At 34.3% G+C, this 72,089-nt stretch overlaps 1 protein-coding gene across 1 annotated transcript; it reads left to right on the forward strand.

Annotated features, from left to right (window-relative positions):
• The first annotated feature begins 25,260 nt into the window (after positions 1 to 25,260).
• On the forward strand, positions 25,261 to 59,220 carry LOC129216386 (meiotic recombination protein SPO11-like). The gene is made up of 12 exons (XM_054850600.1): positions 25,261 to 25,394; positions 31,521 to 31,600; positions 31,684 to 31,750; positions 40,121 to 40,229; positions 50,437 to 50,523; positions 51,487 to 51,523; positions 51,613 to 51,722; positions 53,104 to 53,203; positions 53,285 to 53,322; positions 57,210 to 57,286; positions 58,895 to 59,006; positions 59,101 to 59,220. Exons 1-12 carry the CDS (start codon positions 25,261 to 25,263, stop codon positions 59,218 to 59,220), a joined length of 1,071 nt encoding a protein of 356 aa, XP_054706575.1.
• Positions 59,221 to 72,089: the final 12,869 nt, after the last annotated feature.

Consider the following 72,089-nt stretch of genomic DNA (forward strand, 5'->3'; position numbering starts at 1 on the left):
CGCCGGGTAATTAGCTAGTACGTTAATAAAGAGAAAGGAGCTAGCAGCAGAAAAAATATATATATTTCTGCAATCGAGTCTCGACTTACGTGAGGGATGCGTTGCAAGACCCCTCGCTTAAGTCGAAAATTTGTGTTGCCGAAAATGGTATGTATACGATGTTAAAATATATGATTTAGACACTTTGTGGTGTAATTTAATTTGAAAAGAATAGAAAAGACCCCTCCCTCCAGAAACACGAAATAAATGTCATTCACTAAACTGAAAAGCTAATTACAAGTTATGACATTTGTTTGTTTCACCTCTTTCAGCCGCTTTTAGGCAGAGATTGCAGCACCTCTTATAGTTTATTAGAATTGTGAATAAGGTTAACTTAAAGCAACAAGGTTACCAAAATAAAATTATTCACACCAAAAATTTGGCGATCGCGTCAAACTAAACTCCCAATTTACTACCGAAATATTCCGACATTAAAAGCAATCAGAAGTCACAAAAAAAAAGCAAAATCAATGTTCATCAAGATCAATTAACGCCCCCTTAGTTCTAAATGCCTATCACATTTGCCTCAAAAGCTGATCATTCGAGTGTACAACTGGCAACGCTACATGGCGGCAATACAAGGATGGCGTTGCTATGAGGATGAATTGAAACAATTCAAACATTTTCTTCGTAAATATCGTCTGATACTTAAAATTGTTTTTATTTTATGCTTTTCGCTCATAGAGGTTTGCTCAAATTTAATCTGTTGCGTATTTTTTGTCTCTGTGTAATATTTCTGTGTAATTAATTTGCTAATTGTTAAATTATCCGCTATTAATTTCTAATACCTTCGATAGATGACAGTAGCAGTTGTACCGAAATTTATTTGTTGGGATCCCTTTTGCTCTGTGTTAAAAGCGAGAAAACCACAGGCATTTAGTTTTAAGGAGGGGCTGGATCAATTTTGCAAATTCACGTGAAAACAATTACAATTTCCAAGCGGTTGCCAAACGATGATCATGAAATCATAGTCCGATTTTTCTACATCATAACGTTTTAACTTGTGTTTGATTGGCTGCTGTGTCATCATCTTTATATTGTTATCTGTAATTAAAAACATAATTAATTTAGAGAATAGTAAGGAAGGACTAATTATCAATAGTTCCTTTCAACATCCAAGCTTATAGCAGCTCTGAAAGAAAAACTAAGTTTGACACTTGACCACTCTCCGTAAGAGTGCCTTACTCTACAAAATGTTCAATATTTAACTGGCATCAACCAAACCATATCAAGATCAGATTTTGCTCATTCAAGTTTGGTTTTCGAAACAATCGGCAAAATTCTATCATTCGTAATACATTGTATAAAAGTCCAGATTTTTTTGTAAAATGGCACGAACGAAAAGCAAGAAGAATGGCAAAATGGCTCAAACGAAAAGCAGGAAGAATAGTAAAATTACACGAACGAAAAGCAGTGGCAAAACGGTACGAGCAAAAAGTAAGAAGTCTGCGAGTAAAGATTGCAGAAATAACAGAGCAGAACAGGTAACTTATAAATGTGTAACTAGAAGTGATACACTGTTCCTGAGGAAGCCAAATAAAATGAAAAACAGCAATGGAACTTCTACAGATGCAAAAACTTGGTTTGCTAACAGATCACATGGGATGATCACAAGAAGTATGTTCACTGCAAAAAAAGATGTGAACTGTTTTGTGCAAGTCTTTGGAAATGAAGATGAAGAAGAGCACATTCAAAATGAAGATCTTTCAAAGTCAACTTAATCATGTTTGCTATTTTTCAGAATCAAAATATGAACACCGAGAACAGAAAAAAAAAACATTTTCAAAGTAAATAACACACTAATCAGGTGGAAAAAGATTTTTTTTTCAATTGAAGAAATTAAAACAATTCAAAATATGATGATTCTTGTGGTGAATACATTAAAAGGTTCAGTGCATTACATAACAAAGCGGAAGATTTTGATTACCGTTAAATTTGGCAATTTTTTCCATTGTTGCCGATTTTATTTTATTTATTTATTTATTTTTTGGTACCAGGCTTAAGCAAGTATTTTTCAACTTTGTCGATGTAAAATAATTAGTTTTTGCTAATAATTTTTCTGGAAAATGTGAATGTAGATAGGAGGGGAAGGGAGGGGAGATATTATCAAAACGTAGAACATGCCAAATTGGCGAGAAAAATTCCATTGCTGAAATTGCTGTTGCGACTTTTGTCCCTCATTTTATATTCTAACTAGTGGCACCCGCACGGCTTCGCCCGTAATAGAAAAATTAAAGGTCTTTTGGTTCGCTTGTATATTTACAAATAATGTATGGTGAATTTTCTCGCCAATTGGCTTGTACCGACGTTACGGTTCCACGCTATGATAATTTCGTATCTCGCCAATTGGCTTGTGCCCATGTTACGGTTCCACGTTATGATGATTTCGTAATTTATGATAGTTTTTTTCTTAAAATTGGAATAAAAAAAGAACCACATCGAATTTTTGAAAAATCGCTTCGAGGTGCACACCCCCATGCTACATACTAACTTTGTGCCAAATTTCATGAAAATCGGCCGAACGGTTTAGGCGCTATGCGCGTCACAGACATCCTACAGACATCCTCCGGACAGAGAGACTTTCTGCTTTATTATTAGTAAAGATGGAATCGTTATTATTTTTTAACGTTACTAGGGGGCTCTGCCCCTGCTCGTTAACGCTCACCAACCCCCGAAGATTACTTCGCAATCTTAATTGATTCGCAAAGATTTAAATCGTCAATTAAAAAGAGACAGATTAAAAACGCATTATGGTTTACGTTACGTATAACGTAACGTAAACCATACATACGTTTACGTACGTTACGTATTACGTTATGTTTACGTATAAACGTTACGCCCTTTGGATCAAAAAACACCCCTTCCCCGGGTTTCAAAATAACTTGTACCAACTTGCAGAGCCGTAAGTGCTAAATGGCTCCTGAGCATAGCAAAACTGCTGTTTTGCACGTTTGAAAAGTCGCTTTCATGTTCGTGGTCTCTAGTCATATATTTTGCTCTTTAGCTTGGAGCTTGAATTGAGTTGAGCATAAGATTTTAAGTTAAAATCGAAGCCCTTAAAGTTTGTGAATAAGAAAGAAGAAACATGAGAATCGAGAAGACGTATTTATGGCATCGCCAAATAAAACGTCAATAATTTTAATGGAGATGAGATTATTCGAAATTGATTTTTAACAGCTTGTATTTTTTTTTCTTTTGGAGATAGGTTTAGTTTTTCGACCATAGGTCTAGTTAGATCTGAAGTAAAAAAAGCCACTCTTTCCATGGGTGTCAAAAAGAGAACTGTGAAGCATATCCTTCGCGTTTTACTGATAGATTTAATGAAGAAAGTAGTGCCTAAATTGTAGCTAAGCCTAAAAAAGTTCGAGATAAAAACGCAAATAACTCCCGCCGTATTTAAGTTATAGCATTGACGCGGAAAATTCTAACCTTTTCAACTATGTATAATACTAATACATGCAAGTAATATTTCACCCCTTTATTTGGTAATAATAGACAATTTACACGAAATTTGAGCTTAAAAAATTAATTGCAAACAAACTAATTCGAATTTTAAAAAGCAAAACCCCAGGTGCACACCCCCTGGGCTCGAAGTAATTTTGTACAAAATTTCAAGGATGTAGGTGCAATGAGGTCTCCTGGTCGCAGGTCCGCCACAGATTTCCTTCCAGAATTTCTTGGAAACCTTACTTTTATCTCTACATAGTATAAACTGATGTCTCCAAAAAGCGTCTGTTTGTGTGAACGCGCAAAACTCGAAAACTACCAGGCCGATTTCGCTGAAATTTTCACAGTAAAACTTTATTTTAGCACCGGAAAGGTTTGCGGACCAGTTCGAAAAAAATTCGATGAGTAGTTATTTTTTTATCCCAATTTAGGCCCAATTTTTACATAAATTCCCGAATATGGGGGTGAAAAATTACTTGCACATGTTAATATCACAATATCGTTGGAAAGGGTAGAATTTTCTGCGTTCTACGCAATTTGTTTCAATGCTCTAACTTCATTACGGCGGGAGTTTTTTGCGTTTTTAACTCGAAATTTTTTGGCTTAGTAGAAATTTAGGCACTACTCTCTTCATTCAATACATCAGTAAAAAGTGAAGGAATTATCCCACAGTTTTCTTTTTGACACCATTGGAAAAAGCGACACTTTTTACACCAGATCTTTCTCGACCTATGGTCGAAAAACTAAGCTGCTATCTACAAAGAAAAAAAAGTTACAAGCCTTTTTAAATCAAATTCAAAAAATCTCATATAAATTCAAATTGTTTACCCTTTTCTTTCGCATTTGAATTCCTTAAACTCATTTTATTTTGTGTTTCCATGGTTACGCTTTTTAAATCCATCTTTCTCGATTTAATTTCTTAAAAGTATTTTAATATCTGTCGTCATTGTTTGGAAGGGAGATTTTGCATGATGTTTTTTTATTATTATTATTTTTTCATTTAAGCCTGATTGTTGAATATACGTCACTTGACACAATTTTTATTTTCAAGGTGGACCGGGCAAAGCCAGGCAACGCAGCTAGTTTACTATAAAGAGATTATGGTTCTTACGTATTAACGCCACCAAAGCAGAAGTTGCGCTAATGCACCAATAAAAGCAATCATTTGGCGAATTTGTTGTTCCCACGCGCCAGCAGTTATCTTTTGGATTCCTTGTTGTCTTGTTTTGGCAACAAGGGGAACCGCCAAATATTATGCAAACCGCCAAATATGTAGCTGCGGTGGCGTTAATACCGTAAGTACCGTTATTATATTTATTAGTCAGATTATTTTACTTTTTAATGAATAATAGCTAAATTTAACTGTTTCGATAATTGGGAATCTGGCGATCTTTCTTCATTGGCATCAATTTTTGGCTCCAGCGCCTGCGAGAGAGGTACGCAAATCTAAACAAAGAGAACGGAAACGCGTATTCATATATGGTTTCTATAAATCAGCAGGGTTACCAATATAAAATCATTTGCACCAAAAATGAGACGACCGTGCCAGACTCCCAATTGTCGAAATATCCTCATTTAGTTGATTATTTTTCATTTAAATTTGTTCACTGCCTAGTTTTGTTTTAAAATTGAATATTTAATTTGAGATTTCAGCAATATTGGTTCATCAAAAAAAAAGTACTTTTCCGTAAAAAGTACGTCACTTGCATTTTTTAGTTTTAGCAATTTTTACTGAATTTTCGCTATTGCAAACTAACCCTTTTGGTAATTCGCGACATTCAACAACTTCATTGTTTAAATTATTGGGTTGCTATATACTAGTAGATACCGCAAATCGCCTTAAGCAAGTTTTCTATTGTCGTCAGAGTAATCAAGTCGCCAAACAAGGTCACCTATCTTTTTCCGGATAAGTACCCAAAAGAGCGTTTTGTTTTGATTAGTTTGGCGAAACACCAGAGCCGGACTGGGCAATCGGGCGGTCGGGTGATCGCCCGAAGGGCCGGTTGTGATTTGTGGTTAAACTCTTTTTTTATTTTATTTATTTATATATTTCAAATTTGGTGGACTAAGTTTAATAGAGGCTTGGGAGGCAAACAGTCACTGGATGCAGATTTAATATCAGGAGTGTCCATGAGGTATTTTTTGAGTGCACTCAGGGCTGCCGAGGTCCCCCTGTCTGTTGGTTTTCTGGTCCCCTATCCTCATTAAAACCTCTACGAATGCAATTCCAAAGCTGGCCCCTAATTTCCGACTGGGCTGTCATGGCCTCTCGTCGATCCTGAGTGTACTTCAGGGCCGTCTTCAAAGGGGTATAGATGGTGCTACCGCTTACCCTTTTTCAGAATTCAATTCCAATTATATTTTATCGATGCACAAGAAAAAGAAGGCTTTTGCAGTTTTACAAAATTAAAATAGTAATTATGAAAGAACAAATTGAATAAAAGCAACAAAAAGTATTAATTGTGCAAAATTTAAAAAGAAAGTGCAATTGTAAAATTGAATCATACAAAGTTCTGTATTGTAACGGATTCGGTGCGACTTCCACTTTCTTGAAATGAAGACACAGTTCTTGACAAAAACACAGGAGCTTTATTTACACTATTTACAGGAGAAATCGTTAACAACTGCTAAATTAATCATCAGCAATTAAGCAAATATCACTCAACACCGTAAACTTAACGGTTACACACGTATTTACTTCCAAATACGAAAACAACACAGCGAAATGCCTCGCTATAAACAGAGCAAATACGGTCTCCGTTCGAAATCTCAATCGAAACTCACTCTTTATCCAGCGTAACGGTTTACATACACACCGAAAGAAATCTCTCAAATATTCCAAACGCTTCTGGAAAATAGCAGACCGTTATCAAATTTTATCAATGAACAAAAAAAAGAAATAGGGAGTCTTATACTTTAGCCATATGTTAAGGGGGTTGTATATTCATTACGGGAAACTATTTACAGGTTACGTTACTACAATAATTACTATTTACAGGATTTGTAACATTGCCCCCTTCCTAAGGACTGCACGTCCCGGGCAGTACAATCCCCAGAAAGGTTGCCAAACTTCTATCACAAGTTTACAAATATACACATTAATTAATAACTAACAGATACAGAAAACACAATAATAACAAGAAATATTACTAAACATTAAAAGCAAAAATTATCTACAACTTTTATGTTATCAACCATGGTTGTTTACGTAATACTCATTAACTATGGCCATAGTATGGGGCTAATCGATCATAATGTACAACCCTAGGTTTTGCATTAGGTGATTTTTGGATCCTCACTACGACGTCATTCAGTCGGTTAAGGACTTTGTAGGGTCCAACCCGATGCGACTGCAATTTGGGTGAAAGACCTTTCCGTCGGATGGGATTCCATAACCAAACCTTGTCGCCTTCGCTGAATTCATGTCCAGTAGACCTTGTGTCGTATCGGGTCTTCATCTTCTCCGCCGCGATGTTGATTCGCTCTCGTGCGAAGTTATGAATGTCTTCCAACCGGGCCTGGAGATCCTGGATGTACTCCTCAGGCGATGCAGGCGCATCCGGAGGACGACCGAAGACGAGATCACAAGGTAGCCTTAGCTCTCGTCCGAAGAGCATCTGAGATGGGGCATATCCGGTAGTCTCGTGGACAGCACTGCGGTAGGCCAGCAGGAACAAAGGTAGTTTCTTGTCCCAATCCTGTTGATTTCTGGACACCATAAGCGAGAGATTATTCCGGATTGTGCGGTTAAATCTCTCCACCATGCCGTCCGATTGTGGGTGTAGTGGTGTTGTCCTAGTTTTCTCAATTCCGAAAATGTGACATAGGCCCTTAAACACAGCAGAGATGAAATTCCTCCCTTGATCGGAATGAATTTGCAAAAGTGTTCCATATCTCGAGATCCAATGTTGGACTAGAGTCTCTGCTACGGTGGTAGCCTCTTGATCTGGAATGGGACATGCTTCCGGTCATTTGGTGAAGTAGTCAATGGAAACAAGAATGTATTTGTTCCCATCAGCAGTTCTTGGTAGAGGACCCAGGATGTCGATCCCAATTCGTTCGAAAGGAGCTCCAACGTTGTACAGATGTAGCTTCCCTCTGCTTCTCTTCTTCGGTCCTTTACGAGCAGCACAGGCGTCACAAGAATGGCACCACTTCTCCACGTCATCCTTCGCCTTGCTCCAGAAGAAGCGCTCCCGAACTTTATTGAGGGTTTTCGAGACACCAAAATGTCCTCCAGTCGCACTACTATGTATTTCTTTCAGAACATCTGAAATCCTTGATCGGGGAAGTAGTAACTGCCACCTAGACGTTTTGCCGACATCAGATTCCCATTTTCGGTACAGTACGCCATTCCGTAAATGGAGTGAGTTCCATAAAGCCCAGTATCTTTTTGTTGCAGGGCTGAAGATGGAAACGTCCTGCCAGCTAGGGCGCCGACTGTCACTTTCCATGAACTCCAAAATTGATTTTATGTCGGGGTCTTCAAGTTGATCTTTTCGAACTTGGTCGTCACTCCATGGATCAGGTTCTGATGATATTAGAGTCACTGTCACCTGATAGACGGTAGGGCTAGTCGTTCCATACTGTTTCTCGATTCGGGAACAATAGTGGCAGTTCTCAGGACAGGGTCTCCTTGATAAAGCGTCAGCATTACCGTGAGATAACCCTTTTCGGTGCTTGATCTCCATGTCATATTCCTGGAGCCGCTGTATCCACCTGGCTATCTGGCCTTCTGGATTCTTGAAGTTCAAAAGCCAAGTTAACGAGGCATGATCTGTCCGAAACAGAAATTTTCGGCCGTAGAGGTAATGATGGAAATATTCTACAACTTTCACTATGGCCAGTAACTCCTTTCTGGTGACGCAGTAATTTCGCTCCGACTTTGATAAGCATTTGCTCCAGTAAGCGATGACATGTTCATTTCCGTCAATTTCTTGGGATAAAACAGCTCCGATGCCCTCGTTGCTCGCATCAGTGTCCAGGATGAAGGATTTTTCAGGCTGAGGATAGGCGAGGATAGGCGTTGATGTTAAAGCCTCCTTCAGTCGTAGAAATGCATCTTCGCATTCTTCGGACCATTCAAACTTTTGCTTGCTCTCCGTCAGCTTATGCAAAGGTCGTGCAATGTTGGAAAAACCCTTTACAAACTTCCTGTAGTACGTGCAGAGCCCCAGGAAACTTCGCAGCTGATGGATGTTTTCGGGACGACTCCAACTCTTGACAGCAGATACCTTTTCTGGATCGGTTTGTACACCTTGAGAAGAGATGATGTGACCAAGGTAGTTCACTTCCCGGCGGAACAAATTACATTTGGACGGGCTTAACTTCAGATTGGCTTCCTTAAGCTTTTGCAGCACCTTCCTAAGTTTTGCCAGATGTTCTTCGAAACTGCGTCCCACGATGATGATATCGTCTAAGTCGACCAGACAGGATTCGTAGGAAAGTCCTCTTAACACTGTCTCCATAAGACGCTCGAACGTAGCTGGTGCATTGCAGAGGCCGAAGGGCATTACTTTAAACTGCCATAAGCCTTGTCTAGTTGTAAACGCTGTCTTTTCTCGGTCATCAGGGTATATCTCAACCTGCCAGTAGCCGCTCTTCAAGTCCAGGGTCGAAAACCACTTGTGTCCGGAAAGAGTGTCCAAGGTGTCGTCTATCCGTGGAAGAGGGTAACTGTCTTTCTTGGTGATTTCATTCAGTCGTCGGTAATCGACACAAAATCTGGTGGAGTCATCTTTCTTTCGGACCAAGACGATGGGAGAGGCCCAAGGACTGGATGAAGGTTCGATTACATCATTCTCCTTCATCTCTTTCAGGAGGGTCTCAACCTCTTCCTTCTTGGCGAACGGTAGTCGCCTTGGATGCTGTTTAATAGAGGGGTGTTCTCCAGTGTAGATCCTATGCTGCGTTAAATTCGTCCGGCCCACATCCTCCGATGTAGATGAAAACAGATGCTTGAAGTCGTCCACCAATTGTTCCGCAGCAGTTCTTTGATCTTTCGTTAATGGTGCACTCCCAATTAACTTCGATGTCAAAGACTCAGAAGACACAGTCTCGGGGGAATTGATTCTTCTAATGATGCAGTTTACTGGAGTACAAGTTGCTAACACTTCACCTTTCCGGATATTCCTTGGCCTTTCACTCACGTTGGCGACTCTCACAGGAATTACATCCTTAGAAAGGTCCACAAGCGTAGATGCTACCAACACTCCTTTTAGGATATTGCTTAGGTTAGGGTATTCAATGAGTCCAAATCGAAAACTATTGCTTTCTTCAAGGGAGCCAGGTATTAATGATTCTGACCTTGAGGGAATCGATAAATCTGTTTGGGCTATTATTTGATGAGCGGATTTTACATCACTTTCTGCAGGGAAAACGGCTATGTGTTCTCTCATCGAGTGCAGTTCATTAGTCTTGAAGTCGAGAGTGAAGTCATATTTCTTCAAAAAGTCCAATCCGAGAATGAAGGGGTCCGTGATATTAGCGACGAATGCCGTATGATGGTAGGTGGCATTCCCAAACACTATTTCCAAGTCCACTTTACCGTCAATCTCGATTTTGTCACCTGTCACAGTCTGGAGACTTACGCGTGGCGATGTCCACAGCAGTTTCAATCCAAATTCACGAGCCACATCTGTCCTAATGATTGTCACATTGGCTCCAGTGTCGACAATCAGTCTGCAGGGATTCCCATTTACATGTGCGTAAATGAAAAGTCCATTACTGCCGCTACTAGAAGAGGAAATCTGCAGAGCTCTGGTGGTGGTGTTTTCCTTCCCTCGCGTAGCTTGGCGAGCCGGACAACTCCTTCGCAGGGCCCTGCACTACCGCATTTCCAGCACTTCTGCTCTTGTTTCTTTTGGCTGTTGTGCTGTTCAGATGTCTTGCCAAGTCACCGAGTTGTCTCTCAAGTTCAGCGAGATGGGACGACCTGGAATCAGACTCATCAGCTTCCAGAGTCCGGATGGGATGGCGATCCACACGGGTTGCTTGCTGGGCGGCCTCCAACTTCATCGCATACACAACAGCAGAATTCAGGTCTTTGACATCGGCCATCCGTAGAGCTTTCTGGATTTCCGGATCTCGAACCCCGTCGATGTAGTAGTTGAGTGCCAGGTTTTCTCGAACATCCGCAGGGCAGTCGCAAAAAGCAAGATGAGACAGTCTCTCGATATCCGCCGCAAGCTCTTGCAGGGTTTCCCCGGTTTTCTGGAAACGGGACTTCAACTGGAGTCGGCTGAAATCTTTCTGGCACTTCTCACCGAAGCGAAGCTCCAACGCAGATGTGAGGGCGGCGAAATCCAGGCGCTGGCTGTCCGGAAGGGTCTGAAGAATGTCCGCTGCGTCACCTCTCAGGGATGCTGCAAGATGGCAGGCCTTGGTAGCAGAGTCCCATCCGTTTGCTTCCGCCACTATCATGAACTGAGTTTTGTAAACCTGCCACGAAGTTTTCCCATCAAATGTGGCAAGTTTAATGGACGGTCGAGCAACCGATGTGGGAGCGCCAAACTGTACAGAGCTGCTTTCCGCGGTCGCCAATCTCCTTTCCATGTTTTTAATTTTCTCATCCACATGATTCTCAACTGTTGCGATACGGTTTTCTACTGTTTCAAATTTTTCATCAAAAGCATCAACTCGATGCTCTATCTCATTAAATTTATTTTCCATCACAGTCTGTACCGAAGTAAGGTCGTTTTTAATTTCCTCTTGGTTAGAAGCTAAATCATTTTTCAGCACTATTAAATCACTTTTCCATTGTTCTTGATTAGCCGCCATATCCCTCTTCACAGAGTTGATTGCATCAAGCAGTTGTTTTAATTGTTCATCCATTGCGCGAGTAACCACCATAAAAATAAAGCCCAAATTTAAAAAGTCTTTATGAAAAAATGTCCAAAGTCATACTTAATGCAAGAAAGTCCTGAAGTAGCCCCACGTTGGGCGCCAATTGTAACGGATTCGGTGCGACTTCCACTTTCTTGAAATGAAGACACAGTTCTTGACAAAAATACAGGAGCTTTATTTACACTATGTACAGGAGAAATCGTTAACAACTGCTAAATTAATCATCAGCAATTAAGCAAATATCACTCAACACCGTAAACTTAACGGTTACACACGTATTTACTTCCAAATACGAAAACAACACAGCGAAATGCCTCGCTATAAACAGAGCAAATACGCTCTCCGTTCGAAATCTCAATCGAAACTCACACTTTATCCAGCGTAACGGTTTATATACACACCGAAAGAAATCTCTCAAATATTCCAAACGCTTCTGGAAAATTGTAGACCGTTATCAAATTTTATCAATGAACAAAAAAAGAAATAGGGGGCTCGTATACTTTAGCCATATGTTAAGGGGGTTGTATATTCATTACGGGAAACTATTTACAGGTTACTTTACTACAATAATTACTATTTACAGGATTTGTAACAGTATTATTAGGATTACCTAATTAAAGGTCACCGAATGTGCTTTTACAACTTTTTTAAAATGGCAAAAAATAAGCACACAGTGTAAGCTAGTGGCAAGCTTCAGTTTAAAAAAAGTGAATAGATAAATGTGTGTATGTGTGTGTGTGTGTGAAATTGATAGCTTTAAGAGGGCTACCGACCAATTTACATCTTCATTTATTTACATAAAATATCATCACAAAAATCATAGCTAAATGGAGAAAAATCACAGAGCCACCGAAATATGCCATAAATAGAACTCCCCCCGCCCCTCCTGTTAAAATACTGTGGGAGATTTTTAAAATATTGCAATGAAAATGCACACGAGTTTTTCTAAGTGTATGAATGTAAAAAAAAAGACTCATCAAGAGATTTAGAAGGTATGATATTTAGAATTAAAAAAGTGGAAAAAGGATCTAACGTATCACTTCAAAGTACTTCACATCAGTCCAAAATACCAAAATGTTAAAAGTTTTTTTATTCGGGCCGATGACGGTTAATTCGTATTAACAGAGTAGCAGAGGGGGAGTTTTCCGCAACAGTTTTAATCGTAATTAGAGTAATTAAGAGAGGATAGTCAAAAAGGGGTTCCTGAAACCTTATTCCTTCATTTTACGTCACCAAAGATAGCATAGAAGGGGGTTTTTGAAACTTTGATTTTGGAAGCATTTCGGGAGAGAGTTTTTAAACCCCACACCACAATTTCAACCGACAACAATGAAGAAATTCAATTTTGATTTAAAAAAAAAAAGACTAGAAACTATCCCTTCCTCTCATTATTTTGCTACGACTTCGAAAGAATTCCAGTGGAGGCTTTCCTAAACCCACAATTTCCAACCTACAATTGCTTACTTAGGACTTCAATTTTGAAAAACTCCCAGGAGAGCACACCCCCATTACCCTTGGAAACGCCCCCTCCCGATCATTAAAGACCGTCTAAACTGTCGTTTACGGACATCAGTTCTAAAAAATTTACTAGTGAGAGCCCTTGAAACCCTCTTCTCATTAACATCTTCGGAGAACATCTAAAACTAGGGCCCGATGAAGTTAAAGTGGTATCCAGGTCCTTAGGTGAAATTTGGTGCTGCTCTTACAAGAAAATCTGCACATTTTCAAAGCAATATTTTTCATAAAAGGGCAAAAGATAGAAATTTAGGGGAACATGGGGCAAAGTGAAATAGCGGGGCAAAGTGAAATGGCGAAATATTTACTCTGCTTTTAGCTCCACCTATCTGGCATTATTTTAACTATATAGTACCATGTGTAGTCTATTCTAGTCAGGAAAAACATACCGCGGAAGATTAAAGCATTTGGTAATAGAGGCAATTTTAAAACTGATATGTAATATTTTATTGTAAGTCAAACATTGTTTTTGTTACTATAAAATTATGAAGTTCATATTAGCATTTTGAATATTAATTGAGAGCTTCTAATATTCAATGCAGTATTAATTTAATGAATATTAAGATTGTATATGCATTTTTGATAAATTGTACAATTAGTTTAGTACATTCGCGCAAAGTGGATGGGGTAAAGGGAAATAGTTTCTTTCATTTACTCACTCAAACATTTAATATCAATCACTTACACTTTCATTTATTAATTAATTCATTTACATTCCTTCATTTAGTAATTACCTTATTTATTCATTCATTCACTTACTTTCTTATTCATTCACACTTGTACTCGCTCATTTTTGTTTCTCATATTAATTGATTTATTCATTTAATTATTCGTTTATTGCTTCATTATCTTTTCATTTATTCATTCAACGTTTTATTTACTTATTCTTTTGATCAAAAATATGTTTATGATCGATTAGAAAATATTTAATTTGAAAAATATTTCATTTTTCACTTTACCCCATGAAAAAAAAGTGAAAAATTTCCCCTTTTCTTTGAAGAGTCAAATTTATTGCTAAAAATAAAAATACTCTTTCAGCGCAAGTTTTATTACAAAATAAAATGTTCATTCTTTATGTACTATAATTTTCAAAACGAATTTCTAATTTGTTCATTTTTAGAAAATTCAGTCATCTTAACCATTTCACTTCGCCCCACATACCCCTACCCTATTTTAGTTTCCTTAAAATTGATGTGACCAGGTCCGGGGACCTCCAGGGCCATTCGTTAGTCACGCTCTGTCTACAACTGCGTTTCTGTAATTTCAGATTCGAAAAATTATCGGGATCACAAACCTCTCCTCTCACTAACAGTACCAAGAAAAGTCTAAAACTGCGCTTTTAAAACTACAATTTTGGCAAATTTCGCTGAGACTCTGAGAAAACATCCATTCAGTTTTGAGATCTTTAAGTATTCAAATTAGAAAAAGTTCTGGTAGAGGGCCTCCAAATCCCTTAACCCTACCAAAGATCGTCTGAATCTGCGTTTTTATATCTACAGTTTCGAAAAAATTTCCATGGTCATCCCCAATTCCTCCTCCCTATCATAACCGAATAAAACCTGCACCCATGTTTTAAAGTTTCAACTTCGAAAAATTACCGGTCGAGGGCCTCGATTTTGTAGCCCCTCCCCCCAACCCCACTTCCTAACTCTACTATAAGGATTATCTAAAATAGCGTTTAAAAAATTACAGTTTTGGAAACTTTCCGGGGAGAAACCCCCAAACTCCCTATATATGAGAGAATATTACACTTAAGATTAGCTTTATATTGCTAACACACTTCAATCTTGTAATGACACCCCCTCCTAAACCAGAAGCTGAAATCTTTCTCGCTCTCCCATTAGTCCAGTCAATAGGTAGAAAAAAACGGGCTTGCCTTACAAAAAATGGGGTCAAAGATTTTATTTTTTGAATTTGTGTATACTAGTGCCAATATGAAAAAACCAAGTTATCCAACACGAAAGACCTTGGGAGAACTTTTGGGGGCCGAAAACCCCCAAAAATTTGTGACTTTTTGTAGTATTTTCAAAATATCTCAAAAATGGTTAAAATTACAAAAAAACTTCCAATACAAATGTTAAAGAGGATTAAATTTCCTTCAACTTTTGTCATTACAACATTTTTGTAGCATGAAAAGCAAGCGAGTTACAGCTTCTTGAAAGTCTCACTTTTTCTGAACCCCTCCAACGAAGTGCGTGAAAGCGCATCGGATAACGGAGTTAAAAAGGAGAAACGCTGGCAGTCTGACCTTGGAAATCATTTGTCTTTCACAGCTGAGGGTAAATGCCTCCGTTCCCTTTAATTTAAACAAAACACCCCCATTCCATCCCCCCCCCCCTTTTTTTTCTCCAAATGAGATGAATCGACTCAATAGCTACTCATGTTGGTCACTTCAGGGTTTGAGCGAGAGTATGTTTTATCAATTTGTGTGTTCTGAATTACAATTTTTTTCCTAGAAATGATTACGCCTGACCAAGATGTTTTTTTTATTATTATCATTATTATTTGCGAAATCAGTTTGCATGAATGCGAAATAAAGACTGTGAAGGAGAAGGGATTAGAAAATCTTAAAAGATGCAGCGCAAAACGGCAAAATGAAGAACATCAACGTTTTTTGAAGTTCTTAAAAGAAGTGACAATTCACACTGCCTGTCACAAATGCTAAATCAATGAGCAATCAATCTCTTCCCTTGAAGTAATGGTTGTACCTAACATGTTAACTAAATTCCTTAAGAAAGATTTCTGGCAAATTATAACAAAAAGAATTGTCTTATTCTACTTCTTGAGACATATTTCGAAGAGTGTGGCATTGAAGTCAGGCAGACTCAAGATGATGCCGACTCACTCACTTAATGCTCTTTCAAAGGCAAAAGAAATTGAAAAGGTTGTTATAGTGAACGAGAGGACTGATGACAGCTTTAGGACAGCCTTTCAGCAACTTGTTCTTTTTAAAACCTGGAAGAGGGAATGCTTGTGATTTGTTTTTTTCCCCACTAAATCTTTTAAGTTTGACCCCAGCAATATTCTTTTCATCCATGCGTCTAGTGGGTGTGATACGACTTCGGCAATCCTTGGCCAAGGCAAAATTAAGTTGTACAAAATAGTCAAAAAAAAAAAAAAACTCCTGAAATTAAGGAAGTATTGAAGTAGTTATGGACCCAATCTGTCATTCTGTTGCCTTCCTTAGCTGCAGCTAGAGAAAACATTTTGCAAATATTATACATGGGTGACGTAAAGTATTTAAATCTATCTTTGGATACTTTGCAATTTAATCTTTTTATAAAACTAGTATACAGGGCTAAGATAAATCTTGCAGGGCTACCTCGAACGTGCGGGGAGGGGGGGGGGGGGCATGCTGGACGTTATCACTCATATCGGTTCTACCACCAAATTCAAAGTTGATTGGGCAACATAATTGATCCAGAGAAATGGGGTTGGGAACGCATGACGCAAGGTCTAATGCATGTTGACACGAAAAGAGATTCAGTTACTCAGAATCTTTTGAAGAGTGTACCTTGTACCTGCAAGAAAAATTGTACTGGAGCCTGTTCTTGTCACAAGGCAGGTTTAAAATGCTCCAGCACGTGCAAACACTGCAGTGGCACAAATTGTGAAAATGTTGCAGAAATTTCATCTTTGGATGAGACTGCTGAAGAAGATAATTTGTTCCAGGAGCTTTTGGAATTACCGCAACAAGGAGATGAACAATTAAAGGACCACAGCTTCTTTCTACCCCCTACAGATTCTGAACTGGGAGAACCTGGACCTTCAAAACGGCTTCGAAGAAGATAAACAGCGTATTTTGTTGTTATTTCTCTATTTGCTTTAAGGTCGAATGAATCTCTCTGTAATTTAGATGTATGTATTAATCTTCTACAGTTGGGTTTTCATTTTGTAAGGTAATTCTTTTGGGTTTTTCATGCCTCAAAAAGTCAGTTTCTGCAGAAGTTTTTCAAAGTGCTCATTACGTATTACTATTGTACCTTTATTTATTCATTTTTATGTCTATTGTTTGCTTATTATCACCCTAATATTTATTCATTCACATTTATATTCGAATATTGCATTTTCGCTTGTAATAGAATAGATGGTACGAATTATGTGCTTTAAATAAATGAGAAGATTTTGTAATTCAATTACAAACTGCAATATAAATCATATGTTATTGGAGTCTGACTGAAGACTACCTCTGTCAGACTAGAAATATTAGTTCGTGAGCGGTGGGGGAGGGTTTATTATTATTATTGTATCAGAGCATAGGATGCATGACTGTGTTGATTGTTTGCTTATTAGCTGCCTAATATTCATTCCTTCACATCAATATTTAAAAATCGCATCTTTGTTTGCAATAATTAGACTAGAATGTACGAATTATATCCCTCAAATGAATGTATATATTGTGTAATCCGGTTACAAATAACAATATATCATCTATTATTGGAGTCTGATGAAGACTACCTCTGTCAGATCAGAAAAGTTAGTTCGTGAGCAGTGGGGAAGGTTTTTTTTTAAATTATTATTGCATCGTCGTAATGTGCTTTAAATGAATGCGTATATATGTATTTCAGTTTCATAATATATCGTTTGTTTTTGGAGTCTAGTGGAAACTAATCTGTCAGCCAGAATTGCTACTGTGTCCAGCGGGGGGGGGGGGGGGGAGGTGAGCAAGAAACTCAAACTACTCGAACTGTCGATAAACTCTCTGAAATTAAAGTTTCTATTGAAGTTCTAATAATTATGACGCCTTGCTTTCAGTGTGAAAGCTTTTTTTTTTCGGAGTGGAGGAAAACTGCCTATTTTCAAAGAGCTATAGCAAGCTTGTTATTTGTGCTACAAAAAAGTTGTAAATACAAAAGTTGTAGGAAATTTTATGTTCTTTAAACTTTATATTTAAAACTTTTTTCTAAGTTGAACCATTTCGGAGATATTTTGGAAAAAACAAAAAAAGTCATGAATTTTGGTGGTTTTTCGGCCCCCAAAAGTTCTCCCGGGGTCTTTCGTGTTGGATAACTTGGTTTTTCCATGTCGGCACCAATATGTACAAATTAAAAAAATAAAATCTTTGACCCCATTTTTTGCAAGGTAAAATGTATCTATTGACTGGACTACATTCTCTCTGTTAAAATTCGCAAAAATTGAGGGGCTGCCAAACTCACACTCCCCAAGTTTGCAGGCCCTGCATTCGTTTCATTGCTCTTTTCCCCTTCTATTTTTAAAAACCCTTATACTTTCAAGAATGTGTCCATGCGAGGGGGGGGGGGATTTACCCCTGAATAAGGGCCTGTTTTGTGTTTGCCCGGGCCGTTTTGACGGTCCAGTCCGGCCCTGCGAAACACTTTGAAAATTAACCAAGTGTCCCACGTTATGATAATTCTCGTTGAAAAGTACTGAATTTTCTGCATCACTAGTGGCACTTGCACGGCTTTGCCCGTAGTTGAAAATTAAAAGGTCATTCGGTTCGCTTGTATATTTACAAATAATGGATGACGAATTTCTAGCCAATTGGCTATGTTCAATCGCTCTCCCATTCCGCGTCATGATACTTTCGTAATTTACTTGTCCATCTTATGATAATCTTGCTCCGGAAAGCGTTCTTAAAATTGAAATAGAAAGAGAACAAAATCGAATTTTCGAAAAATCGCTTCGAGGTGCACACCCCCATTCTACAAACTAACTTTGTGCAACATTTCATGAAAATCGGCAGAACGGTCTAGGCGCGTTGCACTAGACGACACATAATGCAAATAAAAATGAATTTTTGCTAACTTATAATGGGGTCGTTTCAAAATTTTAAAAGTATTTTTTTCGGAAAGAGCATGCTTAAAAACATAGAATCTGACCATTTTTTAAATTATTTCTTTAAGTTTAATATTTTGAAAAAAATTACATAAATTGATGCTCTTTCATCGTTTAACGCTTGTCCGATGACATCACAAATGATGAAATGCCATTCAGTGTTGCCATTCACGGTCCAAAATATTTAATTCGCATCTTTACTCATGTGTATTGGCAACGATATGGTTGGTAGCAAGCGTAGAGCGCAATTTTAATTCGCTGCTTGATTATCATAATGTGGAAACGTAGTAGAAAGTTGCGGCAAAGTGCATCATTTGTGACGTCATAAAGCCACGCCTTGTTTGAAAAATTGGACATTTAAAAAAATTAATTTAAAAGAAACTGTTGGGAAAATCAAAGTATTTCTGGGTCCATGTTATTTTTTTTTTTTTTTTTTTTTTTTGCTCATTCTATCCATTTCAATGACTAAAAGAATACTTTTGACTAAAGGAAGCCACCCTATTGCATCTAGTACTTTTTCTAGTCAATTTAGCGGGTTTGCGTTTTCAAACCGTACGGGGTTGATCGTTTTTAAAAGAATTTTTCACGAGTTTTCCAGCCGTACCATCAAGCTCGAAGCACTAAAATAATTTTTTCGTGTAGAAAGAACGGTTTAAAAACTCAATCAAAACGTAATGTTTCACGCTTCCAACAATGAAAAAGCGTCAAAATTAAATTATTTGAGTTTCGCTAACTAAAAAACACTTATAACTTCTTTTCTAGTAGATTTAGGTTATTGGACCTTGGGCACCCTGACAATTACTTCGTTTAAAGTATTTTTTAAAGACCTTTCCAACCATATCAAATTTGAAAAAATTGGATCATCCATTCGCGTAGAAAGAGCCATTTAGTTTTAAAAAAAATGCGATTTTAATCAATATCTCCGTTAATTAGCGTCTGATTTGAAAATTTTATATTGATGACACTAAAACTCGGCAATAGCTACTGAACAAAAAAAAAAAAAAAAAAAAAAGAATGATGAAAAATGGTTCACAAACAGAAGAGAAAGTGGTACCGAAAGAAAACCGCCTTGCCTATCTTTATATATAAAAATCTTCTGTGCGGACGTTTGTCACCATAAGGCTTTTATTAAACGGCTGGACCGATTTTGATCAAATTTTTTGTGTGTAATTAAGTTGTGGCGAGCATGGTTTAGAAGCGCGATGGATCGAATCGGAAACTATTTTGTTAATTAATTAATTAATTTGGACATTGGATGGTTATATCTCTCAAATGATTAATATTTATTTTAACCTATTGTTGAGCGAGAACAAATAAATATTTAACCGGTTGCCAAAAGACAGTAAGAAAGTCAGCTCTGCTTTTTGTAATGAAATTTCCTACTGTGATATGTCAATTGCGTATCGATAAAATATGTAAAGAGAGAGAAAATGAAGCCTTCATTTCTCTTAAAAGCAACGAATTTGGGCCCCGTGATATAATTTAAACTAAAATACTGGAAGGTTCACGCAAAACGTGTGTTCTGTCGTCGTAGCTGAACCATGTGACCGGATCGGTGCTTTAGGTTTTCCTAACCAAATGATCAGAAAATACTGTATCTAGCAACATTTGTTTCTCGGCTCAAATCCATCTGAGTTTTGGCACCAATATCAAAAATACTTTAAGGATTATCTAACTAATCAGTACATTATTACAGGAAAAAATGATGGAATTTAAAGACGAAACAAATTTTATTTTCGTCCAGATAAATTACAACAGGGTAGCTGTACACAAAAAATTAGTGCAGTGGATGATCTTTATCTTTGGTGGAAAGAACAAATTAGGCAATATATGAAGTTTTAAAAGTTTTCGTTTAAAAGAACGAACAGCTAATCGGTCGGAGTTGGCTTCGATCATTCATAGGCTGGATTACAGTAACATGTTGGCATGGTGACTTTGGCTACAAATAATAGAGTTGCGTGATCATTTGTTTACATTTTAAAGCTACTATTAATGTAATTTATTGTATCTTTTGTTTATTTGGGGAAAATATTTCTAACTGCAAAGAATTGCTTTTCGTTTTTAAAGAGTTTTTAGTCATTTTAATTGAAGAAAGTGTTTATTTTACATCGGGAGGGGAGGATGAGTGATTTTCGCTTATTCAGAGAACTGTTTTTACCTTTATCATTTTTTAAACGATATCCTTTCGTTTGTTTTATTCTTTTTCATATGAGGGATTTCCCGTTTGTTCTGTAAGGGTAGTTACTTTTTTACACTTAATATCTGAGGACGCTTCTTATCCTTTGAGTATGGCTGATGGAACAAACCATCAAAAGTACAGGAGAAAAAATAGTTAATAAAACAACTGCTCAGTGGGCATTAGATAAATCAAGTTGTAATAAATATACGCGTTCTGACACCAAGTAGCTTAAAACATTTTCTTTTTACTTATTTTTTTCAACAAAACGGTTCAAACACTTGATAGTTTATTGAATTTTTTAACTTTTCAATTTAAAAAGTTTGAACAGAACAATGTCGGGTCCTCTAGTTAATGTATAAAGATAAGCTAACACAACACGTTGCTATGCAGTTTCACTTAAAGAATGCCACATGCAGAAATAAGATGGGATAATGGTGATGACTATAGCTCGAATCAGCTCGTAATTCAACTATTTTTAATTGAATATTTAACATTAGTATCGTCGCAATTATAGTTAAACCAGCGATTCCCAACCTATAGCAGCGGCCCTAAGTGGGCCGCGAACAGCGTGTTACTGGGCCGTGGACACTGGTCGAGAATGTGGACCAAGATAAATCATGGGGTCTTAATTTCCGTTCTTTGCGAAGATATATATGGTCACTCAAAAGCTCCCCCAAGCTCATAGGCAATAAGGAACTTTAAGATTAGGCTTTTTCATATATCTTAGGAACTTTCCCCTATGATTGAGGTTGAAACCTAATGAATCAGAAACTCTTTTAAAGAAAATTGCCGAAAAAACTAGTATCAGCTTTTCAAGCTTCAAGTTAAAAATGCTCCTCCTTTGTTGGACTCGCATGACTTACCAGTAAATTGAGACGCTTGAGGGGATTTTAACAACCTACCTTTTTGAATGAGACTTTTCACTGAAGTTTAAAAAAAAAATTACAGAAATGCATTGACGACTTATGTGAGACTAACACTAACCAGTTTTAATCCAGATATCAAAACCCTACTAGAGGAAAAACTGCGTCAAAAATTAAATGGAGCTTTATCGTTAATGACTTGTTTTTGAGTTTACTTACAGCAGAGCCAGCTAAGTGAATGCAATCAAGTTAAGTTCTTTCTTAAAAATTGTTCTTGTACAGTTATCTATATCAGTGGTTTATCATCTCCAAACTCTTGTTTAACACACTTTCAATTCTAAAATACAGCATATTATTTACAATTACGGACAATTTTGAGCAGATGCTACGCCCCCCCCCCCTCCAGCTTTCCTAGAAAGTAAACTTTGGCTACGCAAGTAATATAGGTAGTGGGCCTCAATGGTGTTTGAAAAAAAAAAAACTGGTGCGCCGCACAACTAAAAAGGTTGGGAACAGCTGAGTTAAACACATATGTAGAATGAAATTGCATGAATTGGTTTTGCTGTTCTCAACACAATGTTAGCAAACTTATCGAACTTTCCTAGAAAATGTATGAGCATTCCAAGTAATATCTTTAATAAAATTGCTATTCCCTTGCATACTTTTCTAACAGTTTTCTCTCTCTCTCTCTCTCTCTCTCTCTTTTTCACTCCTAGCAAAACTGCATTTTCTGTCAAAGATGATGGATGAGGATTTTACCTACGCCTGTTATCCAATCAACGGAGAAATGTTTTTTTTAGGTATATCGATATGAGGATTCGATGAAATATTCATTTCATACTCACGGGTCGGAAAGTATTAATTGATTTACATTAGTCTTAAGTTTGATTTTGACTGAGCGGATTATTATTTGTTGTGTATAAATGAGATTTATTAAAATCGAAAATAATTATACATATACTAGTATCAGTGGGGGGGGGAGTCAAAATTCTAGCATGTTTTATGTATCTTTAAGCATTATTATGTACTATTTAGCATATTTATACAGGGTGGGATTTTTTTTAGAAGCAGCGAACTTGAAATGGAAATAAAACACAAAAAAAATGTCTTTAACATTCATGTTATTTGATTCATTTGAAAGATAATTGTATGGCATTACTGTTTGAACATGATGTTCTTTAATGATGTTAATTTTTTTGCAAACTTTTTTTTTTTTGATAAAATGTATTTATTTTGATACATTTCTTATTTTTACTTTTTTTTTCTTTTTGAGAACTATTAACTATTTTTTATTGTAAACAAAAGTATATATACAACGCAAATTCAAAAAAATACAATATCAGAGCTGTTTAAACAAAACTTGTCACTGAGTTGGAAAAGAATGAATGCAGGCTAATTAAATAAAGTAAAACATGTTATTAATGAATAGGTGAAAAAATTTTAACAACCTTAAAGGTATTATTTAAATAATATAGGAGTCGTTAACAAATTTCAAAATTAAGTTTATTTTTTATATGGGTCAAGAAATTAGAACGATCAATTCATTTAATGTGAATTTAAAAAGTAGTGATAATATTTGCATACCTGTTAACTGCGTAGGTTACAACAAGTATAAAGCTTCGCGCCCAGAAAATTTGTCGTTATTCTTTTACTGAAAATGAGTCGTTAACGTGATAAAATCGGAAACAAGGAAATTGCTTATTGTATCGTTGTTTAAAGTCAGTAAAAAATAGTAAATCTTGGATTAAAAGAAGTATTTACTATCTACGTTCTCGAAAGCCAAGCTACTCTAACCGATCTCAATACCATTCAAAATTTGTGGCATCGTCAACTTGAAGGAAAAAGGTTCAGGACCTAGAGCCTGCAGAGCTGAACTCATTGCCGAATTGAAGAGGGTATGGAAACAGTATCAGTAGCCTTGAATGTAAACAGCTGGTGGAATTTAAATGTGGAAGGATTAAAGATGATTTTCCTAATTGTCGACAAATCCGAGGACGGCAAAGACCAATAGCTAACGTAATTTGAACTTGCTGATAAATGGGAAAAACAGACGATTATTCCCCAAAATTGGCGATCTCGCCAAGTTCCCAGTTATCGAAATATCTTCAAAACTTCTAATAAAAAGAAACCGCAAACCAGTGCACCGTAAAAGCAGGGAAAAAAAGGAAATCATATATTTGCATACGCTTTTGCATTTATTATTGTCTAAATTAGAACATAACCTTTGATTTAGTTTTGAAAAAAGTAATGATATCCGAACAAAACATAAATGTGAAAAAGAAGTCAAGTTCGGTCGAAATGAGGTGAGGTTCGGGGTAGACGGTGTCACCGACAAAAAAAAAAAGTTCATGTCTAAATGGTTACCAAGTTCCATAGCAGTTCTTCATAGATGTTGGACTTTCCCATTCGCAACTCCAACAATCTATAGGGGGCACTGCAGCGACCGTCTAATGGCGGATGAAAAAGGTAAAACAAACGCATGCCGAATGAATGAGTGAGAATTTTGTTGATTATTTGCATGGCATGACATAATTAAATCATAACGCAGAAATTAGAAAAATACGAAACAGAAAAATTTAAAATTAACCGATTCGGCAATTTGAGAAAAATAACTTAGCTACAAATGCAAAACAATTAGCGCTAGGCAAGCAAGGCAAAGAATTATCATCTTCTTTTGATAATGATTCGTAATGTCATATTAAATTTTCTATTATTAATTGTTATTCTTGTCAGGCCACAATTATTATTTAGTTTTTATCAAGTATTGATAAATATCGAATTCAACATCGTGGAAATGGTTGCTTAGAACTACGAACTACGTAATTTGCATTAATTTTTGACGTTTAGTAATGCTTCTTGAATTCTCATTTCTTTCTATGTGGACCAGAATATCCACAAGACTTTGACAATTAAGTTGAAAAGAATAAAGCGAAAAAATCATGCGTACGAACAAAATTTACTAGGCTTATGAACATTTTTTACGCTACAGCGTGCGTTTGTTTTACCTTTTTCATCCGCCATTAGACGGTGGCTGCAGTGCCCTCTATAGTTTGTTGGAGTTGCAAATTAAATTCTAACGCTAAAAACTTTAATTTATATTTTATCCTCCGCAAACGATTTTAAAAGGAAAGCAGTGCATGTAAAATGTCCTTGAATTTAATTCATTAAAATCGTCTGACATTTTTCTTAATCAAGTAATATTAATTCTAAGGAAAATAAATTTGTCAAGGAAGAATAAATAAATTAAACTTTTATGTTGGTAGGTAGTAAAAAGTATAGTAATTTTAAAACATGTCAAAGAAATTTGAAGCTTCGGTGGCGTTTTATGATGAGAATTTTTGGGTAAATATCGACAAGCTAAGAAGAAACTTAATTATTTTTTCTGAAGACTCATTTGCTGCTACAAAAAATGAAACTATATTACCTCCTTTAGAAAATTCAAGCAATGAGGATAACTCGCAAAATGATGGAACTTTAGAAAACAGTAAAAAGTAAGCCGTTTTTTTTTTTTTCAATTTCAGATGTGTTGCAATTATTCGATGATGTACAGTTTTAATTTAAATGTATCTTCTACAAATGTTTCGACTGAATTACAGGGATTTTTTAATGCGAAAAATTCAAAGCAAATTTCAAGAAGTCATGCATCAAAAAGAAAAGAATCAGGCAGCTACAATTAAAGTGCCGAACAGAAGAATATGGGAAAATACTAGGTAAGCTGTTTGATTTTTTATAGACTTGTAATTTTGAAATTAAACGATAAAAAATAACATGTTTAATCTGTAATGTTTTATGATATTTAAATTTTCTTTCTCTCTTCTTTTTCTTTCTTTTATTTCTTAAAATTTAGAATTTGTTGAAGATAGCAGCATGTAAACACACTTTGAATATCTAAAATATTTTTTTGCGTAAGATTTCTCTATGCAATTTTCAAAAAGTATCACTTTTTTTTAACAAAAATAGTAGTAAAAACATATGGTAAAATTCGATCGTTTTTGATATCCTTCATGTTTGGTTCCATCTTGTTTAATGTTGGGTGGCTACGAGGGAAGAAACTGCAAATTGTGATAAAATTATGAAACTCGTCATGCTTGTAGACATTGTATAAACAAAAATTTTAGGAAGGGGAGGCATTCCAAAATCCCCCCCCTGGCGGCCATTTTGGTCCAAAACTAAAAACGGCGATTCTTTTTAAATTTTCGTTATTATAATTTTTTAAATCATTGGTTGTGTCATTCCATGGATGTTTATTACATTTTTTACTATTTAAAACTCAAAAAATGTCTAATTTCAGAAATAACTTCACAAAAAGTGGTTTAAAAAATCGATACTTTTAAATTGTGAGTTCCCTGAAGTGAATTTTTCCCCCCATAACAGAATTACAGGTTTCTGAATTTGAAGATACATTACATTAGTGTTATATCAAAGGAGGGTTTCGGTTATCCGAACGCTAATTGACCGAACTGTCCAATTATCCGGACATGATGCCCCTCGTTTTAAATGACTGAGCACGCATAATTGAAACTATTTGCGAAGGGTATAATAGAATAAGGACTTGAAGAAAAAAGGGAGAAATAATTTCAAGACAACATAATTCTAATAGAAAGAAAATTAGAGTTGAATTTTAAATTTCCGTTCATTATTGTTATTACTATTGTTGCTGTTGTTAATTCTCCGTCACTCATTTGTTCATCAGTAAGTTTTTTCTCATTTTGTAAAAAAAAAAAAAAAAACATACATGGGCAGTTCTCAAAAGGTGGGAGCAAACACAGACCTCAACTTTGAAGCTTCAACACCAAATAACTTTCATTTTAATTAACTCAAAAATTTTTGAGTTAAATTATAATACTGTATAGAGACAAGAATTGACATAAATTATGGAAAAAATGCTCTTTAAATGCCCTTAAAAAATATTTTCTTTGCTAAAAGGCGCAATTTTGGACATACCAAAACGTTAACTGAGCAAATGTACCATTAAAGAAAAATTTTTTTAAATTATTTCCATACGTTTCAAAAAAAATTTAAAGGTATGAATCTTACACTGAATAATTTTTTGTTAATATTTTACACAAATAACAAACGTAAAGACAGATTATTCACTTTGTAAACGATTTTAGAAAATAGTAAGTTTGAAATTTGATGCATGTCCAAAATTTACGATCTTTACAATGCTATTTTTTGAGAACTAAGTATATGATGTTTTCATTTTAAAGGTGTTTATCGAGCCTCGGAATCAATTTTTAATTGTTTAAAAGTGTTTTCATAAGCTTTTATGCAGTATCTTAGAAGAAAAATAATATTTTTTTAAACGTACATGTGAGATGTCCAAATGGCGTTACGATCTTGACGCCGATAATTCTGTCCATTTATTCATAATTTTTGATGATCTACTGTCTTCTAACCTCAATAAAAAACGTTATTATAATGTTATCTTCTTTAATCCATTGGTATTCTGCATAATTAATATGTTACACATTGAACAATATATAAATTACAGTAGAAACATGGCTGCTTTTGATCGAACCGAAAGCCATTTTGCGCTAAAATCGCCAAGCAAACCTCCGTTGGCGACAACACAGTATACGATAAGCTAAAGGTTACCAGAGGGGAATTCCAATTTGACAAATGTAGTTTATCGTCAGCTGTACCAGTTTTGGCGACTTTATCACCTGCGCATGCAATTTTTTTTTTTTTTTTTTTTTTTTCCGCTTTTATTATTTTAGAATTCTTTTTCTCTTCTTTCCTTAGGAAACATAATTTAACGATCTTCAAATAGAAATACGAATTTCTTTCTTCAATAATTTTTTTAGACATCATTTTAATTCTTATGACATTAGAAAAAATATTCATTATTAAAATTGATGTCACTTTTTACAATTGTATTATTTTTAATTTGAAGCTTTTTTTTTAACTTTGCATCAATTTCTTCAAAATCATTCCAAAACTTTATTAAATGTAAGGAGCAGCATGTATAGCCATTCAAGTATTTCATTAATATCCTCTTTATTATTAAATTGCAAAATTTAAAAAGTAGTAAATAAAATTTTCATTGGAAAAGTTAAAAATCAGATTAACAATTGTCAAAAATGGTGAAACTTACGTTATGATGATGTCCAAAATCCGTTACCTACAGGAAAACAATGTCCAAAATCTGTTACCTACAGATTGCTGATTTAATTTGCTAATTAACAATTTTTACAAATACCTGCTGTCTTTTCATGTTCATATATTGTGTTCTAGGTATGCATACTATAGAATAAAATCAAAATTGATGTCAAATTCGAAAATTTTTGAAATTGCTCAAAGTTAACTTTTTTGTTCCCACCTTTTGAGAACTGCCCACATATAAACAAATTCAAGTTTTGGAGCACCGTATTAAAACTGGTGCTTTTAAAATTAAAGTTTATTAGATCATAGATTTCAACCAATTTTAGTATCTTTACTGAAACTTTGAAGGAGTTGATTTTGTGTGGGTAGTTTTTTTTTATTTTTATTTTTTCATTTCTATACGCTATACATATATTTTGGTAACTATGCTGGCTGGTTACCAGTTTTTATTCAAGATCTTTTTCTATAACCCACAAACCTTCCAGACGTACACAAAGCCCTTGAAGAAGAAACGTTTGTAGTAAAAAAGACAATGAACGTGTTTTCTGTAATTGGATCGGACCATGCTAAGCAAAACAATGCGATAGTGAAAGGAGATGGTGGGGCTATTGGTCTTTCACAGATCCAACTGCGTTAAGAAGATGGATGTTGACTGGTCTTCAAATTATCGATTTAATTACACAGTTTGAAAAAGTTACCTCTGCTGATTTAAAGAAACGTTGTATATGCGCAATGAAGAAATGTTAAGTTTCCACAGCATGTTTTCAAGAAAGGTCTTGAAGAGAAATAGCTAAACATGAGAATCCATTTTTAGAGTCATCGAAAGAATTGTTCTCATTGCAGACGAATGTAGCAGTAGACGAAGAATATGTGGAGTAACTGATGAAGATTGGGCAAGTTGAGGGGAAAAAAAACAGTGCAACAAATTTATAGAGAAAAGAGTTGTGACTCAAAAGTCACTTTGTGTTCACGAGTAAAAAAACAATAACTTTTTAGCATTTCATTTTTACAGAAAAATCAGTAAATCAACCTCACCCTCCATTGATTTCAATAAATGGAGCTCTTTGAACGGGAAATAAGTCTGGTCAATAACATTCCTGCTCAATGAGTTAAATTATAGTATTCCTGCTGATGAAAACAACTCGAGAGAAGAAGAAAACGAGTTAAGATGGGATGATGAAGATGCAAATGATGAATGGTGATTTTAAAATAAGTGCAATGGAGATGCATTGTGACGCCATTGTCTATGATGGTTCTTTCGTCGTTCACATAAAACGACTTAGGACAGAAAATTTTTCGGTGGAGTTTCTGCATTCTTTTCATGATACAACAAGACATATAAGAGGAATAAGAGAAAGATATCATTTTAGGGAAAATGGTTTGCTTTCTAAGAACTGGTTCAGTTTCTACGAAACGCAGATAAGACAGAATTGTTTTCCATGATTGCACTAGCTATATGATCTTATTTTTGCTCTTAATGATGTGACGGTGATTTTCATCGAATAATACATCTCTAGTGCCATAAAATCACGAGGAAGCTAATTTCTGGATCTTCGTTCATGTTTTGCATGCTGCAATAAGAGGACACATGAGCATATTCGTTGGAACTGTTGACAACGATGCTTCCATCAGCTGTACAAAAAGGGGATAAAGAATATTTTGGAGCTGGAAAGCACTTTCGACTTACATTAGTCCAAGACTTAACGTACAAATTCGGTCAGCAAAAATCAGTTGTTCTAAGAGAATTCCACTCATTCTCAGCGGAACTCTCATGGTTACCTCTTTTCTTGCCGATCGGAAAAAAGTGACGATGTGGAAATGATGAAAAGACTAACCTGATGTTATTGGTGTATTTTCATATATATATACGTATACTAAACTAAAAAAATGCACACCTAATTAAAAATTTCAAATATCTTAGCGATTCATTAATCTTTGCTACTACTCGTCTGCATGCAACTTGCCGCCCGTAAATGAAGCTGGAAACTGTTTTTTCCACCAGCGAACAATGATCAATGAATAACTTACCACCCACAGCTGAAGCCCTAAGGCAAGTTATTTAGTGCTTATCAAGGTGGACATCAGTGGGGCAGTATGTCTAAAAATTTAGCCTGAACTTCAATTTATGATTGGGGTTTTACAGTATCTGATGAAAAGCACGTTCTTATTTGTTTGAGTTCGCCCGAAGTTTCAAGTTCTTGCTGAAAGCAAATTTACGTTATGCAAGTGTAAAAAAAAACTGCTCTCAAATAACTTGTGGGTGCTTCAAAAATGGACTTATCTAAACACCTATGTGTAAATACTGCAATGGAAAATGTTATGTACTTTATTAGAAATGTTATGTGTAAATTATATGTAAATTCAAATGTTTTAATTTGTCTTCTATATAATCGTTGTAGGCATCACTTAATCAGATTTGTATTGCATTTTAGATGTAGTCTTTGTAACAGCGAATTATATTTCAATAAATAACAATTTTATTAATAGTAAAAATATTGCTAGCTTTATTAAAATAGCACTAAACTTCTTATTGTAGTAATTAAATATGTCTTCCTCTTACATCGTTTAAATAATTACAATTAGTAATAATAATAATTACATCGTTAATAGAACAAACGCATCAAATCGTCTAATGAGAAAAAACTTGAAACTTGTTTTAAAGCGTTTAACAATAATAAAGATTGGAGTTCTGTAAAAACAACGTCCTTGCTCCCTCCCCCTTATTTCAAGTGGCACACATGACTGATAAAACTGCAGAATGTGAGTGAAACTTCCAAAAAATTGCGTACTTCATTTCCAAGTGTTTGAAGTTTTTTTTTTTTTTTTTTCACCGATAATGAAAATTGATTTCGTTTTAACTAATCAGTATTTATTCTTAAACAAGAATTCAAATGTTTGTTTCAAGTTTTGAAAAATTACTAGCTTTGTTTATGGTTTTTAATTTCTAGTTTTATTCTTAGTTTTGTAATCAATTTTTAATAGTAAACTTTAATACATAGGTTCAGATTTTCTGGTGTTTCGGATTTCTGGGGTTCGGATTATTGGGTTCTATTGTAAATGAATTGATTTTCCTTAACACAGTGCTTTAAAATGCATAAAAAGAGCATTTCTTAAACGACCCCTAAAAATGAACTCGTTCAAGGTCAGGCATCTTCTTATCGGAGCCGGAGTATACTTTCTTGAGGGTCACGTTTGAATATATTAGTTAGAATAAAAGAATGCTTTTGTGCATAAAATAAATTGAGAGAAACCATATCAATATCAATAAAGCACAAAAGTATAAAATTGTTGCATGCACTCATGACCTCCCTAGAAGGGGGGGGGGGACTAGGGATATCACAGTAATAAGGCCCGACCTGAGATGGGCCAGGAATGAAAGAATATATGATTAAAACTATTTTTATTTTGCTATTCACAAAAATCGAGGTTGCGCGATTTGTCAATCAGCCCCACGAATAGATGCGGGCCCATACATGTTGCAATTGTTTTGGTTCCACAAAGATCCACTTATTTCAGTTAAAAAGCATGAACTTATGGATGAATGAATTTCATCGGTGGTTTTCTAGTCATAAGATTTCAATCTACGTTGAAAGAGGTAACACCAAAACTATGAGATAATTTAAAATTTGTGAGTAAAGTTTATTATTATTATTATTATTACTATTTTTCTTTAAAGAAATATGCTTACTAATTACACCGAAAACTTATCTCAACATTTTTTTTTCATCCAGCTTTGAAAGAACAGTTAAAATGAAAGAAAAACCAACTATGACAACAATTGGAGTTTCGAGCGTTTCTTGTCGGAGAATGGGTAATCTCCTTTTCATGGTTTCCTTATTTTCGACTATTGTTTAATATTAAATGCAAAAACAAATATTTCTTCTCTTATTGCAGTTTTAATGCTACACATTTTGACGAAAATTTATAAACTTATAGAGACGAACACTTACAAGACTAAAAGGTAATTGTATTGCTAAAACGAATTAATTTATATCCCTTTGCTCTCTGACTACCATTGATTAATTTCTCATATCCAAACCACACTGGCTCCTATTAAATCCTGATGACAGGTTTTCACTAAAAACAGCACTTTTTTACTTATTAAAAGATTGAATAATATATTCAGTGCTCAGTGGATTTTTTTATAATGCACATGGCGGATAAGAACATTAACTTAAAATATCTTTCTACTTTAAGGTAAAAATAAACAATCATTCTTTTTGTTTTCATTTTTACGTTCTAAATTACATAAGATGGAGCTAGTTCTAAATTAAAAATATGTATGCTTATCGGACTGTAAAGCTGATCACGTGCTTCAGTCGTGATGAATTTTCTGAAACAAATGTTTCTCGTAAACACTTCGAAATATATGCTGTGCTTATCTCGATCTGTCAGAGTATTTTAGTCGCTATAGCTTTTCTGAAAAAAATATTTCTCGTTAAGCCTCAAGAGCACTATCAATCATATTGTTACCGTAGCAACACATACATCTGTGTGTTCTATGGTATACACAATGTGGTATACTCAAAATAATAAGGCATCTATAAAAATAAAACGAGGAATATATTGTGTGTATATGTGTGTGTGTATGTTCCCTACACAAATCCACAGTTTACATCGGATCTCGACAAAATTTGGCAGGGAGATACTTGGACCTCGGAAAAGGAATGTAAAGGGGGGAGGGGGGTTCAAACACCAAAAAAAGAACCGAACCGCTCGAATTTTAATTTTAGCGCTCCAATTGCTCCATTTTTTATATAAACAAATTTCTTGATCGTTTAATATTTTATATTACTTTAATGCTCGAGCAATAGTACACCTGAAGGAGCATCTTCACCGACTATCAATAATTGTAAACTAGTTAGCGGGTATAATGCAACTATTGACACAAACAGATTGCTACTGAAAAGGGCACGATGAAATATTGCACCACGTTATGAAGTTTTTTCTTTTTAGTCTTCATCGTGAAATAAGTTGAGCAAAGCTCCATTCCCAGTTAAAAGGCTCAGTTCGATAACTTTTATTAAAAACTAGTGGTACCCGCACGGCTTTGCCCGTAATAGAAAAATTAAAAGGTCTTTTGGTTCGCCTGTATATTTACAAATAATGTATGGTGAATTTTCTGGCCAATTGGCCTGTACCCATGTTACGGTTCCACGTTATGATAATTTCGTATCTCGCCAATTGGCTTGTGCCTATGTTACAGTTCCACGTTATGATAATTTCGTATTTTATTCGTCCATCTTATGATAGTTTTGTTCTTAAAATTGGAATAGAAAAAGATTCACATCGAATTTTGGAAAAATCGCTTCGAGGTGCACACCGCCATGCTACAAACTAACTTTGTGCCAAATTTCATGAAAATCGGCCGAACTGTCTAGGCGCTATGCGCGTCACAGAGATCCAGACATCTAGGCATCCTCCGGACATCCAGACAGAGAGACTTTCAGCCTTATTATTAGTAAAGATAATGGAAAAATATTGAAGTTTGTAACTACCTTACGCATTACAACTGTCATTGAAGAAATGCTGTAAGATAAGAATGGACAGGTATCAGTGTAATCGAAGCAACTCTTTTAACAGTGGAGGTATAATGTAATATATTTTGTACCTCATGTATAACCACTAATCGCAATGGATCAGTTTTCAGGAAATTATAATCTCTAGTGAGACTTCCGTTCTGTGTCACGATCAATAAGTCATAAGGGCAGGCGATTAAGTACTTTAAATGCATCTGAAATTTACCTGTTTCCCATATAGATAGCTTTATGTTGCATTCTTAAGGTTGGGTTCACTCAAAGATGTATTTCTTCTTGCTGCTGGATTAAGAACAGTATTTAGGAGCAAGGTTTGAGTTAAATTTACGAATTAGATAATTTTGAATCATTTAACTTTTTAGCCTACTTTCCCAGTAAAAGTCAGAGAAAGAAGAAAAAAGCATGAAAGAAGGCTTAATGCATCTTAAAAATATCGCGAAAAACAAAAAAAAGTCAAAAATAAATAAAATAATTAAATAAATATCGAAAATTTGAAAATTGGAAAGTAGGGTATTGAGATGGGAAAAAATGTCTGTCGGTCTGTCTGTCTGTCCCCCCTAATAACTTTTGAATGAATAGTCCGATTCGAACAAACTTTTTTTTGTTCAAAAGATCTCGGCAAGGACACCTCATTCCCATATTTCACTTTTTCATTTGAACTATTTTTTGTTCAATTTTGAACAGTTCACAAAAACTTAACATTAGCGCCAACGGGGAAATTCAAGGCAATTCCGAACTGTGAGACGAATTTGCTTCAAACAAACTTTGTAGGAAAAAACTTTTGATGAAAAACTTGTATATAAAATATCTTTTTGATTTGAACAATTTTCCGTTCAATTTTGAACAGTTCAAATCCCTTAACATTAGCGCCTACGGGGGAAACTGAAAGTCAATGTAGATTCTGTACTTGAAGGCGGATTTACTTCAAACAAATTTTGTTGGAAATAGTTCTTGACGCCAAACTCCAGATTCCGATTCCGAGAATTTAGGGGCAGCTGACTCCGACTCCGACTCCTGTGCCCGATAATTCATCGGACTCCGAATCCCCGACTTCAATTCTGCTTTCTTAGCTTTGGCAAAAATTTATACACGGAGGGCAGATGACTGACTCCGATTCTTCGATATTCGACTCCGACTCCTTTATCAAAAATGAGATTGACTCCGACTCACTCCGACTTCACAGCTATGGTTTTAACTGTGAAATAATTATTGTTGATATGACTTGTTTTTATTTTCACTCTAAAGTTTTAATTTAGGTATTCAGTTTTCGGCGAATAAACTCGAAGTCAGTCATGTTTCAACATAAAGATATGCACAGACGATTTTTTTTCTTTTTTTTTTTTTTTTTTTTGACAATGAAAATTATTTCTTTAAGTTGACATTTTATTGTTTTATTTATTTTGGTAATTGCATTAATTCATTTAAAAAATTATTTTTTGGCAACAGGGGGAAAAGAAACGATTTTTTTTTTTTTTTTTGATATGCTGTATTTATTTTAATAAACTTATTAATTTTAATTATTTTTTTTTCGTTTTGAAAGCTGTTAAAAAAAAAAATTTTTAATGGAAAAAAGTGTATAAGCTGCTTTGTTTAAAAGGTGCTGCTATTTTTTTTTATTTTTTTTTAAGATGAGTGAGGAATATTTTATTCCTAGAAATCAGCTTAAAATATTTAAAAAATATTTTTGAAACAATTTGCGATTTTAGCTATTTTTGAGAATATTGATCAGGTACTAGAGAGTAGTATGGGTATATGGGAAAGTAGGCTCGTTTAGTTCTAGACAGAACTTCTTGTTAAATTTTAGATTACGTTTCAAAACGTTGAAACACATTTCCTTCCCTTTGAAGCTGCGGATAAGGTTGCGGCTGCAGTAGCCACACCGAAAAATAACAAGTTCCGCAAGGGGAACAAAATGTGCAACAAGCTTTTGTAAAATATAAACAAAAGAACTGTCTATTATACAGTTGTAAATGCAAACAAGACGTTTTTTTTATTTTTATTTTTTTTAATTTCATGGCATGCAAATAATTAAAAAAAAACTGACGCGGATAGTGACCAAAATGTGCACGCCTACTTCTTTCTCTACAACGCAGTTCAATTGACGGTTTTTATATAGTTCGTTCCATAGGTTTGCGTCCACCTACTTCCATTTTTAGTGCTTTATGTAACTTAAAATAATGACTGTAACTATCTATGGCAACTAATATTCAGTGGAACCATTCTTATCCCTCATGACGACTGATGCCCCTTGGAGAACCCGAGCTGATGGATAACGAATGCGTTAATTCGTTTTTGAAGCTAATATAAGCGGCTTCCGTTTTACTGAGCCCCATTTAGGGGAAGTCCGATTTTTGCTCAGACACATGTTACAGAAAGCACAATTCAGATTTTATTACAATACAAAGAAATCAGAGGAGCGCCGGGGTAGCAGGCGAGATTCGAACCCGCGCCTCTCTGCTTGCAAGCAGTTGCTGAGCAATACCGCTCGGCCACCGAGGCCCCATGACGACAGTGCCATTGTAAATTAAAATTTGTATTTTATTTTTTGAAATAAAATACAAATCTAGATAAATTTAAATCGTTGCAAGACATCAATATTACTGTCTAACTGTCATTTTTACCGACGGAAACAGAAATTTGACATAAATATAAGAAAACAAAATGTAGCTGACGTACGTATTTTTAGGCAAGTTACACTTATCCAATTTTACTCCATGACATGCCACTAAATCGTCATGGAAAGGGAAAGCAGACATATTGTGTAAAGTTATTTATACTAAGCGAACGTTTTCTACAGAATGTGCTTGCATACTTGAACAATTACAAAAATTTATAAAATAAGTCTACCTAACACGTGATACCTTGATAGTAAAATTACCGCCAGAAAATCCGTAAAACAGAATATAATAACAATGACTGAATTCTTTATTTTCTGTACGGTGGACTATATCTGTTTAGCTTTTGGGATATTGAGGATGATTTTCAATTAATCTGAAAATATTGTAGCGGTGTCCGATAAGCATATTTGGCATATATTTGTGCATGATAAAAACCATTGAGTTTTACTCACGACTCTTTCTAGGAAGATATTCCATGATTTTTTTTCCAGAATGAAATTTATGTGAAAAGTACTGTCCACCTCTGGCAAGTTGAGCTCCGCTGCCCGACTGATTAAACGATTTCATTTGTTGACATGGGGTGAGGAAACACGGCTTAAGAACTTACGGACTTAGTTTGATGCGTTATTGCCCATTTGGCGAATTATATAACTCAGGTAAGAAGTAGCTAGCGGTATAAGATTTTCTCACCAGCAAAAGGATTGCAATGGTAGCCCAACTCGGTGCATAACAATTCCTTTTTTTATTAATTGCTCTCCCTTAAAAGAAATGGACTTGTTCAAGGCCATAGCTCAACTTCTCAGAGATGGACAGTACTATAACATGCTTTGATGTCTTGGGGTAAACAAAAACTTCTAAGGCAGCACAACGCTTTTCGTATTCGAAGCATCACGTAAAAGGTTGTCCCACAAATACAAATACAAAAGTGACGACCAGCAACAGGCTCTGTGCCCAGCTAGACTGGTCCTAGTCAATTTACGATCCCCAGTGAAGATCAATGGCGATCTTAAAACTATCTACTCCCTTGCTCATTACCACCTCTTCCGGTAAGCTGTTCCAAGGTTCCACTACCCTGCTATAATAATAATTTTTCCTAATATCCATGTTAGCCTGAGCTTTAAATAGCTTAAAACAATGACCCCTTGTCCTGTTTTTAGTGCTAAACTTCAGCCCCGTAACATCTTTCATTTTAATAAATTTAAACAACTGAATCATGTCCCGTCGGTCTCTTCTTTGCTCAAGACTGTACATTTTTAGCCTTCTAAGCCTGGAATCATAGTCTAAATGAGAAAGTCCATTTATTAGCCTTGTAGCCCGCCTTTGAACCCTTTCCAGTACAGTGCAAAAGACAATCATTTGTCTTTGCACTAAGACACTGGATGTACCACCCATCTGATTTAACCGCAGACAACGTGCCAGTGGACGCGACAAAACCCTGACAACATGCCTCATGCTTTTTCGTTTTTACTTGAATGCTACTTTTTCTGCAAATGCTCGATTTTTTGTGCTATTTACAGTTTTTTGAGGATTGGAGTCTAGAGAGTGGTGTGAGTGCAATTTTTTACTCTCATTTAGATAGAATTCATCTATTTAATTATCTAAAAGATATGTTTCATTGAGAAGCACCCGTGCAACGCCGGGTTAGATAGTAGTGTATAAAGTAAAAGCTGAACGGGCATGAAGACAGCACTACATGATTGTAAGCTATAAAATTTGCAACTCAATTAAAAATTAAATGGCGGTTTTCAAAACTAAATAGCATGAAAATACTAAAAAGGTTTGAGACAGTACGGAGCGAAAAAAAGGTTAGAGCACGTTTAGAAGTAAGACACAGAAAGAACGTGCGTAAAGCTCTGATGTCAACGCGTAAACTTGCCTCGTCACCAAGTTTGTATTTTTTTTTTTTTAAACCATGCAAAAAAATTCAGTAACATCTCAGTTCATACAAATACAATTTTCAAAAAAGGATGAAATTCTAATTTTTAAATATTTGTTCTTTCTTAACTAAGTATTATTTATTCACAATAAGCTTCAAAACGTTCAGCTCAAAAGTTACTCGACTTGGTAAAAAACATATTATTCTTTCTGCATGTTAGACCGAAGCTCCACTGATGCTCAAAAACTTGTAGGGATATTTGCTAGGGAGCAGCATCAACCTGTTGTGACTGTTGGCTCTCCACTTATAATTCGTTTTCAAAAAAGGGCACTGCGTAAACGTGCCCCGGTCTACCCTACTTCATCAAACTTCAAAGGTAAGAAAGACATCATCAATTCAAAAGTTTTCAGCGCTATCAGGGAAAAATAAACAAAGAACTGACATACATGCTGTAATTCAAAAAATTACTTGTAAAACAGGGTTTTTTAGTTCCTTCCTTAGAGTGCGAATGCTTCGACGGGTCAGCAAGTGTATATACAGTGGCTCCCAAAAGTCTTCGTACACCTACGACTTTCAACGAAATAGGTCCCAATCCATTGGTTAGAATTAATATTTCGGAATAGGTATTTAATTATAAGACCTATGATCAATTTTCAACAAAACCGCATGAATTTTTTTTTTTTTAAATATTAAAACTTAATTTTTTAAAAATCAAAAACCAAAAAGTGCCGGAAATTTTATCTCACAAAGTCTTCGTACACTTTATAAAATGTCTATATATTATTGAATAATCTAACTTTTGATTAAGTTATTAATTAGTAGAACATCATACAGTATTCATAACACCTTTTAAACGTCTGGGAATAGATTTCATTCTTTTTTCTTTTATTTTTTTGCGTAATTTCTGAGTAAGTGTTCAACCACACTTCGACTTACTGTTTCTAGCTCTATTTTCGTTTCAAAGCCATATTTTCGTAATCTAGCCTCCAGATATCACTAAATATGTTACATTAAGTTCAAATCTGGAGATTGAAGGGGTATTTTCTAAACTTTAGGACAATTTTCGAGGCACTATACGCAAGCGTTGAAAACCGTGTGTTTCTCATCGTTATCTTGATAAAAAACAAAGTTGTTTCTGATAACCAAATTTTTGGCTAAAAGTTTAAAATTGGTTTTTAAAACATTTAAAAGAACAGCATGATTCATTATTTCATCAAAAAATTACATACCACCAAGTCCTGATGCTGATATGCACCCTCACACTAGAACACCTCCACCGTCCTGATTAACTGATCCAAATAAGTTCTTAAGATTAAGTTCCTAATTTTTTCTTCTACTTACAGTTATACAACAATTTAGCCAAAAATGTTGAAATAATTTTTATCTGTAAGTAAGACGTGATTCTAAAACGTTTTTAGCTTATTTATCATTGATTTTGCGACGAAAAGCGTAAGCTTTCTGTTTTTCGCACTACCCAGAAAATTTCTGCGGGAAGAGATCCCATTTAATGAAGCCTATCAGGGAACTTGGCGAACAATTTTAGGTGAAAATTAAATGTAAAATGTTTCATTTAACTCTGCAGAAACTTTTACAGCACTCATAGGACACATAGGAAAATGTATTTTTGATAATTTTTTTAACTTTAAATCTCCGATCACGTTTTCTCAACTTTGCCGGTTGACCTTTTCTTACCTTGTTTTTGGTCCGATTCCTTTCTTTAAAACATTTTATCAAGCACTTTACTATACAAACAAATAAATTAACTAATTTAGAGACATTTCAAACCAATTTACGACAACTGTGGGAAAAAAATTCAAATTTTGAATGGTGTTTGCGGTTTTTTTACGAATACCAACCATTTTACAGTAATAAGCACAATATTAAGGAATAAATAAACAAAAAATTAAAGCCAAATGACTTAGAAGGGTCAAAATAGTGCAAAAATATTAATAAAACGGCATATGGTAATTTTAATTATGAATTTATTCGAAAATATTTGAGTATGTACGATGACTTTTGTGGCGTGTTATTTCTCTGTTTCTTCGTTTTCTGACAAATTTCAAAAAGAAGATCCGTCAATATTTTGAAAAAAACCAATGGGTTGTATTTAGAATGACATAGGAATGATGTGAAAAAATATTGGACTTCATATTCGAATTCAGTTTCGAGTTATTTTGGTTTTACTAAAAAATTTCAAAGTGTACGAACACTTTTGGGAGCCACTGTATACAAAATTTTGATCAATGCATTTCTTATACTACTGACAGAAGAAAAAAAAACTTGAAATATTTCATTTGTAGGGAACTGTACTATGAAGATGTGACTTTATTCAAAAAGCAAGCTATTGTCGACAATATTTTAGATGACATTTCATGCATGCTAAATGAGCCAAAAATTAATTTGCATGTGGTAAAGTATGATTTTCATTAGATACATTTAGCTTTAAATAATTTTTGAATGAACCAACGACAAATATTTCAAGAAGGGTAAATCCGGGAGAGTTGCCTGATCTGGGATAGATGCCACACCCCTTGTAATTCTTGTAATTATAGATGATGTTCCTTCAACAACCAGAGTGAATACAATTAAACTATCAGTTTTAGCTGTGCAATCGTTATTTTGAGGTAAGCGCATGATTTCGCTACTGAAACGTTCTAATACCTTAAGCTAAAAAAGTTTTGCACTCAAATCAATACAAGTATCGTAACCATCCATGACTTCGAAGTAAAAACTAAGCGTAGTGTGTGACGCTGTTGCACCGTGCAAGATTGGATACATGCCGCAGTATTTTTTACGGAATGCCGTTGCTACTGTAATTGAAATTTATCTGACCATGTTCATCTTACTACGACACTGACTTTTTTATTACTTACTAAAAGTACCCCGCTCGGCTTTGCCCGCAGTAGAAAATTGAAAGGTCATTTAGCCTGTATATTTACAAATACTGAATGATGAATTTCTCGCCAATATGGCTATCTTAATTTGCTCGTCCATATTATGGTAATTTGCTCGTTTATGTTGTGGTAATTTAATCGTCCATGTTATGGTAATTCGCTCGGTAAAATGGGCTTAAAATTAGAATAGAAAAAGAGCAAAATCGAATTTTTCAAAAATCGCTTCGTGGTGCTACCCCCCTATGCTACGAACTAATTTTGTGCCAAATTTCATGAAAATCCGCTGAACGGTCTGGGCGCTATGCGCGTAACAGAGATCCAGATATCCAGAGACGCAGATTTTCAGCCTTATAATTAGTAAAAGAAGTAAAGTACAGATCAGCACACCTTAAATCAATTTACAGCCTGCAGAACCTGGAACTAGCAGTGTAAAACCATCATCATCTACTAACTCTTCGATAAAATATACCTCTTATTCTGAGTCTTAGCCAAGTGACAGCTAGAAAACAGTTGTATTTTTAACCGCCATTGATTATAAGAATGCACTTAAATCAAATTAAGAAATAGGACTCCAAAAAGTTTTCAAAAATTTACCAAAAAGAGGACCAAACTACCGAGAGAAAATTTAATCAGGCGAGGATACCACGACGAATCATCAAACATCAACGAATGTTCAAATAATATCAAGTTTGCTATTAGGGTTTCCAATCCCGCACCGAATTCAGTCCCGCGGGATTTCGGGATTGTGAGGAGCCAATCCCGCGGGACTCCGGGATCCCGCAGGATTGACTTTATTCTTCCAAAAATTAAATTTTAATGTCAACTAGAAAAGGTTGTGCTTTTTAGGAAAGACTTTTTATTACTTGAATTAATAGTCTTCTTGAATTCCGTACACCAATTGTAGAGCACAAAAAAGTCAGATACTAATTAGTAATTATCGTTTGGCATGCAAAAGTGTGCCCTAAAAAAGTCCAACGGGACTTCACAAAACATTGCTATAGAGCAGTGGTTCCCAACCTTTTCCCCCTTGCGAATCCCTTCCAAACTCCGAAGGAAGTTGGCGAACCACTTGGATACTAGGTAATAAGCAACAAGTGAAAAAAAAAAAAAAAAACGTGCACACACACACACGGATAATAAAATTGCGGAGATCTTTTTTAGTTAAATGCTGTTCCATACTTTATAACAAAAACGAAAACATATTTACAGAATAATAATTGCCGAATTACAAATATTAATACGAACTAAAATGATCGCAAAACCATGAATACAAAACATATTCACCGAAAAATAAACACAATGATTATTCTGTGTTGAGCTTCAATCAACTTTGAAAAACATTTTTAAATGGAATATTTGTAGAACAAAGAGGCTCAAAGTTTGACTGAAATTTTTCTGACACAAGGGTCTATACATCTGTATCACTCAATCAGAAGTCAATAAAAGAATGAACTTTTAAAATACCTTTCAGGGGCTCAGATAAACTAAATGAACTTTTTTTTCTTTCAGTACAATGATAAAGATCTCTATGTTTAAGCCTTCTCGAAAAGAACTACGAGCCTAGCTGTTTGATAAGGATATATTGCGCACATTAATCGCTTGATTGCTGAAGAATTTTCTTGTAATTACGCTATAAGTGCGGAGTAAAATGCGTATATTGAAAAACAATAGAAGCGTCTAAAATTTTTACACAAAAGGTGATTATTAACAAAACAAATATTTTAAGCTCACTTAGGGGAAGTTGCTGTACCCACGGACGGTTGTACCTACGGACGTTGATTGGGAAATTGTGAGTATCGTCGAGAGCGATCCTAATTGGGGTTCAACGCGTGTGTCACAGCTCTCTCCAGTACCCTAGGAAGTTTCAACACCATTAAACGAACATTTAAAATTCTATCACATTTTTTCGGTTTTAGTAGGATCTAAGTAAAAAAAAAACATGAGCAATTTCTTTTTTTTTTTTTTTTTTTTCGTCCGTCGTGGATTGTATTATTCATTTTCGTTGTAGGTATCATGATTCCCTATATTTTGAAGGTTTTGTTTCTGATATTTTATGTTTGAAAACTCTGGTACTGTCGATGTGACTGGCTTGCAAAACCAAAATAGCGTACCTTTGTACCCAAGGACATATAACCATATGTACTCACGGACGGCAATTTTTAGTCTCCTTGGGTCATACGTGAGTCTCCTTACAATGTGAAGTACCTCAAAATGGTGCCTTGTCATCAACGTTCGAAATTTGCTTTTAACAATGATGAATTTGAAGTAGGGCTTGAAGATATAGTATTGAAGTAACCCCCTCCTGTTGTAGGTTCTACAGACCGTCAATCCCACCTGTTTTCATTTGAAGTCGACTTTTACAGATTTTTGTTGATTTAATCTAAACTGAGTTTTTTTGTAATGGGTTAATTTTGATTAAAGGTTTCAATTTGCATATAAATGTAGGCTATTATGTAAGTACGTAGAGAGCAATAATATCATGAATCTATTTATTTTTTTGTTTAAAAAATATCAATTTTATTCATAACATCATTAACTTTCTTAAGAGTAATAACTTTTTTAAAGAGTTCACTAATGTTAAAAATTAAGGAAAATTTAAAAAAAAAAAACAGAGAAAAACCTTCGATTAATTTTCAAATTTTAATTTCTGTTGGATATTTTATTTAATGTTATTTTCAATGGATGTTTGAAGTATTTCAATATAAAATGGCTTATGAAAATGTATTGAGTATAATTGAGTTCCTCAGATCTATTTATATATATATATATATATATATATATATATATATATATATATATATATATATATATATATATATATATATATATATATATATATATATATATATATATATATATATATATATATATATATATATATATATATATATATATATTGTATGTCCATGGGTAAAAAGGCCGCGGGGTGAACGGGGTGTTGTACCCACGGACAAAAAAGATGGTTTTTAAGAAAAAAATTTTGAAGTTCAAAGCTTTGAGATTTTCACCTGACAAAAATTGCAAAATTAAATGATAAGTTGTAGATTCTGCCAGAAATTTTTTCCGATCGATTATCCATTCCCAGAGACCAGCAAAAATCGAAAAGTAAATTTTGTCCGTGGGTACAGCAGTTTCCCCCTACTACAAGTGAAATTTTCTACACAAATCTCAAAAATTCCTTGTTTAAATATAGCGCAAATTAAGTTGCATGTTTAAATTCCGTTGTTTTTATTTTTACTGCGAAACCTCACGCTACCAAACTTTCACCCACGAAAATTTTCTAAAGTAAATCATTTCCATACTTCCTGTGGTTGCTAGCCATTCTTTTTTTTTTTTTTTTTTTTTTTTGACAATAAAGCTCGAAAAAAATTATAGTCTATGTAGTGTGAAAATTATAGCAAAAAACAGCACGATCTTACTTCTATGCACTTTTGACTCAACGCACGGGAAGAGCGATAACTCTTCCTTGAACTCAAGACTCAAATGGTAAAGAAACTAAACTTCAAAATAATTGAGACGCTCGCATTTGCTCCATGTAATGTTTTCATCAAGCATAATCAACTTTTCCGATCAAAAGCGTCTGAGGAAATGAACGCTTTCAAATATACTTTCATCAGAGGACATTGTATTCACAAGTATTTTTTTTTTTTTTTTTTTCAGCACGTCTTCAGGAAAAAATAGAGCTTTTTCAACATGGCTTCCCCCCAAAACATTCTCAATGAAAGCGCTAAAACCGCCACTTTGCAATGACAGGTCTTTAAACGTAAAATGTGTCAGCAAGTATGCAAATATTTTCATGCCAAGAGTTATCGAATGTGTGAGACCAAAATGAATAAAAAAAGAGCAAAATTTGCTTGAAACCGCTTGAACATGAGACTTCATCAGAAACAGGCATGTTAAAACTCCGTCTTTACAATATTTTTTTCGCGAACCACCGGTTGGGAACCGCTGCTATAGAGGAAGGATTTTTGCTTAAAAAATAATGCGCTTGAAAAAAACACGTGTTGTGGCTTCACTGCGGTTGGTTTTACTGAAATTAAATAATTGTGGACCATTCAGAAAAATATCCCCATTAACTTCATCACCTTCCCTAACTTTCACCTTTGAACTAGATTTTTCGTTTCTCATGCTTGGTTTTTGCTCAAGAACTGCAAATCTCGAACAAAAACGATGGCCATTGGATATGTGTTTTGCTGCTTCCAGTTTAACTATTATTGATAATACCCTTGTTGCTTCATTAACGTTGGTCATTGAATCAGTGCATTTGATTCATTACAGCAAGTGGTGAAAGCTACTTGGTTTCACCAAGTCCAGTCTCAGTAAAAGGTTTTGGATAACTTCACTAATTTTACCTCTCACTTTAAAGATAGGTACATTCAGAAACATGAGCAGCTTAACGTACTGCACTGTCATTCGAGTCATCCCATGTTTTCTACAAGTGTCTGTCGCCTCTTTAAAAGTCGTGCCGAATATATGTCATTCACTGCTTTCTTCTTTCAGCCCAGTCAATAAAGGTTTCGTGTCGCAACTAATTTAGGGAAAGCTAAATTTTTGCAGGCTGTTAGTACATAAAGTATACACTAAAAAAATACAAAGTCCCGACCCCCACCCCTCTTGCTCCCCCCCCCCACCCCCTCCGAACCATTGTCGGAGCAGTACTATGATTATACGCTTTTCGTGTTGCAACTACTTAAGAGAAAGCTGAGTTTTGGCAGGATGTTAGTACATAATGTATTCTTTAAAAAAGTACAAAGTCCCGACCCCCACCACTCTTTCTTCCCCCCCCCCCCTCCGAAACACTGCAAGAACAGTACTATGATTGTACGCTTTTCGTGTCCCAACTAAATAGGGGAAAGCTGAATTTTGGCAGGATGTTAGTACGTAATGTATTCTTTTTAAAAAATGCAAAGTCCCGACCCCCCACCATTCTTTCTACCCCCCCCCCCCCCATCCCCTACGAAACACTGCAAGAACAGTACTATGATCGCATGCTTTTCGTGTCGCAACTAATTAAGTAAAAGCTGAATTTTAGCAGGATGTTAGTACGTAATGTATTCTTTAAAAATGTACCAAGTCCCGATCCCCACCCCTCTTGCTTTCCTCCACACCTCCTCCGAAACATTGCAAGAGCAGTACTATGATTATGCGCTTTTCGTGTCGCAACTAATTTGGGGAAAGCGGATGTTTTTTCAAGATGTTAGTACAAAAAGCATACACTAAAATAAGACAAAGTCCCGACCCCTCACCCCTCTTTCTCCCCCCCCCCCTCCCCACCCCTTCTGAAACATTGAAAGAGCAATACTATGATTATACGCTTTTCGTGTCCCAACTAAATAGGGGAAAGCTGTTTTTTTTTCAAGATGTTAGTATACAAAATATGCACTAAAAAAAACACAAAGTCCCTACCCCTATTGCTTCCCCCCCCCCCCCCCCACCCCGTCCGAAACATTGCAAGAGCAGTATTATGATTATACGCTTACAGCTCGAAAACTAATGATGAAACCGGAGTGTTCATTTTATTTCACTTCTTACAATATTACAAACCAGTGGTGCCCAACCTACGGCCCACGGGTCACATCCGGCCCATGAAACTGATCAGTGTGAACCGTTGTTTTGCGAAATGTTACAACTCGAGGACTATGTTGCAACTAGTTTCTGAAAAACAGATTGCATTCAACAAAAAAAAAAAAAAAAAAAAAGGCATCAAGTTACTATAATTACAATTTTTTTTATAAGGGGTCATCTAACAGTTTGTTGGCTTGATCTCAAATATTGTTACAATGCATTCCACTACATAATTCACACATAGACGTACAATCGAACCCAGTTCTCGACAGCTACAGTTTGTAACACAATGTTTTACAGTTGCAAGATATGAGTAGGAGAATTTCACTTGGAGCAGAGGTAATTGTCATGATCTTAGGTTAGGAATCAGTCTGTTGCTTGAAATATATTTCCAAACCCATTCTTCTGCTGGAAACTTTAAACCTAACCAAGTTTGAATAAAAGTTTGTGAAAAGCAAGTAATCGCAAAAATGTCCCTAAAGTCCACTTTTGATTTATCAAAACTTCCACCAAATTCAGACGTCACTCGTCAACATCTTTTAAAGGTTTCCACCAGAGTTTTTAGGGTCAACACCAGATTCAAACTTGGTTAGGTTTTAAACGTCCCCCAAAAGAGTGGGGTTGGCATTATACTTCATGCTAATTGATTCCTAAGTTCATGAAGATTATCTCTGCTTCAAGTGAACTTCTCCAATTAATATCTTGCAATTGAAAACATTATGTGTTTCAAACTGTATCTGTCGTAAAGCTAAGTTCGATTGCACATCTATGTGTGGACACTGTAGTGGAATGCACTCTAACAATATTTCGGACCAAACCAACGAAGTATTAGAAGATGGCCCCTTATATAAGACTTAAAAATAATACCCAAAAGCAATTTTAAACGTTAATAATATCCGCTGCGAGAAAATAATCTCAGTTCAAGTAAACTGCTTCTGATTTATTTAAAGCTTAAATAGTTAGCCAAGCATTAACATTATTTTGTAGACTATCGCCAACACAAACGAATTATAAACTTTTGTAACAAATAATTGCATTATGGTAGTAAAAACTTTAAGTGAACGTCATTACATTGCTGATCCATTTGAAGAAAATGATTATTATCACATTATTATCTATAAATTTTGTTCAAACATTTCTTTCCAAGACGTAATGATAAAAAAGCTATTAATTTATTGAAGTTACTTTTTTGGTTTTTGTTGTGAGTTTTCTGCATATGATTAAGTTGGTAAAACGGTGAAAATGAGCTATCTACGTAAAAAGTGTATGTTTCAGAATTTATGAATAACAGTGGTCCCCAACAATGTTTTCAGAAACCAATTTCTAAATATTCGGCTAACAATTTGAAACATTGTCATTAATCGTGCTCTTCGAGTTGTAACCTTTCACAAAACAACGGGCCACACGGATCAGCTTCGCGGGCCGGATACGGCACCTGGGCCGTAGGTTGGGCACCACTGGTTAATAATATTGTTAGGAGTGAAATCAAAAAAAGGAACATTCCGGTAACATCATAAATTTTCAAGCAGTACGCGTATAATCATAGTAATGAACTGATCAGTGTGCAATGTTTCGGAAGGGGGGGGGGGGAGCAGCAAGAGGAGGTTGGAGTCGGGACTGTCAAGGTTTTAGTGTACACTTCATGTATTAACATCGTGCAAAAATGCAGCTTTATCTTTATTAGTTACGAAAAGAAAAGCGTATAATCAAAGTACTGCTTTTGATGGTCTAAGTGTTTCGGAGAGGGTGGGGAGGAAAGCAAGAGGGGTTGGGGGTCGGGACTTTGTGTTTTTTTTTTTTTTTTTGTGTTTTCTTTTTTTACTAACGTCTTGCCAAAATTCAGCTTTCTGTTAATTAGTTGCGATACGAGAATAGTATAATCATAGTACTGCTCTTGCAGTGTTTCGGAGCAGGTGTGGGGAGGGGGAAAGAGGTGGGGGGGAGTCGGGACTTTGTGGCTTTTTAGTGTATACTTTATGTACTAACATCCTGCCAAAATTCAGCTTTCCCCTAATTAGTTGCGACACGAAAAGCGTATAATCATAGTACTGCTTTTGCTATGTTTCGGAGGGGGTGGGAGGAAAGCAAGAGGGGTGTGGGGGTCGGGACTTTGGGGATTTTTAGTGTATACTTTATGTACTAACATCCTGCTAAAATTCAGCTTTCCCCTAATTAGTTGCGACACGAAAAGCGTAGTACTGCTCTTTCAATGTTTCGGGGGGGGGGGGCGGAAAGCGAGAGGGGGGGGGGGTCGGGACTTCGAAATTTTTTAGTGTATACTTTATTTGCTAATTTCCTGCAAAAATTCAGCTTTCCCTAAATTAGTTGCGACAAAGCCTATTTTTTCACCCTCATTGACTGGGCTATTTGGAGTGCACTTTTTGAAACTTAAAGGTATTGAGCACATTCCTTAAGCTTACAGAAGTGCTCCAACATTGCATTCAGGCCACTCCAATGCGCTTTCTCTATTTTTTTTTAAAGCGTAATTTATACGCGGTTTTCGAAAATGCTTATAAGTTTAAGCATTTTCTCAATTGCTGAACAAATGAAAACTGAAACCTCGAAGGAGAATACCATTACCAATTCAATCTCAGGAAAATTTACTCGATTTTTATTATGTTTTTAAATGGTAAAGCCACCGTTAATCATATGAGACACAAAGTTTTTCTTGCTCTTCTTGCTGATATACGAGGAAGGTGATTCAAACTTCAGATGATGCTTGTGAAAATAGTCGTTTTATGAGCGGCAAAAGCTGGAAAACGCTTGCATGGAAAAATTTGCTGTATTAGAAATCTCGCGGGATTCGGGTTTGGGATTTCGGGACTGGAAACCCTATTCACTATACTAAAGTCATTTTATTTCCTTTTTTTTACTTAATAAATTATATAATACTTCCGATATAAATGTATTTATTAAAAACTGAAGTAAGAACTGAGGTCATTCTGTTCACTTGCTAGGCGCGGCATAGGCTCACGCGGCTTAGGTACTAACGCACAAGTGCGGCGTCTTACCCTGATGAAACGGGTGACGCACCGAAGCGTAATATTTTAGAGAAAAAATTGTTTAAAATATTAATTATTCTTTTGTCGCTGTACAAATGTTATTTATTTATCATTAAATAGCACCGCATGGTTTATTTTATTTAATGTGCAGCATGGGAATTTTTACAGAGCTGCAAAAAAAATTGAGCTCAACTCCCTAATTTACTCTATATCATCAACAGCAATGCAATATATTTCAAAATCAGAAGAATTTTTTTTTTCAGTATTTATATAAATAAAATATTTTTTTAGAAGCTGTCCATTAAAACGAAATTAATTCGCTATCCATTAAAACAAAATTAATTCGAGGCAATTAGAATTGAACCTCATAGAAACTTTATGCAAAACAGGAAAAGATAGTGTTAACCGGCGAAAAAAATAACTGCGAATGAAGACTTGATATTTAATGTCTTTAATTCGAAAACCGAAAGGAAGAACTGTGAGATGATATTTATCCTTAATATTTGTATGTTTACGATGTTAACACACACAGCAGAACAATTTCAATGTTGTTAATTCGAAAGTTCCCTTTGTTATCAGTGCAACCGCCACCAAAGAAACTTTTGGGACGTCTGAACTTTAGTTCAATCACATTTTTTTCTGCATACAATGTCACCTACAGGTTTTTAAAAAAAACATTAAGTGTCCTTGCTATGGAAAAAAAACGTTTAAAATGTAACAAAACTATTGTAACTCGAGAAATGAACTTCAGTTCAAAATTGTTTCCATAAGAAAAGCAAAACCCCCTTTTTCTATGAGTGATGAGCTTTTTTAACTAAAAAAATTTTTCCACATAAAGTGTAAAAATAAAAGTCATACTCTTCAATACTAACAGAAATTCTATTTTCTTATAGTTGATGAAGTAAAAGTTATTTAGCTATGATTTCTTCAAAGTAAAATGTATTACATGGATAAGTTAATTTTGAATATACTATTGATTTGTATAATTAATTAAAAACTTTTTTACTATAACATGAGACGCAAAATAAGGCAACGAAATTTTAAGTATAAATTAATAAAAGTAGTGAAAAAAATTTAAAACCAGTAAACTTTCCCTTTTCAACCATTTTCCTTCTTTTTTAATGCCTTTAATTACGTTTTCTCAATGTTTTTCAGTTAACAACATCAAAAGGATGTATTGCTGGAAACTTGCGTTACAAAGATGGAGATGGAAATTATATTGATTGCAATGAAACTTCTCAAGTAAAGTCAAAAATATTTCGATTTCTTATTCAAAAATTAAACTTACCTATGCATTTTCGTACATAGCTCAAAACTAAAATGAATCTTTTTCTAAGAAGAAATTATTTTCATTCGCGTTACATTATTCCAGGAAAACCACTCATACCTGAAACGGATAGACAGCTTTGGAACTCGAACTCAATTCTATTTTTTTAAATTTAGTTTCATATACATTTAAAATAAACTTTTATATGAAATAATGTTAAATAAGAGCAATTTAATTACAACATTTACTTCAGTTTAATTCGTTGTAAACTTAAAATAAATTTTAGTAAGGAATAATTATAGATAGAAACAATTAGGATAAAGATGTATGGATCCATATACTATAATTGGTTCGGTTGAAGTTTAGCATAAAAAAGGCCATTCCACAAATAAATAAATAAATAAAAAACCGCGAGGTTCCGCACGTGAAAGTTTGGTTCACATCCCAAGTTCATATATTTCACTTTAAAAACTAATAATTTTTAGAGGAGATTAACAAACTTTTTTGCTTAAGAAATCACACGGTTGTGATTCCTTAAAGGACTACATATTGGTCATTACCCTAGCACCCCTGTATATTACTATTTTTAAAGAAATACACTTAAACCCCGATTTTACGGTGCCCCGAATCAACGTTTTCAAAGAGCATTTACGTTTTTTCTATCAGATCCCAGTTTTTCCATATATTACTAATGTTAATTAACCCGCATTGTTAGCTTGTTATTTACGGAATCTCCCGCATTTAACGTTTTCTCTAAAAGTAAAAAAAAAAAGTTCTGAAAAAAAAAAATTTTTTTCTTTCGTACTTTTTTAAAAGTGAATAAACGTTGTTAAAAGATAATCAAAGAAAAGAGAAATGCATTCCACAGACTCCTGTCTTCTGAAACTGGGTTCTTCAAAAGATTAATTGTTTTATAGCTAAATGTTTTATTATTTCAGGGAATTTTGCTGCCATGCGATATTAAAAGCATTAGCTGTATCCTTTTTCTCTCAAAAACTGATACTCAATTTTTGTATACATATAATTCTGCTTCTTCATAATTTCTTTAATTTAACTTCGGTAAGATATGCAATCAGATGCACGTTTCATTTTGCTAGTTGAAAAAAGTGCTGTTTTCCAGATGTTGCTTGACAGTAATGTAACGCAGTTGCTTCACCCATGCATTATGATAACTGTAAGTACCGGTAAATATTTTTCTGTATTTAAGATGCATTTTGACACAAATTGGTTTTCATGTCGTAGCGGAAACGATTAGGTAAGTACATATCTTGATTGATTTTTCATTACCCCAGTTTTTTTTTTAATGCGAACACTCGGTGTAACTATAAGACACCTTCCCCTCGTAAGTCGTAATGTAAGTACATTTTGTAGAAATCTCATAATGTGCTAATTTCTGTTTGTTATTCATAGGCTTCTCCGAATCTTCTATTTTATTTTATTTAAAAAAAAAAAAAGATCGCTTGAAGGATAGAAAAACAATCGAAAGGAAGAAAAAGTTTTGCATAACAACTTTATAGCATACTGGCACTCTTTCTTCGAGAAATCTTGTACAACAATTTTACAACATTGCGACACTCTTTCTTGGAAAAATCTTAAACAACAATTTTATAACATTGCGACATTCTTTCTTGAAGAAATCTTACGCAACAATTTTACAACATTGCGACATTCTTTCTTGGAGAAATTTTATGCAACTATTTTACTACATTGCGACATTCTTTCTTGAAGAAATCGTCAGTGTGGAAAGAAGGTTGTGTCGAACCCAAAATGTTCATTTAAAATGCGACGTATTTTGGAATTTCATGCAAGTTTGTCGAAACAGTGTGTATTTTCGAGTAATATTTATTAAGTAAATGTGTGTGATGGGAATTTTGAGAGTACGATACCGTATTTGTCTTTAGTACCATTCTCCTCAGTAATCACCGGAACAACAAAATAACGTACTCTAATCGAGTATCTGATTCAAAACACTTTCTTAAGCATTTTTTTAACAGTAATATTTTATAAAACGTTTACGCCAAAAGATATATAATTTTTTAAAAAGGCTACAGTTTTGCCCACATGATCAGCAGACCCATTACTTACAAAATTTTCCAAGAGGGAGGGGTTCAAAGTGTATATAACCAGTGTATATGCATATTGTATCGAAAAACAACAAAAATCACACCCACATGTATGGAAATACAGTGATTTCTCAAAGCCACGGGGGTCAAATCTCTCCCCCTCCCTCCCCCAAATGATGAGTCTGATGATCAGTTTAACCGGTACTCAGTGGTTAGTTTAATATTAGGAATAAAATACTCAAAGAACTTCAGAAAATCATATTTGTACGATTTACTATATTGCTGATTCATTTTTCCATAAATGTGACTAATGTGTGATCAAGATTAGAACCCTTACTCCATCATGATTAAATCACATTCATACAAAGAGATCGCGCATTGATCTCAAATAGTTTGAATTTACATTCTTTTGAGCAACTATCTAATGTTTTAAAAAATTTCAGGATTTCAAAAATGTATTGCATGGAACTGTTATTAATTTTATGTATTTAGGGTAAAGGTTTTCCTGACGTCAATACCAGAGAAATGGTAAAAAGGCTTTGGAATACTCTGCAAGTGCCAATTTTAGCACTCATGGATGCTGACCCGTATGGTAATGTATTGCATATAACAATTTCAAAATATTAAATAGAGGAAAGAAAAAAACTTTTGTTTGAAACAAATTTCTTTTTAGGAATAGAAATTCTTAGCGTCTACAAATTTGGCTCTAAAGTAAGTTTTTAATTTATTTTACAAACATAAGTTTTAATAAAATTTCAAGGTAAAACATTTTTAAGCATAATGCTTGAACAACGTTCTTGTGTATACGTTTTGAAATAATTTATTTATTTGTTTTGTGTGGACATAGACTCGTCAAAAAATATACAAACTTGTTTTTAGTAAAAGGAAAAAAAAGTGGCCGTTACTGGCAGTGGCGTAGCTAGACCCGACTTTCGGGGGGGGGGGGTTACTTCTTTTATATATATATATAACATATATATATATATTATATATACATATACATATATATATATCTTACTAATATTATATATGCGAAAGTTTGTCTGTATGGATGTATGGCTGTATGGATGTATGGATGGATGTTTGTTACTCTTTCACGCAAAAACTACTGATCGGATTTTGATGAAACTTTACAATAATATAGCTTATGCATCAGAATAACACATAGGGTAGTTTTCGTCCCGTTATGGGGGGCAAAACCCCCTTAGGGGGGCAATGAAACACAATTTTTGTATAAATTCTCTAATATTGGGATGAAAAAATACTTGCACATATTTACATTATATGTCCATCGAAAGCTCTGATTTTTCTGCTGAAGATGGCACCTGTTCGAAATTTCTAAGTAGAATAAAAAACGAGTTATGAGCTTTTTAGATCCATGTTCGAAGGCTTTCCTCAACTCAATACAGTATTTAGTGTATCATCTCAACTCCCTGTCGATAGCGACAATTGTTGTATTGTTGACTTTCTTTGCTTTTCGTGATTGTTCAAGGCTTTTCTCAAGTCAAATCTTGAAGTAAGATTTTTGCACAAGATTGGCAAATAATACATGATTTGGCTGATGATTTTCCATTTAAACGGAACTTAAATGTAATTAATGGTTTTTATTATTATTTATGCTGATTGAACACTTACTCATTATCCAAACAACCAGCAGATCGCCAAAATTTTTGCAGAAAGATTTCCGTAGCTGATGCATTTGGCAGTTTTTTCAACGTTGCTGTTTTTGAAGCCGAAGACTACGTCATAATGTTTCTCAGCTTTCACCATGTAAACAAAATATCGCCAATCAAAGAATTTTCAAAAGACCTTTTTTACTGTGTTAAATAATCCAGCAACTAAATTAGGCAAATCCATAAACAGCACAAAAACTTCCATTAATTTTCCTTTTTGCACAATTTCAAACAATCACCAAATTGTATTACTTATTTTGGTAACATTTCGGATGAAACTGTTTAGCGCCATTTTATGGTGACCAAAAATATCTCAGCATCTAGCGACGATATCTCTGTAACGAAAATTAATATCATATCGTTTTACAAAGTAAGGAAAGAATGGGGGAGCATCATCGAAGGTACCCCGAAACGACTTTCGCAAATTCGGTAAAATCGCACCAAGAGCCACAATGATTAAAATTTCCCGAAATAACTAAAGCAAGTATAAGGGGATTACGAGCGCAGCTACTTTTTTTTAATCACTTCGTACTTCATTAGCCATACAGAAAAGGTTTTAGACTCCATGTTAAAAAAAAAGTATCAACAGATTAATCTTTTTAAATATGAGAAGATTAATTTCGTGTTTTTTAAATTTGTATATGCTTAAATATAGTGCTTTCGTTTCTAAATCAATATTACTTTGTTCTTTATACTTATTGCTATTTTAGTTTTATGGGTAAGGAAGAAACTCGATTTTTAATCACGTCAAAAAGATGTGTTTTAAATTCTTTCACTTAAAACAGAAAACAAAAGCAAGTAACGATTTTTTCTAATAATTATTACTGACCCAGGCAACGCCGGGTATTTTTGCTAGTATTATATATATATATACATATATATATATATTATATATACATATACATATATATATATATATATATATATATATATATATATATATATATATATATATATATGTATGTATAATCGCTTGGATTTTTTCCCTTTTCTTCTTTTTTTTCTTTCTCTTCTCTCTTCTTTTTCTCTTTTTTTTTTGAGACTAACTTTTCGGGGGGGGGGTTTGTCCCCAAAACCCCCCCCTTAGCTACGCCCCTGGTTACTGGCCACAAAATGACCGAATGAAAAAGTCTTGAATAAAATCATCTCTCAATTGCCACCTCAAAAAATAACTTAATAACCTTTAAGTGTTCAAAAGGAATAAGTAATTGATGCCAAAATCAAGAGGCAGTCTTTATAAACTAATTTATTAAGACATATTGCTTGCATTAATTAATGTATTTAGGAAATAAGCGATACAAAAATAGTTATGACAAAATATAACGAAAAAAATAAGTTTTATAATCAAATAATAGCAAACAAGTCATTTTATGGGGATTTCAATAAAAATGTCGCAAATACTTTCAAAAAAACCAATAAAATAGAATGTATTCGAAAATTATAAAAGAAAAATTACAACTCACAATAAAAGCAGAAATAAATTAAATAATACGTATTTCCGTCACAGCCGAAAACTCGGAATATTAGTGCATATTTTTCGAAGATAAGCATTACCGTCATTCTCAATCATCCCCTTTTCATACATCACTCGTTCATGCATGGGATATGAGACACAGGATCTAACCTTTACCAGCTCTGAGGGCAAAAATAGTTCGTTGCAATAAATACACATGCGTTCATCTACTGAATTAGTTTCACTATACTTCCGTGAAAAGGTAAAGCGCAGTATCTGAAGAACTTAGTTTCTGAGTTGATAAAAAGCGTTTTGGGTTCCATATCAACAATGAGGGAAACGTTCGAATTTGACGTTTTTTCGTGTTTTATTTTCAACGAAAACCAAATACAAGCATGAACAATAAAGCTTCAGTATGATGACAAAAATGCAGAGTTCGAAAACATCATATTTTCCAAAATGTATAAAATATCCGATATTTTGATATACTACATGTCGGATATTTTGATATATATCCGATATTTTCAATCGGTACAAACTAAAGGTTTCAAAATAGTAAATGCATACTAAAATCACTCTTTAATTTCTTATATTATTATAACAAAATGTAGACTTAAAATTAAGGTTTCTTTCATTATTTATAACTAATATTTCATTTTACACTTTTACAATTTTAAGTTTTAATTTAGCATTAGCTGTTTTGCTCAATTTTCTTCTGTTAGTTACTTTTACACAATTATATGATTCAGAAATAAAAAATATGCATTAGTTGATGCACAGTCATAAGACATTTTCTTTTTTTTTCTGACCAACATTTAATATTTAATTCGGCACTTTTAATCTGAATGAAAATTGTTACATTACTAATAATTTTATGAATATACAATAAAACTAAAAAAGGAATATTATACTACTTTATTATGTCACTAATGTATTAAAACATCAAAAAAAAAAAAACAGAACATAACTTTTTGGTTTTTTATTAAAAATGAACGACATTACTATGATTAATATACTTTTCATATTGAAAATACCGTAGTTGAAAAAATAAATATCGAAAATATCAAAATATCATGATATTTTCAAAATAAATATCCGCTATATATCGTGATTTATATCATGATATATATCAGCGAACCCTACAAAATTATTAAAAAAAAAGAGACAGAGAGAAATGAAAAATTGGCAGATACTACTTTTTTTTTTTTTTTTTTTTTTTTTAACATTAACACTGCAGTATATATCCTAAAGATTGGTTTTTATGCACCCTTTTCTTATTTATTGGAAAAAGTCTTTGCTTTGACTTTTTCCTTTTTTCCTTGCTTGTTCTGGCTGTTCGTTTTCAGATCCAGTATTTTTTAATTGCACTTTCTTTACTGTAGCTTGTTTTATCACCCCCATCTGTTCTTGATTTTTCTTTTCCAAACACATTTGATTCTTAAACATGTTTTTTCTTTTTGTCTTTTCATTAGGCTATGTCGTTCGATGCTCAAAATCTTGCTGTGCCAGAGATAAAATGGCTTGGTCTTTTACCTTCTGATATACAAAGGTAATTTTTAGATCTCTCTTAGCAAAATATGCACTATAAAACTATTCATGACTTATCAGCCAGTTTCAAAAACTATATTCACATTTCCTCAGTAACAGTTCTTATTTTCATTTTTAAGTTTAATAAAACAATAAAAATTTTAATGTGTATCTACATAAATGTTAATGGAGGAAGTATATCGGTTCATGAAGTATAGTCTCCAATAAAGTATAGTATCGCTCCCTCAAAACACAGCCTATTAAAATTAGATTCGTTGATGATAGAACGTTCTATAAGAAATATGAAACGTGTGTAGCTTTGATGAAGAATGTTAAATTGTTTCCACAGTATAACTCATGAAAAGAAATTCGAAACGTAACTTCAGCAGACGAAAAAACAAATGGTCACACAAATTAACGTGCTTTAAAATGAATTGAAGTAGTCAAGTAACATCGGATGGAAAAAGAACTAAATACAAATAAACTCAGAGAAAACTAGTATTAACCAAAATAGGAATCTATAAAGCGCAGGAAGGGGGGGGGGGATACGCTGCATTGCACCGTAAACTCTTTTCAGTTTGTAAAGATTGTTGAAAAGAAGATTGCTTCGTATAATTTTTTTCTGTTTGAAACAAACGATTTATTCCGAGCAGGAGTACAAATCAGGAATACAAAACTGTACAAACGAGAAAAAAAAGCCAAAAAAAAAAAAAAAAACACAATAGTATAGTATCAGGTGAAAAAGATTCAAATTTCCTAATACAGGAAGACAGATTCCTGTTTACTCTTCACTAAAGATAATTTAGGCTGTCAATGTAAAATTTTCATTCTCTCCCCCCCCCCCCGAATCCTCCATTTAAGTACAGGTTTTTTTCTAACTTCTAGCAAATAAATACGCAATGTTTCGTATACTATACGGTTGTAGAATACTAAACTTCCCTTCTAAATGGTTTAATGTATAACTCTATTCTATAAATTGCTTTTTAACCCTTAATTAGTGAGGTGAAGGGTTTACACAGCAGAAGAATTAGACTTTTGCATTCAAACGTTTCGTAATGTTTACATATCTGTACTCAGATTCAGAGTAACGTAAGTCACATAATCGCTACTTTATAGGAGAAAGGAAACACTTTTGCCTGTTGCATACAAAGGATGGGATGCGCGTTCTTTTAACACTGGCAAATAATTACAAAAGATTTCTTTTTTAGAACCACGTTCACACGGCTCGATGCGAAATAGGGTTCTACATACAAAGCAGAATGCACTAATGAACAGAAAATCGCAATTGTTGGACTTACGCTAGTCTGACTCTGAGATATAATTATAGCTTTTTATACAGATTGAAAAACGTCTTTCAAGATCGTCGTATGAAACAAACACTCTCAGAGGCACCCCAAACATACATTTTTGGGAGGGGGAAACTCACAATTTACCGAATAAATAACAATTTTTAACGCAGTGGCAAAATAACAATGATGCGTCGATGCACATGCAGATATAGCAATTTACACCGAATGAGAAGATACATTAAGAATCACTATACGTACTTTAAAAAAAATTACGGCACTGCAACACTGTTACACATTAGAGTAATTTTAAAAATATGATTAAAATTAATTTTCATTTCCAGGCTTCACTTATCACCTGAATCTGTTATTTCAATGACCAATGGCGACATTAAAAAAACAAATCAGCTACTGAAAAGACAATATATGCAATGCAACCTTTCGTGGGAAAAAGAGGTAAGGCACATTAAGATGCACAAAAAACTGTGACCTGAATTTTCTATTTCGCATCGGAATTTTCTTTTACATTAACCATTTTTTTTCCCAATAGGTTCAAACACTGCTTGCAACAAAGAAGAAAGCAGAAATTGAAGGGTTAAGCAAGATGGGTTCTACATTTCTTCCTAGAACATATTTGATAAACAAAATAAGAAATGGAGGATGGATTTAATTCAAAGACTGAAGAAAAGTGTTTTAAAATGAAATCTCACACGAATTTAGAAGCAAAACTGTAGATACTAGTTTGATGTTATAAATAATAGGGGGGTGAAAATTACTACTAAAAAGTTATAAATTGTTATTTATATGATATTTTAATAAATTTGTTTCATTAGAAAATTAAAAGATAAAAATAATGAATTGGTGGTCCAGTTTTTTAATGTAATATTTTTTAAGTGTAACCACAAACCTTTTTAAACACTTTCACAATATTTTGCTCATTAAATCTGACACAATGAACAGATACTAGGGTTGTTGTTGTTGTGAATGTAGAGTAGATTTTATTCTTTTAAAATGAATTTTAAGCTGCAATTAATTGAAAAATACTAATAAACTTGGAGGCTCCACTCTCTGCTCGTCACTGTGGTGGCTTAAATGCTGCCTATGGTGGGTGATGTTTTAATGCTTTTCAGTGTGTCAGGACATCTTCAGGACTGGATGTCTGGTCCTTAAGATTCAGAAGGGGAGTCAGGGCAGAATTGCTTCCCTGGGTGCCCTGAATCCAACAGTACTAACATAGTCCTGCTCGTACCGGGGAGGGTGAAGGGAGGGGGGGAACTGCCACCTCACTTTAAAAAATAAAGGGGCTGCCCCCTCACTTTTTAGAGTAAAAAAATAATGATCGGTGAAAAAGGATTTTTTATAGGGTGAATTGATTTATATGACGAAAATAAAACTAAAATTTCCAAGTAAATGGACTTTTCTCATCTTATTTCAGAAAAAAGGAACTTTGAATTAGAAGGAGATAGTCTACGGTTGCCATCAATAATGATTTTTGAGGCCATATTCCAAGTTTTTTTGGAGGTCATAAAAATCAATAATGTTAAAAACCTTAAAACTAGCCAAATTTTATTTTAAAAAAAAATTCAGGGGTCACGCCCCCTAAACCTACACTGCTTTTGACTCCCCACTTTTTTGGTTGCACCAGCTGCCTATTGGTACTAATATTGACCAGGAAAGGTAGACATTGCCAATCCAGAGGAGATAGGGCTACGGGCACACACACAGATAAAAGCACACAGTTTTTAATAGTATAAATTAATACTTCCTTCTTAATGTCGTCAAGAAAAAATTACTCATCTCATAAGTTACTCGTACCATCTTGTTCCCAGGCACCGATCCAAAGGGGACACCCCCCCCCCCTAAACCGATCGTAGGTAGCTTAAAACTATGTGGAATTACATTTGAAAAAAATTGCCCCAAGAACCCCCATTTATGCCAAAAAGCAACACTTATAACCTCCCCATTCTGGAAATGATCCCCTCCAAAACCAGAACCTTGTTTATTCCTCTGCTTATCCTGTTACCATGTCACCTGCTCAAGTACCAGCTATAGTGCACTCAGGCAATTTGATAGCGAAACTAAACAGAGGATTGCTCTTTAGCGCCAGCATTTGCCAGTTTCATGAGTTACCCATTCCCCCCTCCCCCCAATGGGCAATTCTCTTCACCAAGATTTCGCTTGTCTGATTGGCAGTTTCCAATCATAACAGCGCCTTTTTTATTCCTTTGTATGTTTGCTGCCCACAAGCTGATATTAAAGCGCATTCTCTCAATTACTTGTGCAATCGAAGAAATATATCAATTGATTTTACAAACCTATAATTCTTTATTTGTATTGGGGTGACTCCACCATAACATATGACACTTTTACACTATTTTTTCTTTTCAAAGGTTTCTTTCATTGACCCGCATCAGTTTTACATACTTATATAAAACAATTACATGGAAAATATAATTACTTCAAGTTTTTTTTAGTGAAATTCGGTTACGTGTACCAATATAACGAAATATCCATTTCAACGAAGTAAATTTTCAGTCCTGATTTGATTTCCATTACTTTGCTAGAATTCCATTGGTCCATTACAATGAACAAAATTTGAGGTCCATTGAAGTTTGTCGTAACAGGATTTCTCTGTGATTAATTTTTAATTCCATAAAACTTGTATTGTTACAAGTTTCATAAAATTAACAATTAATTATAAAAAGTCATAAAAACCGAGAATAATTATATTGTCCAATGTCCATGTAAAATATAAGATAATATTAACAAATGCTAAGCTTATGAAAAATAACGTCTGAAATGTTCGTTAGAGCATTTTTAAAATAAGGGAGATTTGAGGCTTTTAGAATATTTTAAAAAATGATCTGGTAGCATTTTTATTTATATTTTATATCGTTTTTACTTTCTTTTACAAAAAGGAAGCATTGTATTCGCGAAAAAATTTTCACTCAAAAATCGATCATAATTTCCATTTTACTCACCCCCGAATGAATATTGAGTTTTTTTCGACTCGACCACAAGTGGATAAGTGCTTAAGAACATATAGACAGGTGAAATATCCATAATGATGCGATTCCCTAGTTAGATACAACGAATTTTCTCATGACGGCTGTATATACGTATGTATGTCGTATAACTCAAGAAAGGTAAGTTCTAGAAAGTTGAAATTTGGTATGTAGGCTCCTAGTGGGGTCTAATTGTGGACCTCTCCTTTTGGTTGCATTCGGGTGTTTCTAAAGGGATCTTTTGCTCCTTTTTGGGGGGAAATCATTGTTAATTTCAATGGAAACTCAAGTGGTGTTATAATTTGGCGGACACTTGGCGCTATATCGCCAGTCTTTTGGTCGCCAACTTGGCGTTTTTTTTTTTTTGAATTTGGTTTCAATTTGGCCACTGTTGGTGATGTTTAGAGAGTAAACTATTGAATCACATTAAAATTGCCAGTAATGCAGAAATGACATTAAATTGGAGTAAAAGGAAGTCATGTGATGCACACATCAGCTCGTTTAAAAAAAGTAATTGCTTGGGGATCACATGCTCAGATCCAGATAAGGACCCGCCACTGCAATATAACCTTACCATTAAGGCTCTCGGTTCGAAAATAACATAATATTTTCGAAAATATCTGATACACTGTTAAAAAAAACCTGAAAGTTCAGGTAGTTTTCTGACTGATTTTAACAGAATATTTCTGTAATGCTTCAAAACTTATTTTTTCCTTCCAACAACAGAAATATCACGAAAGGAAGTGATGAAAACAGAATTTTTCCATTTCTAGGGTTGCCGCTGTGCTATACTTTGTTAGTATTCTGATTAGCCTTCAAGTTATGATAAACATCGCTTTTTGATAGTACTTATTAAATCGCACTGTTACATGTTGTTAATTAAAAGCTTATTTAGAATAACAACTCAGATGCCGTAGACAAAACAGATAGCTTGCTATTTCATGTCTGGAAAGTAATATATTAGTACTATGTCGAAACTGTTTTTACGCATTTGGGCTTTGTAAGTTTGGAAAAATGTTTGCGCCATTTTCAGACAGGCAGATGTGTTTTGATCGCCTTGGTGATTTGATGTGGGTTTTACTGAGTCAGTATTAGAATATTATTGCTGTGTATTATTTTGCTCAATACTTCGAAATTCTATTCGTTAGACGACGTTCGTCGTCGTCGACGACAATTCTATTCGTTAGTCATATTGTGTGTTCTAGCGGTGAGAATAGTTTTAGGATCTCGTGTTATCCATTTAAAATAAAGGCTATTGGATTACTTGTGTCCAGATGCAAAGGAGACACTTAAATTTAGCACCGCTGGTCACATGTAAGTATTGTTGAATATCTTTATACATGTTAATATACAAATGTATTTTTCTTGTTAATGTGCATTTGATAGAATTCCGATGGTAGCTGATTTAGAAATTATAGAACTATTATAAAGTTACTGTTTTTGCTCTAACGCGTTGTATTCTTGAAAGTCATTAAAAAGTTAAATGGTCAACATTTCGTATCAACCGGAGATTATCGTGGTGTGCGAGCAAGACAGAAAAAATCACTCAGGTTTTTTTTTTGACAGATTGAAGGTAAACATTTTGAATCTCTAAATAAAAGTATTTCTTGCTGTTATATTTTTTGCGAAAAGGCATAGTAGATTGTTAATCTTTGAAAATACAATTACAATTTTGACAAGAATAAGTTTTCTTGACTATTTAGAAATCTGGAAACATTCATTACTCCTTTCGGGATTTCATTTATAATAAAAAATATAAATTATTTAATTTATTTCCTTAGGATCTCATCCAACAACTTATTTGAGATTATTGCAAGTTTCTTGTAAAAACATTTCGGGTAAAACGAACTGATTGATATGTTTAGCCTAAGTATAATGCTTATGCACTAAAAATCTATGTTGCTATTCCAATGAGTGAAAAATGCGGAAATCACCGAGGGGGGGGGGGGGGGGGGATATACATCATCTGGAGCAAAAAATTCCTCACGTGTATGTCAATGATTCTGTTTTTAAACACAGTAAATTGGTATGCGGTACTCTCCATCAGGTATATTATTCCATGATAAAGTTAACCGGTTTTTGATGGTATTTTATTTGACTCATTCTGCAAATAAAAATATTCTATTTTTCAAGAATGCTTTTCCATGCCAAGCCAGAACATGTACGAGGAGATGTGGAAGGAAATATCGAACAGTATCAGCATCAAAAATTGGTGTTATATTTAAATCCACTAATTTCCTTGCTGGTACTTTTCGATTATTTTTATTCATCTGAAGGTGCAAATTTCGAGATAGATGCCTTAAAAGGTAAGTTATCAAGCAAAAATTTCGCTTAAAATATATGAGTAATAAATACAAATTAAAAAAATAATAGTTTTTGAATAGTTAACTATTTTTCTATTATATATCATTTTAAACATAGGATAGAAAAACGAGAATGAAATTTCAGTAAAATATGTGAAAATGAGAAACGAAAAAATAGCGCAACGAAAAATCAAGAACCGAAAGTTCTGTAAAGACACAGAAAATATAAAAACGGAAAAATAGATAAACGGAAAATTTAAAAACGGAAAAATAGATCAACGGAAAGAAGAGAAATGGAATTTTCGTTAAATCACGGAAAATTTATAAATGGAAGAACAGAACTAAACGGAGAAATGAGAAATGGAACTTCTGTTAAGTCACGAAAAATAATTTAACGGAAACGTAATATTTACGGCAACTTTGCTGCCGGTACTTTATCCGTTATTTTCAGGAAATTTTTTAACAGTGTATTTTGATATATATCTGATATTTTCAATCAGCGCAAACTTAAATCTTTAAATAGTAACTGCTTCTTCAAATCACTGTTGCTTATTTTCTTATATTATTATCATAATGCATAAATTTTAAAACTAACATTTCTTTCTTCATTTATATTCATAAATATACATTTTATGCAAAAATTTACGTACCTTGAATGGCATTTAAATATAAATGATATTTACAATCATTTGTGAAATGTGATAACTTAATGTATTAGAGATAACATACAACATTACTGGTATTGTTACTCGCTATTACATTGGATACCAATTTTTACTTTCTTCTATATCTAATATATAGAAGAAAGTATTGGATTCGTGCAAATTTTCGAATTTCTAATTTTGACGGATTCGAACGTTTTGAGGTGTGCTGAGTCCATTTCGACTATTTTTTGAAAATGTTTGTCTGTCTGTGTGTGTGTATGTGTGTGTGTGTCACGTCTGTGTGTGACCAGTTTTTTGTGGCCGCTCTACAACAAAAACTACCGCAGGAAATCGAACGAAATTTGGTACACATATGTGCCCTTATGTGAACTTGTGCCCATTGGTTTTTGGCGCGAATTCCTCCAAGGGGGGTGGAGCATTGGGACGTTTTTTGAGTTACGCGGGCTTGCTATTCCTCAGGAAGTAACTGGCGGAATCAAACAAAATTTGGTCCATATGTTGCCATTAACAGGAACAGGTGCTGATTCAATTTTGGTGTCAATAACTCAAACGGGGGTTGAGCTATAGAACGTTTTTTGTCGTCAATTGTGACTGCTGCATCTCAAGAAATAATGAACGGAATGAAAGAAAAAATTATCGGCAAGTAGCCCTTAGTGGGTATAAGAGCTGATTTTATTTTGGTGTCAACAGCTAAAAAGGGGGGTAGCGCAATAGCCCGTTCTTTTTTTCCATTGTGAGTGCCCTATCTCAAGAAGTAATGCTACGTTCTAGTTGAAATTTGGAATATATGTGAATCCATATGTAAACAGACTTTGGTTCAATTTTGACGCCAATCGCTTCAAGAGGTGTTGATTTTTTTTTTTTTTTTTTTTTTTTTTTTTTTTTTTTTTTTGCGAATAAAAATAGCTTTATTAATGCAACAATAAGAAAGATAAATCGTAATAGATTGTTGTCTGCGTATTTCTTGTGATTTTAATTGTATGGAAATGACCGGAAATATTTTCTCAATGGTTTAAAATTCTTAACTGTTGCCATCTTATGTTTGTTAACAAATAAAATATTTGTAATTAATTCAAGCAAGGCTTTTAAAATAACTTTCAATTTTCGCTCTTTGCTTTGCTTTTGTAATAATTCAGACATTCGGAACTCCAGCGCTCGAATACGCTACCTTGCGGTGATTTACAAAACTGCCGATGGAACTAAAACATTGCCACGTTGCGTTCCACGTGTGTCTGTTGACGTAAACACAGGCAGTTTGTTCTGAGTATTTATTAACGCAATCGATGTGTCTTAGTTTGCTTTCAGCTACAGAAATTAATTCGTCCCTTAGTAGTATTCTCGAGCTTCTCAAAATAATGTTAGTTTTCCTTATTTCTTTTAAAAAAGTATTAAATGGTGGAAGCGTAAACAAGAAAACTCTGGATTAACAAAATTGGATAACGTTATACCAGGTAAATTTTTTTATTGTTTTGTATGAATTTGTAAGAATATGAGTTTTTTTTTTTAATCTTAAATTAATTTAACTAATCATATTTTACAGCAGCATTTAGTTGGAATGGACAGTATGCAAAATATTTTCTTGAATTAATTATCGTAGAACAAAATGAAAAATGTTTAACCGAGAAAGAATTTACTTTATTCCTTTTATTTTCAGCTGAAAGGTTTCGCCAAATTTGTTTAGGGTTATAGTTTTAGTATTGAGCGAGCAAAGTAGCCTTGGCGAGATTTCGCGTTTTTAGTTAAACCATTTTTAATTTTTATCATGAGTGGAATAAAATGATAGTAAGATTACAGAATTCGATAAGTAAAAAGAAATAATGGTCAATCAACTGAAAAGAAAACTACCACCATATATAAACTGTGAGTACACATTTTATTTATTTTGTTCTGAGTGAATTTGAATAAATATCAGTTTTTCAATTCGATGAAAAAAAAAAAAACGAACTTAACAACATTGACCGGACACTTTTCCTTAACCTAATTCCACATAAATGATTTAAATAACCTTTGTTACTACAGTATCCTACCGAAATCGACAGTATGCAAATAAATTTTCTTGAAAATATTTATCGCAGAACAGATTGAAAAATCCAGAAAGAACGTTAAGAATTTGAACAATAAAAAATAAAAGTTCGCCAAAAATCTGTTTATAGGGTTATGGTTTTAAAATTGTGTGAAAGAATAATGTATCTTGACAAGATTTCGCATATCAGGTAAATCATTTCCATGACGAATGAATTAAATGCATGATTTCTTTGGATATCCAATCATATAGTCATAGAAATAAATTATCTAGTGTTAAACGTTACTCTTGACAGTCTGCCACGTATGTGCACTATGTGACAAAAATGTCAACAAATGCCGGAAATGTCACGAAACTGAACTTAATATGTACTAATGTATAGCAAAAACGGTACAAAATGAAAATGCCGTTCGAAGCGAACCAAAAATTTATGAATTCCGAATTCAACATCGTGAAAATGGCTGCTTCAGAACAACTTAGTGTTCTGCATTAATTGTTTACTTTCGTAATACTTTTTGGTTTCTAATCTCTTTCTATATGGGTCAGAATAACCAAAAGACTTTGAAAAATCTTTTCAAATGAATAAAGCGAAAAAATCATACATACGAACAAAAAATCACAACACTTTTAGCATTTTCTTCGTTACCACATGCGTTTGTTTTAGTTTTTAAGTCAGCCATTAGACAGTGACTGCAGTGCCCCCTATAGTTCGTTGGAGTTGCGAATTGGGATGGTCGTCAAGTTTTGCATGTGTAATTTTGTTTTTGTTGGGAATATTGCTTCCTCGTTAAGCATGGGGAGGGATCAGAATTATAAGAAAGATATAGGAGAAAGTTTCGTGATGGCCACAACATACTAGTTATACTTATGCGTTCTGTAAAACTGACCACATATACAGGGTGATTATAATTAAAGTTCCACTTTCAAAGCGCTGTAAAAATAAAACCACTGGTCAGAATGACGTCAAACTTCAACGGAATATTATCGAAGAAGGGGGGGAACTTGACAGAAAAAAAAATAAATAGTTGGACTTTTTAGCAATAGATGGCGTTGTAAGCATCATAATTTAATAGTGGTCGACTACAAATGACAAATGAATCATAAAATATTACCTAAGGTGTAAACTATACGTTACAACACCGTACTACTCAGCGTGCAAAAGGCTATTGGTGTGATATTGATAGTTAAGTAAACCCATCCAACACGGACAGTTCATATCACATCGGATGGGGAAAATCGGTTTTTAATTGTCCTGAGGCCAAAAACCACATACAAAACATCAGTTAAAATGAAATCGGTCTTTAATTTTCGTGAGACTAGCTCAAAAGATATTCAATATAATGTACCCCGTTTTCTGTAACAAGTTGAAATCGAGAAACAGCATGTTCCAGAACTGATTGAAGTTTTTCCGGGGTCATGTTTAGAATGTGTTGCGCAATGCATGCCTTCAGCTCAGCAAAGTTTGCAGTCGGAGCACTGAGCACAACAGCTTTCAGATAGCCCCATATCCAGAAGTCACACGGGTTAAGATCAGGTGATCGGGACGGCCAGGTCTTTCGTTGAGACTGTCATGGTGAACTTCTCAGATGCGGAATGAGGAAAAAACCGTGTATTTGGCGTTTTTATAACAACTTCAATGAGTCGGGAGCATGACAGGTGTTTTGATTTACATATTCTGACACTTGCAGCGCTATTGCTAAAAATTCCAACTATTTATTTTTCTTTTGTCATACGTTTTCCCCTTTCTTCGATAATATTCCGTTGAAATTCTGACCAGTGGTTTTATTTTTACAGCGTTTTGAAAGTGGAACTTTAATTACAATCACCCTGTACATTTGCCTAGTAAAATCACCAAAAAAAAAAAAAAAAAATCACAAGTATCAAGTTTATAAAAATAAAATATCTTGTAAAATTTCAACATGAAAAAGTTTTTTAAAAGCAGCATATGTTATTTTTTGATTACATGTATGTTAGAATTAAAATATTACTTCAAATTTCGATTAATTTCAATTCAATTACCTTAGCTGTAGTTGCTTTACATTTTTCTTTGGTTAGCAACTTTTATGAACATTAAGTAACTAATGCATTAGTCAGAACACACCCATAAGACATTTTCTCTTTTTCTGACCAACTTTTAACTAGGTATTTTTAATGTATATTAAAATAAAATTGCTTCATTACTAATAATTTTATGATTTTAAAATAAAGAAGGAATACTCGTAATGATTTATTTACATGCTGTATAAATGTAGTTTTATGCTTTTTGGTTATTTTAAATAATAAATGAATATTTTAATATGATTAACATATATAATGTTTATATAACGTGATACTTGGAAAAATAAATATAGAAAATATCATGATATTTTCAAAATAAATATCAGATATTGACATTTCCTCGTAAGATAAACGAGGAGCTTCGGCATCTGCAGCTAGAGAGGCACCCATCTCATTCTCTGAAATTGCTTTCTTAGATTTACCTATATATGATATATACCATGATACAGTAAAACCCCTCCTAACGGACACCTCTCTTATGCGGACATTTTTCAATTTCCCAATTCCAATGCAAATAACATTATTACACCCCTTACCTGCGGCAGGCGCGGATCCAGACTATGGATTTTGGGAGGGGAACTTTTTTAGAAATTATGTTTATTGCGGGGGGGGGGGGGGGTTATATTAAATTATTCAATTATTCATCAAATAAATAAATAACCGTAAAAATTGAGTTTTACAACTCATCCTCTGCTTCGTTGCGCTTTTTGCGAAACAATTATACGCATTACACATTTTACAAGTAACAAATCCAAGGTAATAATTTTAAAAACCGTTTATTTGTTGTTGCATTTTCAAGTGCTGAAAGAAAATATTGATTGCAGACACTATTAAATATAATGACAGACTCTACAACAAATAAATACAAAATACTGCTGAAAGAGGTTTGTGTTCAAAAAGACTTATTCAGAAAAGATTACTGAAAAACAGATATTTTCCCTCGTTTATATATACTTAATAATGTTTTAACAGTGATCATACAAGTTTAAAGGGCAAGAAAAAATAATTAAAGACATAGGCGATGATTTTTTGATTTTGCAAAACGATTAAGCACGCTATTAGGGTCAATAGGTATGTCCTGATGAATATGCAACATAGCAAGTCCAACCAATCTATTTTGCACCGTTGTTGATCTGGTCCAGCTTTTCAGCCGTCGTAATGCTGAAAAAGATCTCTCTGCACTAGCATTGCTTGCCGGTAAAGTACATAAAATTTGAATGAGAGTATATATATATAAGGATATATGTCTTTGTCGCACATATTTAAAGCTTCTATTGCCCGAGAAGGTCTTTCAGCACATTCTTTTTTGCCGCCATTTCTGTTGCAATAGACCTATCTCCCCTTTAAGTTTCATTACTTGTACATTCTCGCTATCTTTTAACAAAGTAGAAAATCTTCCGACGAGGCACTTAGTAAGTTCATCCACATTAACATCTACAACTGATTGAGGAAGTAACAATGGCAGTTGAAAAGCATCCAAGACGTCTTTTGAAAATTTTGTTTTTAAATCCGTACATACATTCCCCAATAGTGGTATGTACACCGATATCCTATAATATTCTTGCGGATCTTCGGTTGGATAATTTGGTCGTTTTGTCTGGCGACCACAAGTACGCGGCTTCTTTATCTCAATGTTGAGTGTTTTGGCTATTTTACCGATATCGCAAAAAATCTTCTCAAAACGATTTTCTGACTCTGAACGTCTCAATTCGAGTTCCTGGATTAAATCTTTCACAAGTTGTCCAGCTTTTGACAGGTCAAGAGACTCTTTTTGCAATATTACACTTAAAGGAAGAGTGCAGGATAAAACGTCGCTGAGGCAGAACAGACCAACTATAAACTCAGGATCACACAGGGCTCCTGACAGTATCGATGCTTTTTCTGCTGAAACTCTATCAGCCCATTCACTAATTTCGTCAAGAACTTCAACTATAAGTGGTAAATTTGCAATGAATTGTAACACCCCATCATGCCTCTCTACCAATCTCGTTTCGCATGGACGTTTTAGTTTTCCAGTAATGTAGGCATTGAGAGCCGTTACTCTTTTGGGAGATGAAAAAAATGAAGTAACTTCTTTGATCAAAGAAATAGTTTTTTCTACCGTTGCCACTTTCGCTGACTGGGAAATACATAAGTTTAGTTTATGATTGTAACAGGGGGTCATTATTGCATTTTTTGCTGTTGTTTGTAGTTCTTTAACAGCTCCCTTGCTATCTGATGTCATTACCGAGCACCTGTCAGTCCCAATGCCGACACATTTTTCCAGAGGGAGATGTAAAAATTGCAGGTTTCTAAGGCCAACTTGGCCTAAAGACTTCCCTGTCAGTGATAGTTCAGATTTTTTCGTATTAACTGAATCATCTTTGGTAGAATAGGATTGAGTTTTGCAATCAATGAGAACATTATCAGAGCCAGAATCAGAATCCTCATAATTATCATAATGTTTTGCGGAAGACTTCACGTCGTCAAACCAGGGTTGGCAAAAACCCGGGTTTTTTAAAAAAAGCCCATGGACCCAGGGTTTTTTTTGGGTTTTTTAAATAAAACAAAAAAAAACCCAACTAAAGCTGGGTTTTTTAAAAGAAATGTGGGTTTTTTTGTGTTTTTTTAGGGGAAAGGTGGGGTAATCGTAGCATATTGTAGCATAAGTATATAGACAAAGCACAAAAATTGCCTTGATAAAAAAAAGCTGGAAAATTCAGCGTTTTCTGAAGAAAGGTATAAAAGACGACAAAATTCAAGAATGGTGAAGTTTCAGATTTTTTTAGTTTCCATGATTACTAACAGTTAAGGCAAAGTTACTTCTTGAGTGATTAAACCTATTGTTTATTTGTTCGTTTTTAATTTCGACTCTTTTTTTTTTTGTATTTTACTTTATTGTATTTCATTTTGTTATGCAAAACTACTGTAGAACCTCAAGTAGTTTAAATAACTTTTTACTGAAATCCAGCTTAATCAAGACATTTCTTTGAATTTTATGTTGCCTGTTTTTCTAATTCTGTGTACAGAGTAAAAAATATTAAACTTTTTCGTAAGATAATGAAAATACTGTACATGCTATTCTGTTTTCTGTCCGACCATTTGTAAAACATGTTAATTTCTAAAAAATATACCTTGTTTATTCGAGTTTTGTGACGTGTTAGTTTGCAGAAAATAATTCACATAAGAGCCTTTTAGCTAAAGTAGTATCTTTTGTACAATCTGCAAATATTGAGAAAATCTGACGTGACAGGACTTAGTCAAGATAATTTGAGTACCTTATTGACCAGTTGAAGGAAAAAGTTAAATATATTTATTTAAAATCTTTGAAGCATTTTTTAATGCCCTTAAAAGTTAAGAAATACTATTAAAGTTCAAAATTCATTTTTTATGTCCATTGCCTATTGTGAAGAAGAAATAAAAAAGAAGTTTAAATAGTAAAAGTATTTAAATTAATTATTTTTTTAAAAAAAAGTTCTCAGAAAATTTAAAAAAACCCAAAAGTG

Source organism: Uloborus diversus, chromosome 2 (assembly GCF_026930045.1).
Source record: "Uloborus diversus isolate 005 chromosome 2, Udiv.v.3.1, whole genome shotgun sequence".
NCBI classification, from domain to species: Eukaryota; Metazoa; Arthropoda; class Arachnida; order Araneae; family Uloboridae; genus Uloborus; species Uloborus diversus.

Excerpts from the sequence above, each read along its gene's own strand:
- LOC129216386 (XM_054850600.1), top strand. The coding sequence starts at position 25,261 with ATGTTTCGACTGAATTACAGGGATTTTTTAATGCGAAAAATTCAAAGC. Across the intron at positions 40,230-50,436 it reads CAAAAATTAATTTGCATGTG|TTAACAACATCAAAAGGATG; the intron begins GTAAAGTATGAT and ends AATGTTTTTCAG. Across the intron at positions 53,204-53,284 it reads CATGGATGCTGACCCGTATG|GAATAGAAATTCTTAGCGTC; the intron begins GTAATGTATTGC and ends ATTTCTTTTTAG.